Consider the following 67,775-nt stretch of genomic DNA (forward strand, 5'->3'; position numbering starts at 1 on the left):
AGAGGGATGGTTAAGTTGTTGTTTAATAGGTAGTTTGTTTTTTGCAAGATAAAAAAGTTCTAAAGATTGGCTGCATAACAATGTGAATATACTTAATATACTACTGAGCTGTACACTTTTAAATGGTGAAGATAGGGACTTCCCTGGCGGTCCAGTGTTTAGGACTCCACGCTTCCATTTCAGGGGGCAGAGGTTCCCTGGTTGGGGAACTGAGATCCCACAAGTTGCGAAGCACGGCCAATAAATAAATAAATAAATAAATAATTAAGATGGTTAAGATAGTAAATATTATGTGTATTTTACCAAAATTAAAAATTTTACCTAAAAGAAATTTTAAAGTAATACCAAAATGAGAATCAAACCAAGCTATACATATCTGTAAAGAGTTCAGAAAGCACCTAACTGTTAACAGTGGTTATTTATGAAGAACACTGATGGGAAAAGGAGGGGCTTTTGTTTTCTGCTCTACTTCTGTATAGTTTACATTTGATCATAAACGTGTATTAAGTTAATGCTTTTTAATATTTAAAAATTCCACTGGATATAACTTTTAAATTCAAATTAAATTCTAAGTAGTAACAGACTTAAGTTCTCATGCCACCTTAAGTTTTACCAAGCATCCCCTCGAAAAAGCATGCCACGAGTATGTGGTTATGATCAGTTCTAATAGAAATAATTAATTAGGGAAAAGATCCTGTGTCATCCAGTTAACATGAGATGGTGCTATTAGGTTTTCCCCAGAAAATGCCCGTGACACTTCCTGACTAATAATGCCTTAATCCAAATTAGACAGAGATCCACTCTCTAATCTTGAAATTGACAAATGTGATACAATAACATTTGGTGCCTGCATATACAAAATTCTAGCATTTTCAAACTATTCTTATCCTTCTTTCTCCCTACTTACTACTAAGAGAACACCAGGCCCGAATCAGCACTTACTTTTTCGGAGCCTGATTCTCCTCCCACCCCTCACTTCAATAATGTTACAAGAGAGTTTGTGGGTGGTTAGCAAGACCCCTTCAGAAACCAACAGCCATTCCAGAAAAATAACCGCTCACATACCAAGGGCTGCCAACAAGAGCAGCTTCCCAGCAGCATGTTTTAATAACCTTAATGAAGCAGACAGCAACTCCTTCTGTAATACAAATTCTGGGTGGAAGAAAAGATCTCCAGATTGTGGAAAAGTACAACTTAAAAAGTAAACACCACAGGCTCCAGTACAGCAGGAAAGCAAGCAGAGATTTCTAAATACAGAGCTCAATTTTAAGAGTTCACTGTACCTTATTTCTCACTATCACCACTTGCTCTGTCAAAAATAGACGTTTCCATGTCTTGATCCATTCAGGATAAGCCACAGCAGGCACAGCTTTGCTTACATAGGGCAGCCAGGTCAGAAAGGCCATACAGGGAAATGGAAAAAGCAGCCAGCAGGTTTTCTTAGGGATTATACTGCTCCAGTTTTTATCCTGCTTCCCAGCTATTTTGGTGCCAAGAAAGCTGCAGGGAGGTCTTCACTCTGCTCTCAAAAAGCTTTTCACCGGAAAGGCTGAAGCAGTCTCAGGACTGCAACTCCCTCTGCTGCCCAATGTTTTCTTTGCATGCTGTAGCAGGTTCAATTGAATTTCAAACTCAAATATGTTAAAAGAGCTAAAGCAGCCCTTTATTTCAAAATATGACCAAAAAGGCACAAGTTCAAATGGAGTGGAACAGCTAGAATGCCAAGTTCTAAGCTAGACTGATTTCTACACTCACCGACAAATCTCCTCTGTCTCATGAAGTGGTTCTTTTACTCAGTTTAAAGAAAAGTTCTGTATCTCCCTCATAGGCACTTGGAAAAGCCCGAACTGGACTTTTTGCTTCTTCCTTTCCTACCCTTAATAATACTGCCCATTACCAGAATTTAAGGTAGGCCTTATTCATCTTTCAAGATTCAACTTAACACTTAGCATGTGGTATTGAAGCTATGTTTGTCAGTCTGTTTCACTGTATATATTCAACTAATAGCGGATGCTCTATAACCATTTAACAGAATTCTAACTAGAACAACGCTGAGATATTGGGGCAAGAGAGAACTGACCACATAATTCAATTAGGAAATAAGCAATTACTGGAGGAGGAACCAAAATTCTTGGAGATAAGAATAGGAGAGGGCTTCCCTGGTGGCGCACTGGTTGAGAGTCCGCCTGCCGATGCAGGGGACACAGGTTCGTGCCCCGGTCCGGGAGGATCCCACATGCCGCGGAGCGGCTGGGCCCGTGAGCCGTGGCTGCTGAGCCTGCGCGTCCGGAGCCTGTGCTCCGCAACGGGAGAGGCCACAACAGTGAGAGGCCCACGTACGGCAAAAAAAAAAAAGAATAGGAGAGGTGTTTCCCCAACTAACATACTACTGTTCTGCCTAACAACAACTTACCAGTGTTGCCTGTGGGTCTTTTTCAGGTTACCAATCTCACAAAGTCTCCCTCCAGTTAACTCTTAACAGAGCTCCTTTTTAACAAACTTTCATTCTTTGCCTATATCCAAATACTTCTCACATTCTGATCTTAGTGATAAAAGAATTCACAAAGGCCTTACACAATAACTCTAAGAGAGTGCTAAGCAAATACTGAGCGACTATAATGTCCCCAACCTATTGTGGTTAGAAACCCTTGTGTCCCAGCATTCAGAATTAGAACTGATGATGAAGACATATATTGGCACCATAATCTTTACTTTTGTGAACACTCCCCTTCTCCACCACCCAGTATCAGAAGATTACATGTCAGGTAGAATTCCTACTCTTTGCCTTAAGAATCTACAGATTCCAGTTCTGTGAAAAGCAAATGCCCAGGACAAGTGCCATCTTCAGAAAACCTTAAAATAAATACTAACAGCTAATGGTGCCATTGTGTAAAAACTCTCTACAACTGGATAAAAGAAAACAATGTAAATATTTTAATAAAAACAATCCCACAGCATTTATTGTCATCTGGTAATAACATAAAGGTGAGCAAAACAATATGAATAAATGCTTTAGAACTACACTTCTAACAAAGCACACCTAAAAAAAACTGTATTGCCTTCTCAACAATTTCTTACTTCATTGGTCATTTCTAGTTGGAGACACTTTGCAGCAGAGTAATGTTATCTCCTTTTAGCATGATCCGACCTGCAACACAAAATTAAAAAAAAAAAAAAGCTATTAATAGCCACTCAGACAACTTTGTAACCACCTTTTGGCCTCAGAATTCCAGATCATTCTTAAGTGATTCTGAAAATGCTTTCTCTCTTGTGAAGGTATGTGACATTTTCCAATATTCATATATTGAAAGGCTGTGCATATTAGACCATATGCACTTTCCCAACAATAACCTAATGAAGGTAGAGAAATGTTATTTTACGAAAAGTAGTTTCTGTTGACTAAGTCAACTACCCCAACATTTCCTAATGCTCCGAGTTTGTAGAAGTTGAGAAATTAGTTTTTTCAGGAAATGCAGCATATTTACTATAATCCCTTTCTTACAGTTTTTTTTTCCTCTGGATTTTTTTTTTTTTTTTTGCGATACACGGACCTCTCACTGTTGTGGCCTCTCCTGTTGCGGAGCACAGGCTCCGGACGTGCAGGCTCAGCGGCCATGGCTCATGGGCCCAGCCGCTCCGCAGCATGTGGGATCCTCCCAGACCGGGGCACGAACCCGTGTCCCCTGCATTGGCAGGCAGACTCTCAACCACTGCACCACCAGGGAAGCCCTTACAGTTTTTTTTTTAACGTCTTTATTGGAGTATAATTGCTTTACAATGGTGTGTTACTTTCTGCTTTATAAAAAAGTGAATCAGTCATACATATACATATGTTCCCATATCTCTTCTACACTTCTTAATAGATTTCATCCTGAGATACACAAACTTGTTTAAGTTTTACCTAACATTTTCTAAACTTATTTGAGCAGAGAATACTTTTTTCCTGAGAAATATCTATAAATATCTTCAGGAACAGTGGTGTTCAGTAAAAGAGTTTGAGAAATGCTAATCAACACCAATAGCAATGAAATTGTTTCACTTTCCCAGGCTTCTACAACAGGTAATATTAATCTGTTCTACAGGGTGGATATTACCATGGGAAATCAACATTTTGCAAATAATTTATAAATAACGTCAATAAGGTTAGCTTGGCCTTCCTGGCAAGACATGTTTAAATTAGAAAAATCCAGGCTTTCACAAAAATAGCCTAAGCAGGAAAAAGCAAAGCAAAACATTAATACCACTCCTTAGAATCTACTTTCCACATAGCTAGTATAGGCTCAAGAGAATCCTCAAGGACTGGAAGAAAGAGGCACCTGAAACCCACCACTGATAAAAATACTAGTGAGCTCTGAAGTGGGGCTTTAAACAATTAAAGACAAAATGCCTAAATAAACCTCAGGTTAATGGAGTTTTAACAGAAATGATTCAGTAGGTCTTGATGAAGCCATGAATCCTAAAGAATGTGGGTTAAGAAAATGCCTTCACTGTTCAAATATCTTAACATTTCTACTATGTGGCATGCACTGAGCTAGGCACTGAGCATATTAGGGAGCAAAAAAGACAGGACTCATGAACTAATGAAGTGTGTGGTCCAGTGGCAGAGACAGTAATAATTCCAGTAATGAATATTTTACTACAAACTCAGCAAAGCACACCCTCCATCAATCCCCACCCCAAGCAAAACCAAACCAAACCCTGGCAGGAAGTGACATTTGATCTGAGTCCAAAGAAACAGGTGACAGCATATACAAAGATTTATGATGGAACAAATGTGCAGATTCCAAGAATTGAAAGAAGTGTGGGTGAAGCTCAGAATATGAAGTGCAAAGTGATACAAAATGAACAGAGGGAGATAAGGCCAGATCATGAAGGACCTTGAAGGATACATTAAAGATTTCCTTATCCTATGAGCAATGAGAAGCCACTGAAGGCTTTCTAGCAAAGAGATGACAAGTTCAGATTGGTGTTTTAAATAAAAGATGACAGGAGCCTGCAGAGCAAACTGGAGGGAGCTGAGGTAGTTGCAGAGAAATTTATTAGCAAACTGAATAGAACTGGTGCCATTCAGTACGGCAGGGAACACTAAAATTGCTCTAAACAGTGTGTGAGGGGTTGGAACTGAGTTTGATTTCTGATATGCTAACTTTGAGGAGCCTTTGAGACATCCAAGTAGAAATGTTGAATAGGCTCAGAGAGGTTTAGAGCTACAAATGTAAATTTGGAAGTCAACATATAAATGTAATTTAAGGTGCAGTCTTGAGTGCCTTGGAAAATAATACTGAGTGACAGGAGGACCTAGAACCAAGACTTGAGCAACTCAAGCAGTTAATGGCTGGGTCCTAAAGAATGAATATATAAAAGTCTGAAAAAGGAACAACTAGTAATGAAAAGCGAAAACCTGACTATAGTATCACAGAGCCAAATGCTGCTTAGAGCTCAATAAAATGAGGACCATTAGACTTAACACCATTAGTCTTTGGTAACCTTTGTGAGAGCTGAGTGGAGAGACAAAAGCAAAAATGGAGTGGGGTGCAGAATAAGTAGCAAAGGATGATTTCAAGAGTATATTTCTCTCCCAAATAATAACTTCTCAAATACAAACTAAATTTAAACATGAAATGAGTTGCAATTCAATTCTGCAAGTGAATAAAAATTTCTACAATTCTTTAAGGCCATCTATAGTCTTACCCAGTTGTTTTCTTGACTTTGTTTTCGAATGAATCTCTTCTGCATCATCTAATACGAGGTTCATATACTCATCAAAACCCTAGAAAAATAAGCCAACAATTGACTGTCATCTTCACGTAAGATCATATCCAAACCATTCTAAATGAAAATGGCTATATATAGAGATGCTAACTTCAGAAACTCACCTCTCCACTGATCTTTTAGCTGAAACACCACCTCCCTGTCCTAAGCCTTTTTTTTTTTTTTGGCCGCGCCGCACGGCTTGCAGGATCTCAATTCCCTGACCAGAGAATGAACCCGGGCCACGGCAGTGAAAGCCCAGAACCCTAACCACTAGGCCACCAGGAAACTCCCTCAGCCTTTTTTTTTTTTTTTTTTTGTACACGGGCCTCTCACTGTTGTGGCCTCTCCCGTTGCGGAGCACAGGCTCCGGACACGCAGGCTCAGCGGCCATGGCTCACAGGCCCAGCCGCTCCGTGGCATGTGGGATCTTCCCAGACCGGGGCACGAACCCGTGTCCCCTGCATCGGCAGGCGGACTCCCAACCACTGCACCACCAGGGAAGCCCCCCTAAGCCTCTTTTTAAATAAAGGAAGATGGAGTGTACTTCAGATTACTTCTGGAACCTTTGGGACTTAAGATTTCATTAACTATGCCAAAGAGCCATTTCCCTTATCTTTTATAATGAGCTCAATATAGTGTGTGTACATATATGAATCAACTCTTCCCATGTTCCCCACAAGACACTATCACCACTAACCACAGTGCTTGTTTTCCAACTAGTAAACAGGGAAGGGGAGATTACTGATGGAATCTACACTGTCTAAAAGAAATACCAGGCCTTCCCTGGTGGCGCAGTGGTTGAGAGTCCGCCTGCCAGTGCAGGGGACATGGGTTCGTGCCCCGGTCCGGGAAGATCCCACATGCCGCAGAGCAGCTGGGTCCATACCGCAAAAAAAAAAAAAAAAGAAAAAAAAAAATACCAGAGTCAGAGCATAACACTTCCATACATATCTTCCTTTTTAAAAACATTATTTAGGCTATTCTGTCATCGTGGACATCTTATTTAACTAACCCCACCCAGTTCTATTCAGGTATCACCTAACCCAGAACTAATACTCCATTAATCCCATCTCCCCGGCCCCATTTTATTTCTTTTGACTCCTCCTTTAAAGACTAATACTGTTGTTTAAATAATTTTCTAGTAATTTTCCCTCTCTTTTATGAATTACCTAATCCCTATCAAGCAGAACAATGAGACAAGGAGAGTGGGTCCTGAAGAACTTTCCGTGGGTTGGGTCTTTGACTTTTTGACTTTTTGTATGTCGCTCTGCTGGCTACCCTTTGGTAAATCTTTTTCTATGAACAAACTGCTCTGAGATAAAATATCTTGGGTACTCACAATGATACAGCCCTCTATCCGCATATTCACTTGCTCATAAAGCCACACCTGAATCCGAGATCTCTGAAATAATCAACAAAAATAGAAATGTTAAGAAATAAGTAAATAAAATCCAACCACTCTGGTCAAACAACAGACAAACATGGCTCCTAAAAAAACTTTAACAAATAAAAGCCAAGACTAGTTACTTATCAAGAAACATTCTCACTTAATAAATGCTATATTGGAACGAAGTTAATAATTTTCCTGTGAACTTAGAACTCAATCATATTTCCACTGCTTCTAGTCTCTATACATTTAAAGTGAAAATTTGTGACAGGATAGCATTTAAAAGGGCTTCTTTCTTATCTGCTATAGCAAAATCCAGCTCCAAGACAGCTTTCTCTAGGTACTCAGTTCTCCAGGTCTCATACCTAATTATCAGGAGGGGGACCCTCAATTCCTGTGATTAAAAATTACAAGAGCTTGAAATTAATCTGTTTTTCAATTGTATTGTCAAAGTTTGTCAGAACAACAGGAGCCACATTTTCTTTTAGAGATAACTTAAATACTCCGCCTTGTCAAGTCAAATTTTGAGTTGCTAAAAATCCCCTCAAAGGAAAGAAGGCTGCCACTAAATCCTCTGAACCTATCCTTCCTGTCTTCCTTTTTTTGTGTCTTTTCTGTATGTATGTGTCCCCCGCCCCGCAAAGTGCTAAACACACCACTTTATGACCTAGTTTAAAGCCGACTGAATTTTTCTTCCAGTGTCTCATCCTAAAGGGAAGGGGGAAAGGTTCCAACGTTCTGGCCATACCCACTGCAACAAAAGTACCCAATTACCACTGTCATGTCAACCAATAATTACTTTTTGAAATTAGTAGTTTTGGTCTTGTAAAGTAATTATGACACAATTCTTTGCATGCTTGGAGTTGGCATGGTTACACTCCATTTTATCACATTAGAGCTTTCCCAGCACTCCTTCCCCTCAAATACCCTCGCAATCTCGTTTCATCTACATTTAACTCTAGAACAATGATCAGACAGGATGAAACAAACAGCCAAATAAATTCACCTTTAACTTAAAAAGTAATTATGAAACAGTTAACAACTTACATTTTGCAAGTATCTGAAGATGAGATTCTGCAGCAGTAGTTAAGGAAAAAATACACGCATAGCATAGACTCTGCTTCCTGGAACTGGTCAATCCTACCCCCATCTCACTTTTCTGAACGTGACGTCTGTGCCTATGCAAAGTGCCCAACTAGGCACCCATTTAGGGCTCCCTAAGCACTGTAAACGAATCCCCTCCCACTATCATTCTCCTGGAGTTTCTCCGGCGCCGACATCTTCCTCAGGCACTAGACCGATAACTCCCGCTTTCACTGAGTACTTAACTAAGGTTATCTTCCAACGGCTCACCGCCGCCATTCCTGCATTTCCCGCCGCAGGGGTCGGCCAAGCCCACCTCCCATCCGTAACTGCTTCTTCAACTACCCGCGCTTTCTCCCAGTCTCGGCCGCCCCAGGGGCTCATGGGATGAGGGGCCGGACTCCGCTCCCTCTGGCCTGCTCCGTCTGCTCCTTCGCCCCCCATTTCCTGGCCCGAACCTCCTCCTTCTCACATCCCGAGTAGGATACGATTGGCTGCACCATCACCTTCTGCACCTTCTGGCCCTGGCCCCGGTACGCCATGGTGGAAGCTCACAAAGACCACACTACCCCGCACACTACCTCAAAAAGCAACTTCCGGAATAAAGGGCCGGAAGCGGAAGTGCATGGTGCTCGCGGGGCGACCTGGGAGGCTCCTGGGAAATACCTCTCTAGCCACGGGCTCCGCTTATCTCGGTGCTTTGTAGCAACTGCGGCGACTGCATTTTGGAACGTGGGTTGGTCCTACAGCGCCACCTGAAGGGAGGCTGGAGGAGGAGCTTAGCGGCTTCAGTGTGCCTCGGCTGCCGGGAGGCGGTGCACAGCGCTTGGCCATCGCGACTTCATTTTCTGAGTCGGCTTTAAGAGCCAGATCGTCCCATTGCGTACCTCTGTGAAATAGATTGGTTTAGTGCTTTTTTTTTTTTTTTGCGGTACGCGGGCCTCTCACTGCTGTGGCCTCTCCCGTTGCGGAGCACAGGCTCCGGACGCGCAGGCTCAGAGGCCATGGCTCACGGGCCCAGCCACTCCGCGGCATGTGGGATCTTCCCGGACCAGGGCACGAGCCCGTGTACCCTGCATCGGCAGGCGGACTCTCAACCACTGCGCCACCAGGGAAGCCCCCTAGAATTAATTTTTAAAAATCTAAGTACATGATGGCTTTCTATTTGTTCAAACTTTCCTTTGAGTCTTTGAGAAGTTTTAAATTTTCTGTAGTTTTTAGTTTCTTCTTTCTAGTTCATCCAGTTTAATCATAGATATTTCATCTCTCTTGGTCTGAAAAATTGTCTTTTATTCAATTGTATGCTCTAGGTGGTTTTTAAAAGAAAAGTAGTACATTCAATTATATAAAAATTATAAAGTTTTGCATCACCAAAAAGCCACCATAATAAGCAAAATGAGAAGATCTGGGAAAGTTTGCACCACATCAGAAAAGTGGGTAATTTTACTAATATATAAAGAACTCGGAAAAAAAAATGCTGTGTAAGAAATATTCCAAAACTTAATGGCTTAAAACAGCATACTTTTTTTTTTTTTTTTTTTAAATTTGTGACCTTTGTGGGTCAAGAGTTTGGGCAGGAATCAGCTGGGTGATTTTTCTGCTTCAGATGTGTCTAAGGCCTTGGCATGTGTATTTAGAAGGCTAGCCCCACCTGAGTCAGTCTCCATGTCTATATAACCTCAGGGCCTCACCACATGGTCTCTCTGGCAGAGGAATATGCTTTATTACATGGGGGCCCAAGGCTCTAAGAAGCCAAAGCTGAAGCTAACAGTACCCTTTAAGGCCAGGCCTGGAACTAGTATAATGTTCACACCCCAGGCCACGTTCAAGGGCTGGAAAAATAGAGCCCACCTCTTTATTGGAGGTGTATTAAAGAATTTGCAACCATTTCTAATCTGACACAAAGACCCAAAATAAAAGTTGGCGATGGATATGAACAACCAGTTTTATAGCAAAGGAAATACAAATGGTCTTCAAAGGTATGAAAAGAGGTCAAACTTCACTCATTATAAAAGAAATGCAAACTAAACTACACTGAGAAATCATTTTTCCTCACTAGGTTGGCAAAGATCAAAAACTGGTGGTAATATACCTTATTAAGCTCCAATTCTAGACACGTAATCGTACAAACTTACATATGTGAAATAATATAATCATTGCAGCATTGTTTAAAGTACCAAGATGGGAAACAACCTAAATGTCTATCAATAGGAACTAGCTCAATGATTGCATGTTCATATAGTGTAACACTATGCAACTATAATAAAAATTGCAGTTCTTTGTGTCCTGTTATGAAAAGATATCCAATATACGGTAAGAGAAAAAGTAAGCTATGATACATTTCAGATTAACTTCAGGATAATTTAGTGGAGCCGGCAGAGCTGGATCTCAGATGGGGCAAGCCTAAGGAATATAAGGAGTCACACTTGCATGTACAAGTACAACCCTGAGAGTGAGCACGTCCTTAAATTATGCCCAGGTACCTTGCTTGCCTCACCCTAGCCCCAGTCCTGGGGGCCAGAATAGGGGATGGATAGCTGGTATGGGTATAGGTGAAACAGGGTTTGTCATGAATTTGTAATTCATAATTTAAAACTGTTCATAATAAATATAATAAAAGCAAGGTGCAGGATATCATGTTTTATATATAATATTACATAGAAGTATATTTACTTATATGTGCCTAAAATATCTGTAGAATACCTGAGAACCCGAGAACACTGGTTTCAGAGGAGAAGTGAGCAGCTGGGGCAAGAGTAGGAGGGAGGATTTTTACTGTATACCCTTATACACATTTTGAATTTTGAAACTTGTGAATGAATATCAACAATTCAATGAATTTATTAGATAGTGGAAGGTACTATGACATTTGTTTCCCTTTTTTTGTTCTAACTAATCATAATGTTCTTGTAAAATTTGAGATTTTCATGACATTCCCAAGGTATCTGCAAATGACTGGTACACAGAGACATACCCTGAGAATCACTGGTCCAAAGGGACATATCCTGAGAAGAGTCACCTCCAGGCCTTCTGAATATTGAAGAACATCCTTCCTCTCAGCTTAAAGTTTCTTGCATATCAACCAGGAGCCTCAAAACTTGCTGAATGAAGCATGACAAAGAATGGGGTTGGGAAGAGACAGGGGCAGCCTAACAAAGATCAACAGCCCTTGAAATGGGCAGCAAGTATTTATTGAATGCTTTCTGTTATTTTCCAAAGTGTGCCCCCCCAAAATTCATGTGTTGAAGCTCTAAACCCCCAGTACCTCTAGAATGTGACTATTTGGAAATAGGCCCTTAAAGAGTAAATTAAGGTTAAATGAGGTCATATGGGTGGGCCCTAATCCAAGGTGACTAGTGTCCTGAACGTGACTATTTGGAAATAGGCCCTTAAAGAGTAAATTAAGGTTAAATGAGGTCATATGGGTGGGCCCTAATCCAAGGTGACTAGTGTCCTTCTACCAAGAGATTAAAACACAGACATGTACATGCAGAGGGAAGGCCATGCCTCATGTGAGGACACAGTGAGAAGGGGAACATCTGCAAACCAAAGAGAAAGGCCTCAGAAGAACCCAAACTAGCCAACACCATGATCTTGGAATTCTAGCACCCACAACTGTGAGAAAATACATTTATGTTGTTTAAGCAACCCAGGCTGTGGTATGTTGTTTTGGCCCTAACAAACTAATATACCTTCTATGTGCCAGACTTGTACTAGGTGCTGAGAATATATAGGTTAGTAAGAATCTCTATCTCAAGGAGTTTATACTCTGCTGATGGAGAGGTAAACAATTTCAAAACAATGAGGGTAAACAAAGAGTATATGTCTAGTAGACAAGCAACAGAGCCCAGCGTGGGGAGAGGGAGAACAGGGTATTGGGAGAGGTAACCTGGAAGTCATGGAGTGTGTAGGAATTAGCCAATGAAAAGAGGAGAAAAGAGACCTTTAAATAGAGGAGAGCATTAACAAAGGCAAACAGCTAGAGACAGATTGGTGTATAAGGGAAGTCGACTGTCAGTAATTTTGCTAGTGTAGAGCATGAAGGGTGAGTGATGGAAGAGGCTGGTACAACAGGGCCTTGCCTTTCATGCTATGCTAAGGGACTTGAATTTAATTTTGGAGGGAAGGGGAAGGCACAGGGGGATTTCATGAAACAGAGTGACTCAAATTCACATTTAAAATAGATCCTTCTTTCTTTGTAAAACACCAGTTTATTCCTTAGCCAAGAACAGCTGACAGCAAACTGAGCAAGAATGAGGCAAGACAGACTCTGAGAATACCAACGGGATTGTCAGAGGTCACTAAAAACAAACCTTACCTGCTCAATTTGGCTTTGTTTGCAGCTCAAATCATCTCCTTTGCTAAACTACACAAAACTCCAGATCTAACACCTCAAGGAAAACTTCCCTGACCAGTCTTGAACTCATTGATTTCTCACTCATCCCCTCTGTAGACAGCATCATCCATTTATTACTTGTACCCATTTCACTCCTGTTAATTTTTCCTTAAAAGTATTTCAAAGGCAGGGGTTTACCTTATACTTAATCTATCCCTAGTAGCCAGCAGTGTTTAATGATGGTTAGAATTCATAATGTTCTAATTTGAGCCTCTTCAAGGGAAGGCAGTCCAAAACACTTTGCGGCAGTTATGCCAACGTATTTCACATTTCCTCACAGCTTTTCTAAACTTGACTACCTTCCTTGACCTCTCAACCTAAATAAGTGACCTCACTAATCAAATACACCTACCAGGGAAGGTTCCTTTTTTTTTTTTTTTTTTTTTTTACATCTTTATTGGAGTATAATTGCTTTACAATGGTGTGTTAATTTCTGCTTTATAACAAAGTGAATCAGTTATACATATGTTCCCATATCTCTTCCCTCTTGCGTCTCCCTCCCTCCCACCCTCCCTATCCCACCCCTCTAGGTGGTCACAAAGCACCGAGCTGATCTCCCTGTGCTATACGGCTGCTTCCCACTAGCTAGCTATTTTACGTTTGGTAGTGTATATATGTCCATGCCTCTCTCTCGCTTTGTCACAGCTTACCCTTCCCCCTCCCCATATCCTCAAGTCCATTCTCTAGTAGACCTGCATCTTTATTCCCATCCTGCCCCTAGGTTCTTCATGACATTTTTTCCCTTAAATTCCATATATATGTGTTAGCATACGGTATTTGTCTTTCTCTTTCTGACTTACTTCACTCTGTATGACAGACTCTAGGTCTATCCACCTCATTACAAATAGCTCAGTTTCGTTTCTTTTTATGGCTGAGTAATATTCCATTGTATATATGTGCCACATCTTCTTTATCCATTCATCCAATGATGGACCTTAGGTTGTTTCCATCTCCGGGCTATTGTAAATAGAGCTGCAATGAACATTTTGGTACATGACTCTTTTTGAATTATGGTTTTCTCGGGGTATATGCCCAGTAGTGGGATTGCTGGGTCATATGGTAGTTCTATTTGTAGTTTTTTAAGGAACCTCCATACTGTTCTCCATAGTGGCTGTACCAATTCACATTCCCACCAGCAGTGCAAGAGTGTTCCCTTTCCTCCACACCCTCTCCAGCATTTACGGTTTCTAGATTTTTTGAGGATGGCCATTCTGACTGGTGTGAGATGATATCTCATTGTAGTTTTGATTTGCATTTCTCTAATGATTAATGATGTTGAGATTCTTTCATGTGTTTATTGGCAATCTGTATATCTTCTTTGGAGAAATGTCTATTTAGGTCTTCTGCCCGTTTTTGGATTGGGTTGTTTTTTTGTTATTGAGCTGCATGAGCTGCTTATAAATTTTGGAGATTAATCCTTTGTCAGTTGCTTCATTTGCAAATATTTTCTCCCATTCTGAGGGGTGTCTTTTGGTCTTGTTTATGGTTTCCTTTGCTGTGCAAAAGTTTTGAAGTTTCATTAGGTCCCATTTGTTTATTTTTATTTCCATTTCTCTAGGAGGTGGGTCAAAAAGAATCTTGCTGTGATTTATGTCATAGAGAGTTCTGCCTATGTTTTCCTCTAAGAGTTTGATAGTTTCTGGCCTTACATTTAGGTCTTTAATCCATTTTGAGCTTATTTTTGTGTATGGTGTTAGGGAGTGAAGGGTTCCTTCTTATTTAGCTTCTTCCCCTTGAAATTTCTCCTCCTCCTTTGAGTGTTCTTGATCCATCCAATGTCCTATATTTCAGTCATTTGTCTATTCAACAAACAGTAGTTTGTTTTTTTTTTGGCCGCGCCATGCAGGATCTTAGCTCCCCAGCCAGGGATCGAACCCACGCCCCATACAGTGGAAGCGTGGAATCTTAACCACTGAATCGCCAGGGAAGTCCCACAGTCGTCTTTTACTTAATCATTTCTCCTCCTCTGCATTCCTGAGTCTGAATATTGGGTGTCTACACCCTTAACTCAGTAGGCTATTGCTCTACTCCTATCTGCACACAAATCAGTCACAGAATCTAAAGACCAAAAAGCCCAGGAACAGGCATTACCAAGTTTTAATCCACTGTTGCTCGTCACGATTGACTCAGACTCTGCAACACTTTCCCAATTAAATCCAACCAAACTTTACTAATAGGCCCACTCAGTAAATTTTATGACTCCTATTTTTTTAAATATAAAATTTTAATTGCTGTTCTTATTTACGGCCATTGTTTATACTGTCAATTTTATTGTACAATGTTAAGAAAATGGTCAAGTATTTTGTGTTGATGCCTCTAACATTTTGCAATTCATATAGCGTTTGGAGAATTATTAATGCAGTTAGATGTGTAGGTTGTGGAAACTTCCACTGACTTACTGACCAGCTTTCAAAGACCAGATTTAAGAAAAAAAGAGTTCTTGAAAGGTTCAACAAATCAAACCCAACTGCACATAAAAATATACTTTCTGTTATATCTGAACACACTGATTCTGACACTACAGGGGAGATAAAAAGCAGTTATCTTCCAAGGCAGTGTAGGATTTAGTGTCAAAATGGATATGTGAATTAAGAAGCACATAGTAAGTACTCAATATATGTTAGCTACTTTAAAGTGGTGTTACATAGCAACTGGAGACTACACAGTTCCTGTTGGTTCCTGACAAATTCAAAGCAAATATTTTAAAGAACTGCAGAAATATTCTGGCAAAATGAAGCCACAATTTTAGAAAAGGATCGTAGAACTTTGATCAATATAGAGAACAAGCTTTATTTCTGAAACTGTAATTATTTAACATCGACCAAAGATTGGTTGAGATGAAAACAAACTATGTTCTGGTTGTATGTGAGAGGATCCACTGGAACTTGAGGTTAAGGCCAGAACTTTAAGGATCATTTATTGAGACAAATACATGAGCTGCAAATTATCTTGAAAGTTCTGGCTATGCTACGACCAAGTTCTACAACATTTGGGCCCTTTTCCTATTAAAATTGAAAACCATCATCACTCAAAACTGAATACACAATCTGTTCGGCTTTCTGTGAAAAGCTGACTCAACTTTTTGGGGACTACTTTTAGACTATTTGGGAAAATCTATATTCTCTGGTAAATTAAAAATTTGTATGTATTCCCATAACAAAAAACTAGACTTTCCTGAAGTAAAAATTTTATATGCCTTCATGCTTGAAAATTCTAAATTGTTGGAACCATCTAAGATCACTTCTAAATCCTCTCTCCTTTAAAAAAATTAATGACATTACTTGAGTTACAATGCTAATGGCTAAGTATCAGTGTCAGAAAAAAAATCCTCACATATAATAGTATTTATTCTTACCTAAAGCAAATGCAACTAAAACTGAGCATACTTGTGGAGAAGTCTGGCAGCATGTCTTTGTAAAAGGTTTCTAAAGACAAATAGTATCTGTGAAACTGGTTTTTTTTTTTTTTGCGGTACGCGGGCCGGACGCGCAGGCTCAGCGGCCACGGCTCACGGGCCCAGCCGCTCCGCGGCATGTGGGATCCTCCCGGACCGGGGCACGAACCCGTGTCCCCTGCATCGGCAGGCGGACTCTCAACCACTGCGCCACCAGGGAAGCCCAAAACTGGGCCTCTTTTGAGGCAGATCCCAGGCTGAAGTGATGTACGACTACTTAACTCATAACATCAAGACTTTCCTACACCAGCTTTATTTAAAACACAAATAAAGTATTTCTCTTTCTGTAATGGCAAATGGTTCAAATAATGCTGAACATGAATCATCGACTAATACAGGGCTTTAAATATGAAACAAAATTATTTTTAAAAAAGCAAAAGAATAAAGGTTATATACAAAAGGGACCTGGAATCTACAAGCCGATTCCAAAAATGAAATGAGTAGAAAATCTGTGGTGAAACCAGAACATTCCACCCTTGCTTTGGAGAAGGGCTATTAGATAACATTCAGTCAGCTGAAGATGGATTGGTAGAGAAGTGTCTATACATAAATTTCAAGTCAGTTTTGCTTGTGTAGAATCATCCAGATCTTCCCAAGACTGAATGGGCAGTCCTGTGGCTTTCTTCCTTTTCCATATTCCCAAAAACGCTACATGAAGTTCAACTCTTGATGAGCCGCTTACAACAGCAGTTCCTTAGGAGCCAACATGACAGGTGGGTCAGATTTCCCTATGAGAAACAAAACTGGCCACCTATAGCAAAATATCAAAATGGGCAGGTCCTTTCCTCTTCCTTCTGATTATGTACAGTATGTCTCCTTTCAAGACTATTATCCCCATCATACTTGTTCCTTCACAGTCTAAACCTTGAGGTGATATGAAGGAGACCAACATCAAGAAAAGAAAATTCAATTCGGAAATGAAGAAAACCGGAAGGTATACAATACACCCCCAGAGCATCTTGATAATCCCTGCTACAGTACAATTCAGCATACTGCTACAGTCCATAGATAAATAATGGCAGCTTGAATGAGTTCATTTCCACCCCCCTCAGGTGTTTAAAGGACACCAAATAAATACTGGGCAAGAGGAGTTTGCTAGGAGAATTAGAAATTAAAAGTTAACCAATTTTTATCCCTGTGATAATTCAATGCTAGTAAGGGGGCAAGTACTGAAGAACAGAAGGGACAACTTTCTTACTAAAAAATAAATTCCTGTGATCATTATGTCACCATCTCTTATTAAGAGTCCAAGGAATCCCAGAAATAGAAAATTAGTTTCAGAGGACCCCTGAGGCACTTTAAAGCCTTAAAAAAATTACAGTAATAATAAATCAGCTATTGCTCTTCAGAGGCTTACAGAGCAGTAGAAGCATGAAAATCACATCCAAAACGTTATGTCCAGATTACAGGTTTCCTGACCTGCTCAGCTGTCTCTAAAAGCTTAGTTGAATTCTCCAAATACCTTTAAAAAGACGTACAATTTAACACAGACTGAGTGGATTTTTTTTGTTTAGTGGTGGCATGAAATTTGGTCCTTAATGGTAGCAGCTGTCTTCATCGTTTTCAAACTCAGGTAACAATAGGTACGTTAGGACAATACATAAAAGAAATAATACAACAAAGGGGAAAAAAGCCAAAACTAACAAACACCTCAAGGAGTCACTAAGTTTTCTTATACCCTTTCACTGAGGTCTCCCACTCAGTCTTTTTGTGGAGAGAGGGGTAAGACAGAACTTTTTTCTCAAAGATGCTAAACAATGGCATCAAATGGACAAAATGACTACCAAAGGACTTAAAAAATCTGACCCCAAGGAATCCAGAACACACATGGATAATTCAGAGGTATACTTCTCATGTGGGGTAAATAAGACTAAAGAAATGATCATGTTGGATAAATGTTATATTAGATGAAACAAAGTCCAGTTTTTGGTGAGTCTTTTTTTTGTGTTTTTGTTTTAAATGTTCTACTACCACCTTCAGCTATCAATCATTTCTGATAGCTCAAGCAGAAGGTCATCTTCATCCTTCCCAGGATCCAGGTCAATCTCAGCTTCTAATTTGCCTCCTGAAATCTCCCATATTAATTTCTCAAAATCATCCTCCATAGGGAATGGTGGCTTTCCTGTTGAGGCAGAGCTGAGTCGGCGAGTTTTTGCGGCCACCTGGGATGAAGAAGGGCCACATACTTCTGGTGGGGAAGGATCTGAAGAGGACTGGGTTGGAGGCAGCACAAAACTGTAAGAAAAAAAACCCCAAAGGATTATTAGATAATTGCCCTTCATCAATGGTTGGCTGGACCACCCAGTCTCAGGTACACAAAGAATTTTAGCAAAGAGTTGTTTCTGAAGACACACATAAACAAAGAATTGTTTTACTGATTTGGGATAAAGCATTTTCATCCTTTAAAGAAGAATCCAGACAGGTGTTTAAAAACTGTTTTCAATAATACAGGCAAAATATAAACAACAGCACCAAAAGAGAACAGTAACCCTGAATATCATGTTTTCCTGCAATTAATATGAAGTTTAGCAGATTTATTTAGATGTGGCTAAACTGTAAATTTTTCAAATTATTTAGCAGTGTTATTCTCTAGAGAGCATAAACAATAACAGCGGCCTAAACTTTGGTTAAAAAGAACTGCAAGGTATTACCTGTCTCTAGGTTTTTCTGTCTCAGGCACAGTGACTGATTTGTCTTCAGAGAGAAGTGGGACAACACCCTACAAAAGTGAGAGTAAGGTAATTCAGTGGGAGAGTCAGGCCTTTAAATTTGAGCAGATTCATTTTCTCTGCTGCCTTCTTAGAACCATTCTTTAAGCCTGGGAATCCAAGAATAAATCCAAAGACTGAGGGTACAAATAAGCAAAATATCTTAATTAGGTTAAAAAAAAATTCACCCTGCCACTGCAAATGTTTAAGCTGTAAACATAATATACAGTAACAACCTAAACAACTAAAATGCTTAGGAATTGACAGAAACTATTACACACAATACAGAGAGAGCTAACAGAGAATTAATCTTGCCCACTTTCCTGCCACACAGACTAAAGTACCACTGAGTTGGATTTACTTCTTACCATAGCTGCTTTTTTGGCTGGGCTTTCCTGCAGGATGCTGCTGGAGGTGAGTATTTTCACAGCTGCAGTGACAGAAGAGTGGACCTCCACTGCCTTGCGTTTTGGGGCCACTCTGGGTGATGAGACAACTTGAACCACAGATGGCTTCACATTCACTTTAGTTTTAGCTACAAGACAGAAAACATCTGATTAAAAGCTAGAATAATCCCCTTTTTACATGGAGAATAACTCAGGATATCAAAATTCCTTCTCAGCAATAGAAACAGCACAAATAAGTAAAAAACGAACCAACCAACTAACCAAAAAAGAAAACCAGACTGAAAATGATCCACCAGCAATCTGCACTACACTTGGCCGTAATACATACACACACATGTGTATATATATACACATGTATCTACATATGTGTGTGTGTGTGTATATATATGTATACACACACACTCTCTCTCTCTCTCAAACAATTCCTTTCAGGGCCTCTTGAATTTGCTACTGCTCTTTGCTTCCCAGGTGTTTTTCTCCTTCAAAACCAGAGGGAAAAGGCACCATGGAAAGTTTTAGACAAAGCTTTATAAACAGCAATTTTAAATTGCAAAAAAGGAACTCATCTAGTCTTTCTGTCTCTTTAAATAGAATTTTCAGAAATATTACTACCCACCTGTGTGACCAGTATACAAAGGCAAATGAAATTCAACCCAATTATTGCCAGGCAGTCACTGAAACTTGGTAATTTTGAAATTCTAAAGCAAAATGTACTAGAAAAAACATTCACCTTTACCCCTTTTTTCCAAGGTCTGTGTTGCACCTTTCACATTCCGTTTTGAGTGCCCAATCCCTGAGGTTTCTACCTCTGTCTTCTGGGATAACTTTGAAGGAGGCCATTTAGTCAGGAGCTGTGTGATGTCTGGCACGGTAGCGAGCACTGGTTTCTCTGCTAACTGGGTACTGCAAGTGTCTAAATCTCCCGGAAGGAGTGTCAAAACTGATTTTTCCTTCTGTGAGGTTCCCTTCTCCGACAGTTTCTGCACATGCTTTTCTCTCACTGTCTCACGTCTCTTGGCTTGAATTATACTGATGTCAATTGCTGTGGTCTCATCTGAAGTCTATGGATAAATTTAAACAACAGAATTAAAATCTAGTACCTCTAACAACCTGTATGTTAATTATTGTTTATAAGTTACCAAGCTAACATCTAAGTCAAGCAAAGTTTCACATGATCTAGAACACAAGAGCTTTTGCCTTTTATGATATTAAATAGAAAGATCAAGATAAAAGATTAAAGATGTGTGGAACAATAAAAAGCCAAATTCTATAAGCTAGACTATCATGACCGTAAGTCTAACACAAATAGTTCCTAATCAGACACTTGCACAAAGGTGTATGTACAAAGACGTTCATTATCTTAACTGGGTAAAACAAAATCCAGTCCAGAAACAGACTATATTTGTGTAATAGAACACTATGTGGCCAGTAAAAGCAATCGTCTTAAAGAATTATTAATATGGTAAAGTCAAAGCAGGCTGCAAAATGATACACTGTAGAGATTCGCCTATGTTCTAAATATGAGTTAAACATTAAACACATTCACGTACATACATATACAAAGAAAAGGCCTGAAAGAAATGCATGAAAAAAACTAAGGGTGGTGACATCTGGAATGTGGAATTATAGGGTTCCTTTTTTTTTTTTTTTTTTTTTGCGGTACACGGGCCTCTCACTGTTGTGGCCTCTCCCACTGCGGAGCACAGGCTCCAGATGCGCAGGCTCAGCGGCCATAGCTCACGGGCCCAGCCGCTCCGCGGCAGGGGGGATCCTCCCGGACCGGGGCACGAACCCGCGTCCCCTGCATCGGCAGGCGGACTCCCAACCACTGCGCCACCAGGGAAGCCTCACCTCATTCTTTTTAAAAAATAAAAATTCCTGAGTTTTATAAATGAGTAGCATTACTCTCAAAGGCAAGGGAAAAACTTAGTTTAAAAATATGAATGGACAATTAAAAACAACTTTAAAAGGGCAGAAAACACCGATATACACAGAAGTACAGAAAACTCTCATAGAAAATTATAAGCATAGTGAAAGACTGTTTACCTGGATATATCAGTGAAGTGTTAAATAGAAAACTTATAAACTAAAACTAAAAAGCACATATACCATTCATCTAGCCTTTGCTTGCCATGGACAAAATTATAAAATGATTCTAAATAAACTCACCTCTTTAGCCTCTGTTCTAGTAACACTGATATGAGAAGCAACAACACTTTCTTCTTCAAGTTTCCTCTTTTCTTTTATACCTAGATTCACATTAAACACATTGCTAGTAATTTTATTCATGCTGCAACCTCATAACAGATGAAGTTAAACAAAACTTTTCTTAATAAAAGTAATGATAAGATAGGACAAATAAAAATTGTGGACAAAATCTATTTAGTCCTCAAACAGATTCAAAATGCACATTAAAATATCAAGGTCTATATACAGTTGTTGTAAAGAAAGAGCTTAACAACTTTTTTGGGGGGTGGGGTGGGGGTGGGTGTTGGCACGCCTCACAGCTTGTGGGATCTTAGTTCCCCAACCAGGGATCGAACCCATACCCCCTGCAGTGGAAGCACAGAGTCCTAACCACTGGACTGCCAGCTTAACTTCTTTCAGTGCCCAGCTTAACTTCTTTTAATCCAGTGGTTTTCAAAGTTATCTGAGTAAAGAAAAGTTCTCACAGAATTCCTATGAATATCCTGTAGAATACTGCCCTTTGAAATATTATCTGGGGAAGCGGTACTACAGACCAAGTTCTTCTGTTACCTGTTTTTGTAGTGATCGGGAGAAGCCGTCTTGCCCCTGGGGTGGCCTCAGGCTGAGGCTGGGAGCTGGTGCTGCTCTTAGAACTCTGCTGCACCCTCAGAGCCTTCTCCAGTTTAATTTCCTCCAGCGTCTTGACATGCACTTCCTGCAAAGACTTCGCTCTACCTGCAGGTTCCTCTGACTGTCCTCTGCCGGCTACTACACGTGGCAAAACCACTGTTTTTTTAATTTCATATTCAGTCTTTAGCTTGATGCAGGTTACGTCCTTTTTGGTTTTTTGTCTCTCTGCTTCCTGCTGCCGGTGTTTCTTTTCAGCCAAGACCTCAGAGAACGTTTTGATTCGGATAGTGGAGGAGGTTCTTGCTCCTGTTGTAGAATCATCAACTTTTGAAGGTCCTTCTGTCTTGAGTTTAGTTTGCAATTCTCCACGTTTTCGACTGGCTCTTTCGCGACGAATTTCTTCCAATGTCTTCACGTGGATCTCACCAACTTTAGTAACTCTCTCTGCTTTCATGGGGGAAAAAAAAAAATCACTGTACTTGGATTTCATCTCTTAATAACTGACTTATGATCTCTCTATTCTTGGATCAGGACAGAGTCCAATAGAGTGGTATCACTTAGGCAAGCAATTAAAATGGTCAAAAGCACATTAGTTTCAACCTCAATTTTAGATAGTGGCCCTCAAGGAAAACTCTTAGGAGGCAAAAATTAGTGATTTGGATTGCTATTCAGAAGCTTATTCTTGAGGATCCTGAAAGCCATTTACTAGTTAGAGAAGCTTGTCATTATAAATCTTACCAATAAAAATAAATTCTTCTGTTTGTGCACAGATGCTAGACACTATGCTAGAAATATAATGGCAAGCAAAATGCAAACTCTGCCCACATGTATTGATAGTTCGCAGTCTAACGGACCAATAATTAAACAACAACAAAGTATGGTAATGATAACAGCTTTGATAAAGGAGGTAAAGTTGACCCTTAAACAATGCAGGGGCTGGGATAGAGTATTGGGGCACCAACCCCTATGCAGTTGAAAACCCGCATATGTAACTTTACAGCTGGGCTCTGTATCCATGGTTCTGTATCTGCAGATTCAACCAACCAACCATGGAACGTGTAGTACTGTAGTACATACTTACTGAAAACAAATCCACGTATAAGTGGACCCATGCAGCTCAAACCCATGTTGTTCAAGGGTCAATTGTATAATGCTATGTAGGAGCATACAGCAAGAACACCAACCATTTTCTACAGATTGGTTAAGGGAAGCTTTTCAGAGTAATATTCAAGTGACATTGAAAGGATGAAAAGGAAGTAGAACGCGTGACAAGACAGAAGAAAAATGAGAAAGGCCCAGAGACTGGCATGCCACTGAAGAGCTATTTTTAATGATACATTAATCATTCTATATTTGTTTAAACTAAAGAGAAAATTTCCCACTTGGCACATATGCCTGTCCTCATTACTGAAGGGCCTAAAGAAAGAAATAATGAAGCAATGTGAGAAAAATAAGAACAATTTGGAGATTATACACACACATATTTAATCACCAGCACCTTTTAAAGAAAGATCAAAACAAAAAATACCCTTTTACAACCTTAAACATATCACTTCTGTCTCACCTTCTGAATCTTTGAATATGCTGTCCCTTCTATATGGAATATTCTTTACTGGTCTCATTTCTCCTGCTGCTTAGTTAGTTTAAAGTGAGTTCAGCTTAGAACCTGACACCCTCCAGCAGTCTAGTTTGTTTCTCTGATCACAGCACTGATCACACAGTATAGTAACTCCTTGTAATTCCAACCATACTAGATATTTCATGAGAACAGTGACTATGCTTAATTATTTTAGTACAGTACCTGTCACAGAGGAAGTACTCACTGATTTTCTTAGGTTTTTTTAAATAAAAATTCTTCCATTTCAAGATGGTAGTCTGATCTCAAAACCACCACTTTAAGAAAGTATGTGAATGGTCAGTGGTTAAGAATCCGCCTGCCAATGCAGGAGACTCGAGTTCAATCCCTGGTCCAGGAAGATCCCACATGCCACGGAGCAACTAAGCTGGTGCACCACAACTACTGAGCTTGTGCTCTAGAGCCCGTGAGCCAGAACTACTTAGCCCTCGTGCCACAACTACTGAAGCCCGCATGCCTAGAGCCCAAGCTCCACAGCAAGAGAAGCCACCACAACGAGAAGCCCGCACAACACAACAAAGAGTAGCCTCCACTCGTCGCAAACTAGAGAAAGCCCGTGTGCAGCAACGGAGACCCAACGCAGCCAAAAATAAATAAATAATACATGTATTAAAAAAAAAAAAAAAAAAAAAAGAATGTGAATGGTGACACAGAGACCCTGTTTCCCTACACTACAAAATTTCATCAAAACAATAAAGAAGACATTAAAAGAATAAATCCACAATAGCAATGGAAAACAAGGATGCTACTGGCAGAACATAAATCTTGAGGAATTTGAGACAGAAAGATGTCTGAAATTACAGAAACAGAAAAACAGATAAAACCATAGGAGTGAGATCTGTTCTTCAAAAAACAGGCAAAGAAAACTGCCAAACTAGAATGAAAATTAACAGTGGTAGAAACTAAGGACGGTTTACAACAGAACAGCTGGATCAATCAAGACCTTCTCCTGAGAACTGCTCCCTAAAAAGAGGAGAATCTGTCAGGGAAGGGAGCACATTATGAGGATGTTGGGGCTGAAAAGAAGTAGAGCATGAACATTTCAGGCTTTCACAAATGCCAAGCAGAAAAAGGAGAGGTGAGGGAGAAAAGCAAAAAGCAAAGCTAGAAAATGAAATTAGTTACACTCTGAAAGAAAGGCTTTCTTACCATAGCAATCATATGAGCCCTCAGCCTTGCAGCCTACAACCGACACAAGCTGCCATTTAGTGCACCCTCTCTACTTAGGCAAACAGATCTCCCAGCCAGGAGAGAGGACCACTTGGGAAAAAGACCTTTAGATAATCACAGGCCCAGTGATTCTAGGTTGTAAGAAACCTAGGCCCAGTACTTACAACTATGAAAAAGCAACAGTAAAGATGAACCAAAATGAAGAGAAGCAATAAGGAAGACAAAATAACATACAAACCCATTAAAAAAAAAAAAAGATTCAAATTAGAAACCGCAATCAATGAAACAGAATAGAGAGCCCAGAAATAAACCCACATGCCTACAGTCACTTAATCTTAGACAAAGGAAGCAAGAATATACAATGGAGAAAACAGTCTCTTCAGCAGTCGTGTTGGGAAAGCTGGACAGCAGCATGTAAAATCAGTGAAGTTAGAACACACCCTCACACCAACATGTACAAAAATAAACTCAAAATGGCTTAAAGACTTAAATATAAGACATGACACCATAAAACTTAGAAGAGAACATAGGCAAAACATTCTCTGACATAAATCGTACCAGTGTTTTCTTAAGTCAGTCTCCCAAGGCAATAGAAATTAAAGCAAACAAAAACAAAACAACCAAATGGGACCTAATCAAACTTACAAGCTTTTGTACAGCAAAGGACACCATAAACAAAACGAAAAGACAACCTACGGACAGGGAGAAAAATATCTGCCAATGATGCGACCAACAAGGGCTTAATTTCCAAAATATACAGACAGCTCATACAATACAACAATTAATTTAAAAAAAACCCTATCGAAAAATGGGCAGAAAACCTAAATAGACATTTTCCCAAAGACATACAGATGGCCAACAGGCACATGAAAAGATGCTCAACATCACTAGTTATTAGAGAAATGCAAATCAAAACTACAATGAGGCACACTGGTCAGAATGGCCATCATCAAAAAGCGTACAAACAACAAATGCTGGAGAGGGTGTGGAGAAAAAGGAACTCTCCTACACTGCTGGTGGGAATGTAAACTGCTGTAGCACTATGGAAAACAGTATGGAGGTTCCTCAAAAACTAAAAATAGAATTTCTATATGATCATGCAATCCCACTCCTGGGCGTATATCCAGAAAAAAATATAATTCGAAAAGATACATGCACCCCGATATTCACTGCAGCACTACTTACAATAGCCAAGACCTGGAAGCAACCTAAATGTCCACTGACAGATGAATGGATAAAGAAGATGTGGTACTTATATACAATGGAATACTACTCAGCCATAAAAAAGAATGAAATAATGCCATTTCCAGCAACATGGATGGAACTAGAGATTATCATACTAAGTGAAGTAAGCAGAAAAAGAAAGACAAATACAAATACCATATACTATCACTTACATGTGGAATCTAAAATATGACACAAATGAACTTATCTATGAAACAGAAATAGACTCACAGACATAGAGAATAGGCTTGTGGTTGCCAAGGTGGGGGGGTGGAGGAGGGATGGATTAGAAGTTTGGGATTAGGAGATGCAAACTATTACATATAGGATGGATAAACAACGAAGTCCTACTTATAGCACAGGGAACTATATTCACTGTCCTGTGATAAACCATAATGGAAAAAATACGAAAAAGAATGTGTATATATGTATAAATGAATCACTCCGCTATACAGCAGAAATTAATGCAACATTGTAAACCAACTATATACTTCAACAAAATAAATTTTTAAAAATAAAAAATAAATTACTTTTAAAAAAGGAAAGAAGCCCCAGAACTGCCTGAAATCAGGCTGTACAAAAGGAGCAATCAGAGAACTAAAAAAAGTTCTTGGAAAATAAAAAGCCAAGTGACAAAATAAATCCAACCTAATTAAAAAAAAAAAAAAAAAAAAAAGACAAGGCTAGTAGAATTAACAGCCATCTAGAACAGGGTCAGCAAACTATAGTCCATGGGCCAAATCTGGCCATGGTCTAAATTTTATAAATAAAGCTTTACTGGAACACAGCCACACTCATTCATTTACATACTGCAAATGGCTGCTTTCACACTACAGTGGCAGAGTTGAGTAGTTGCAACAAGAGACTGTGAACCTCAAAGTCTAAAATATTTACCATCTGATCCTTCATAGAAAAAGTGTGTCAATTCCTAATCTAGAAAATATAACCAAGCAAAAGTCATAGAAAGTGAGGCAAAGAAACAAAGGAATGGAAAGTATGAAGGCAAGGTTAAGACACATGGAGCCTATGTCCAAAAGTTCCAACATCTAATAACAATTCCATAAAGAGAAAACAAAAAGAAGCGTGGGGAGGACATCCTCAAAGAAATTAGAGGAATATTTTCTACAACTAAAAAAGTTAGTTAAGTCCTTAGATTCAAAGGACCCACTAAACACTGAGCATAATGAACAAAAAGATCCATGTTTTAGATCTATCATAGTGAAGTCCCAGCCTAGTAGGAAGAAATAAGAGGAAATCCTCAAAGTTTCTGAACAGTAAATTCAGGTTGTTTACAAAACAATGTTTGACATCAGATTCCCTTTTTATGATACTTATCCTTATCTAAAGATAAGGATAGGATGAAAAAAGAAAAGCACAGGCTAACACCATTCATACATATAGATATAAAAATTTAAATGCATTACTGAATCCAGCAATAAAATATTTTAATAAAAAAGCTGGATGGCTGAATACACAAAATGTTCATTTTATTATTCTTTAAAATTGTACACAGGTATATACACTTAGGTAGTTATATCTCACAATTTAAAAAGTCAAAAAATTAGAGTACAGGAGGAATATGATGAAGAAAATTAAAATTACTTAAAAGTTCAACACCCAGATAAAACCAATGTTAATATTTCAGTGTATCTTTTTTTCTAGGCATATATTTTTATAGAACTGGAAATCATCTCACATGTGGACATTTTCCCTAAGGAATATGTTTCTATAATAAGAAAATAAACTTCATTCCCCACTCCCCCACCAAAAAAAGATTCGCATGTTGCCCTAAGACAAAAGCACTGTGTATACTTTCATAACCTTCCTTCGTTCAATACAAGGGGATAAGTTTCCCATATCATTATTGTTCAGAACATGACTTTTCATGACAGAAATTATTTTAGTACATAACTATCTTAATTCCTTTTTGTTAGATATTTAGATTATTTCTAATTTCTGGTTATTAATGCTATCATAAACAATCATTTTGCCACCTTTAACTACAAAAAGAACTCATTCCAGTGAGAAAACTATTACTTAAAAAGCAAACCCACAAAAAACAGAAAACATAAGCCCCAACATAACTCAAAAGGTAAACTGGAGAAAAAGCAAAGATTCTAATAGCAAGGAAAAAAATATCAGGAGCTGGCATTAGAGTTTACCTACCTGCTGCCTCCTCATTGTTGAGACCAGCTGACATGCCTAATCGCTCCTTCAGAGACTTGGAAACTTGAACTGTTAAAAAAAAAAAAAAAAAAAAAGTTGGGGACTTCCCTAGTGGTACAGTGGTTAAGAATCCGCCTGCCAATGCAGGAGACACGGGTTTAAGCCCCGCTCCGGGAAGATCCCACATGCTGCAGAGCAACTAAGCCAGTGCGCCACAACTACTGAGGCTGCGCTCTAGAGCCCATGAGCTACAACTACTGAAGACCATGCACCTAGAGCCCACAGCAATCATCAATCAATCAATCAATCAATCAATCAACGAACACTGTCTTTAAAAAAAAAGTTGAACAGAGACTTTTTATAGGTCAAAAATCTTTTTCAAAGGTCACGAATTAGGCTTATACTTGTTTTCTAATGAAAATGCTTTTCAAAAATCTATTCAGGTCTTAAAACTTTTCTTCTTCACAGTACAGATAGATCTATACAAATAATGGATTCTCTAGAGCACTTTGGAAAGCACAAAGAAAAAGTCCTCTCTTTTACATGTGAAAAGCAAAAATTACTGAATTTAAGGAAATAATTTTGTTACTGTGCAACATTCTAAAATCTTATCATTCTAAAATCTTATTGGCATCAAAAGGTTTTTTCCCCCCTAGATCCATCTGAAATATGCTCTTTAGTTATGAGAGTCTTCAGTACGATTGATAGGCAAAAGGGAAGGAAATCTGACTGCAAAGAAAAAAAGTAACTTCTGTTTACAGCTTTCAGAATATAAGAAAGCCCCCAAACAAAGTCTACTCGTCAAAGCCTCTTGCACTAGGGGAGAAGTGGAAAGAAGTATCTTATCTTCGGCAGAAGTTAAAACTAAACACAAGAAGGAAAAAACACCTTTTTTTCTAAAAGTAATTAACATCACTGCTTCACTGAAAGTGAGACAAGGGAAAAAAAATCCAACCCTTTACTTCCTTCTATAAATAAAACTTCAACTATAAAATCATTCTAACTTCCAAATATCTCTCAAATTAGTCTGCATCTCTTCATACCAACTTCCAGAACACTAAATCTATGACACTAACTCCTCTTGCCTGGATTATTTTAACAGCCTGCTAGCTCATTCCTGGACAGCACTCTTATCCCCTTTTCTCCATATTTTATTTAGATGATGGTTCCAAAATGCCAATATGAGGATCTCTGATCCTTGTTTATAACCTTCCCATTGTTTGCTACTATCTTAGGATAAGCCCAAACTCTCTAATATGGCTTAAAAGGTTCTATTATCAGCGGTCCCTAAACTTTTTGGCACCAGGGGCCAGTTTCGTGGAAGACAATTTTTCCACGGACCCAAGGTGGGGAGGGGGTGGTTTGGGGATGATTCAAGCGCATTACGTTTATTGTGCATTTATTTCTATTATTATTACATTGTAACATATAATTAAATAATTATACAACTCACCATAATGCTGACAGGAGGCAGAGCTCAGGGGGTAATGCAAGCTATGGTGAGTGGCTGTAAATACAGATGAAGCTTCGCTTGCTCACCTGCTGCTCACCTCCTGCTGTGCGGCCCAGTTCCTAACAGGCCACGGACCGCTACCTGTCCGTGACCCGGGGGTTGGGGACTCCTGCTCTATATGACCAATCCCTTCTTCCTCTCCAGTTACCATGCTCTTCATTCCAATTCTGATTCAGTCACAGTGAGTCCCTTGAGCTCTGTGCCTTCTGTGTATTATACTCTCTGCCTCTGGCCCTTCAACTTTACCTGGCTAAATCATGTTTCAGGTCTAAGCTTCAGTATCATTTCCTCTGGGAACCTTTCCCTGACAGATGGTGAGATTAGGTGCCCTTCCTATGTGCTCCTATAACGCTGTGTACTTTCTCCGTCACAGAATTTATCACAATATAGGGAAGGATTCCTATCTGCCATTATACTACAAGCTCCTGAGGTCTGTGATGGTGTTTATTTTTATCCAATGGTGTCTACCTAGAATCCAGCAGAGTAAACATTCAAATGTTTGTTGAACGAATAATAAAACAGACACAAGATAATAATCTTATTAACCTGAACAAAAAGAATGACAAACCATACCTGTTAACATTACAAGAGACAAGTGTCAGGATTACACACAAAAGGAATTTAGAACAAAAGTACCTTTCTTTGGTGGTGTGTCAGTGTTAGTCTCTGGAGCTTCAACTTTCTTCCCTAGCCTTTGTGCAAGGCTATGCTTTAATGTAGGCTCACGGTCGCAACCTACAAACAGAGAGAGGGAACTCAGTTTAAGATTTCAAGCCAACCTTTAGCAAGGTCAAGAAATACAAGCAAAAACAGACAATGTAGAATAATTCTGTAAGTTTTCTGCATTTATACGATGTGTTCATTCACTAGCTTCCTTATAACTCAATGTTAGAGAAGGAATAAAAATGTCCCAGAAAAAAGAGGTAAGGAAGGAGAATGTTAGAGAAGGAATAAAAATGTCCCAGAAAAAAGAAGTGAGGAAGGAGAATGTTAGAGAAGGAATAAAAATGTCCCAGAAAAAAGAGGCAAGGAAGGAGACAAAAAAAATTAGAAGGCACAAATTAACATTTACCAAATAACTAAAACTATAAATGGAGGATTATAAACCCTAATTCAAACTGAAATTCAGGATTAGGAATATGTGAAAAAAAAAAATCTTCAGGCACAAAAAAAATCTTTAACTGGCCAACTGTTGAATTCTAGGTTGATCTGTGATTAAATACAACTGGGATGATTAGGAGGACAGCAAAAGAACCATAAAATTTAAAATTTTCCAGGGACATGAAAACTCCAAAGGCCAAAGAGCCCCTTTCTCCAATTCCAGATAAGAAATCTAAGGTTATGAAAGATGCTGTATCTTACCCAAGTCACCAATTAGTGACAGAGCCAGGAGCTGAACCAAGTTTCCTGACTCCTGGTTTACTGCATTACACTGGTCAATACAAGCTGTTTAAATGTCACAAGTTTTTAAAAACTATTCTTTGGATCACTTGACTGAAGGTAGAACTTTAGCAGGGTCCCATAAAGACCCTACACAGAATGTACTTTTCTCTCTCCTCTTATTTGTAATTTAAATATACAACCCAAAATCACAAAGTTTATTACATATATGCTGATATTAAAATAGATTATTTCCGTAATTTTTTACCTAAATTTCTCAGGCAGCGAGAATGGTATAAAACAAAACACAAAACAGATAAGATTTCATATTCATAAGCACATTTTAAAGGAGTATGAAGGAACCTCTGAAGTCAGATAAGATTTTCAAAATAATTATTTTGAGACAGATACACTAGGGTCAGTACACAATAATTCAGTTACATGGTAAAATACTTCCCTAAGTATAAAACAGCACTAATAAAATTCAAGGACTGAATTTACATTAACTGGACACTTTGTTTTCCCTCTAAAAACTCAAATTTCAATTTATCCATAGAAACAGAGATATTCTTTACTCTTTTTTAAACGGAGCACCTTCTAAAAAGTTGGCCATGATCTAATTAAAACACTATAAATTTGTATAACTTCGCACATGTCAAAAACATGAAGAGATTTTATACATGCTTTCAGCCAGAAATACAAGGGAGTTAATATCAATATTGACAGGGCATTTGTATAAAGAGAATTTTGGAGGAGATATGTAATGCACAAACAAGCAGAAAACAAAGGATATGCTCAAAACATCTCACCTCCTGAAAATTTTCGTTTCCCCAGTTTCTCGGTTAGACTCAATCCTACCAAAGGTTCTTCTCCTAAAATGGCAAAAACAGAATTTCTCTACCATTAGCCAATTTTTCCATATTCAGTAACTACTAATGGGTACAAAGTATGCTCTGATATTAAAGTCTCTTGGAAATCAGATCTCAGTCTTAAGGAAAACTACCCACATTAAAAGAAAAAAAATCAACCTATTAAATAATAATTTAAATAACCAAATGCACAGCCCAAAGGGAAGCAATAGCACAGTCCTAATTAATAGTAGCCAAGTACACAAAGACAAGCTGTGTCTAACCAATTGATTATAAAACCCAAGCTATACCCTTGCTTGTGCACTTCCATATGTTAAATGAAATCATACTTTACTCCACTGCTAACTCTCCTATATAACGTTCCTTGATCACCCCAGCAAGAAGTGAGATCTCTTTCCTCTGATTCTTTGTTGTCTGAATGGCACATTTTAATGTATCTGCATACTACAATTACTTGTGGCATATTCCTTATCAGATTTAAAACTATTAAGGGAAAAGAATTTTACATTTTTCTATAACTTAAAAGGTTTATTACAGTTCTTTACTTACAATGGACAGTCAATAAATTTGTTGGATAAAATAAACAGTATATGTAAAGATCAAATACAATACATAATGTGAGAGCTGCATGATTAAGAATTTCATCTTTTTAAACAGTAGGGTCAAATGCACTAATTTTTCATCGTTCTATCCAATCAACATATTGAAGTCTCCCTGCAAATCCACCAATAAACCCAACCCAAGCATTTTGCTCTCCCAGTCATTTAAAAGTAGTAGGCTCACACCTCTTAAGACCTACCTATACCTCACCTTGTTTGTTGGACAGAGTTACTGTCCTCACCACAGTCCGGACATTCTCTTTTTCAGGACCTGGAATGGGCTGTGGTTGGAGTAAAGGACTGGAAACTCCCGAAGAACCTTCTAAATATAGAGAGTCAAAGAACAGTAAATAATTTAGGGAAAATAAGGCTATCAGAAGTCAAGAAATTCTGTTTTTTTTTTTTTTTTTTTTTTTTTGTTTGTTTTTTTGTGGTACGCGGGCCCCTCACTGTTGTGGCCGCTCCCGTTGCGGAGCACAGGCTCCGGACGCGCAGGCTCAGCGGCCATGGCTCTCAGACCCAGCTGCTCCGCGGCATGCGGGATCTTCCCGGACCAGGCCACGAACCCGTGTCCCCTGCATTGGCAGGCGGACTCTCAACCACTGCGCCACCAGGGAAGCCCAAGAAATTCTGTTTTTAAGACCAGGTAAATCCAACACAGACCACTGGACTACAAGTCAATCAGTTTTTCTGTTCCTGTTTGCCTACAGTGAAATGGAGTAGGGAAAGGGGAGATAATCTTATTTTTATATGCCTTTGGCACAATGTGAAAGTAAAATATAAAACTGTTTTGAGTGACTCAGACACTCCATGTACTTTTATTTACTAGGAAGGCTAACATTATCCTAAAGTTAACCTCAAAAGCACATCAGCTATTAAGTGTGTCAATTCAATCTTTTCCATCTATGTTCAATCATCTGCAAAACACAACTCCAAAGTTGCTACGGAACAATCTTTAGCAAGAAGGCACTCAGAACCAACCATTTGATTCTCTCTAAATACATTTCACACTATATAATTTTTAGGGTTGGAAATATAGATCAACCAGGCTAAGGCAAGCACCAGAAGAAAATCCTAGCAGCTCTTGAGGAAGAATTCACCTACTACAAAATAAACTTTTTCCTCTTTTAAATAATAGTTTAGGGAATTCCCTGGCAGTCCAGTGGTCAGGACTCCATGCTTCCACTCCAGGGGGCACGGGTTCGATACCTGGTTGGGGAATTAAGATCCTGCAAGCCATGCAATGTGTTCAAAAAAAAAAAAAAAAAGCTTATATGCTATTCTTTAGAGTTATATTTCTCAAAATAAACAAACAAGTTCTTTCAGGTTCTTCATTGTATGTGGCTAGCTCTGAACAGTTAGGGACTGAAACAGCTGCAATGGGTTAAAAAAGCAACTGTGATTTAAATAAGACTGTGTTTTACTTCAAAGAAGCCACAAAAGTCAAAATCTATTTGCTCATTTTGGTTGGTGTCAAGTGTCCTTATTATCAGAAGTATCTTTTTTTTTGGCTGCAATTGGGTCTTCATTGCTGCAGAAGTGTCCTTTCTATTCTTCTCTAGCAACATTCAATCCTCCGTGTCAGGATTTCCCTGGTGGTCCAGTGGTTAAGACACCACGCTCCCAATGCAGGGGGCCTGGGTTCCATCCCTGGTCAGGGAACTAGATCCCACATGCATGCCGCAACTAAGGAGCCTGCCTGCCGCAACTGAGACCCGGGGGAACCAAGTCAATAAATAAATTTATTTATTTATTTTTTAAAAAAAGCCTCCATGTCAAAACTCCTGATAACTCACCACCTTGCTTCTTTGATTTTTCCTTCATTTTCTTTGATTTAATTTCTTCAAGAGTTTTTATCCCAAAATTCAAACATTCACCTAGGAATGCAAATAGCAACCACATGAGGAACCAGCACCATTTCATCTTTGCATTTTATTTGTACACAGCTGGCATTCAAATGTTTGTTCAATGAATAAAAGAAATTGTGGTGTGTGTGTGTGTGTATAATGGGCGCAAGGAAGATGGAGGTGGTGGTAAACATGAACTAAATTTCAAAGGTATTTAAAATAGTCTGGACTCACTCAACAGTGCTGTAAGATTTATGAACAGGAACCAGCATCAATATAGCCTCTTCTTACCTTGTTTTAAATTGACCCCAGGTTTCCGGGCAGAAGCCACTCGTAATCCATTATGAACTTCAGGAGTTGGTTGCAGGGTAGGTGTTTTGGTTTCATCACCTTCCTCAGAACACTGATCTATATTATCAAAATTTAAGGCAAATTTCCAATTAAAAACAGGTCTAGACCTTTAGGTCTGATTCTAATTCACTAAGTTACCCTGATCATTTACTTGCCTTAAAGAAAGAGCTAAAGCTTACCATCATCATCTTCATCATCATCTGCAGCATTGATTACCACTGGTGGATGTGTAGGGCTAGGAACATTTTCTGAACTTTCCACTTTCATAACACTTCGCAGTTGAGGAGAGGGATTAGACTGGACAGATAATTTGCTCTGTTGAACTGTGAGCTGGCTAGCCTTCACTTCCTCTTCTGGAGACTCAGGCACAGTGGGCAACACAGCTAGACATACAAAGTTAGTCATAAATTAAAAATAGAAGATACAGTCCCAATTCATCAAAAATCTCGGACAGAACAGTATGGAGGTTCCTTAAAAAACTAAAAATATAACTGCCATATATCCCAGCAATCCCACTACTGGGCAAATACCCTGAGAAAACCATAATTCAAGAAGAGTCATGTACCACAATGTTCACTGCAGCTCTATTTACAATAGCCAGGACATGGAAGCAACCTAAATGTCCATCGACAGATGAATGGATAAAGAAGATGTGGCACATATATACAACAGAATATTACTCAGCCATAAAAAGAAACGAAATTGAGTCATTGGTAGTGAGGTGGATGGACCTAGAGTCTGTCATACAGAGTGAAGTAAGTCAGAAAGAGAAAAACAAATACCGTATGCTAACACATATATATGGAATCTAAAAAAAAAATGGTTCTGATGAACCTAGGGGCAGGACAGGAATAAACACATAGACGTAAAGAATGGACTTGAGGACATGGGAAGAGGGAAGGGTAAGCTGGGATGAAGTGAGAGAGTAACACTGACATATATACACTACCAAATGTAAAACCGATAGATAGCGGGAAGCAGCCACATAGCACAGGGAGATCAGTTCAGTGCTTTGTGACCACCTAGAGGGGTGGGATAGGGAGGGTGGGAGGGAGACACAAGAGGGAGGAGATATGGGGATATATGTATAGCTGATTCACTTTGTTATAAAGCAGAAACTAACACACCGTTGTAAAGCAATTATACTCCAATAAAGATGTTTTAAAAAAAAAAAAATCTCCAACCACCTATCATAAGTTTGGTGATTTTCTTAGAGCATTATGTCCTTTTAATTTACGTCTTTTAATTAAAATTTTAATCTAATTTTTAATTTCCCCATTTTCCCAATGAGGTTTTAAACTCCCAGGGAGGGAAAATGTGGCTTTCAGCTAATAACTATTCACTGCATGTAAACACACTCAAAGTGGGTGCTCAAAACAGAGAATAAACAGGAAGCTAGATGCACAGTAACTGTTTACAAATTCTAGACGTTAAATATTAATACTGAAATTCTAGGCTTTTTGATCAAGCAGCAGCTTTTTAAAGAGATAGCGGGCAATACTTCTGAATTAAACCAGAAAGGAATGAGCCTTTTTCCCCCTTAAATAGAGATAAAAATATATAACCATCAAATTTTAATCACATAGCAGATGTGGCTTTTAAATGGCTGATCACTCCACTAGGAAATTACTTTAAAAGGACTTTAGAAATAAATACTAGCTTTTGGCAGAGTGTAAGTTTCATTTTAGATTACACCCTAGAGCAGGGGCAGGGTTAGCAAATGTTTTTCTGTAGAGGTATATAGTAAATATTTTAGGCCTTGTAGATTTTGTCTCAACTATTCAACTCTGAAGCAGTAGCACAAAATCTGGCCACAGAAAATATATAAACAAATGGGTAGGGCTTCATTTCAATAAATCTTTATTTTACAAAATAGGTGGAAGACCAGACTTGCCAACACCCCTGGCCTGGAGAATCAAGTTTCTTTTGAAAATCTCTATAGATATGATAAGAAAATGGGAAATGAGGTAATATGCTACAGTAATCTAAACTCTCTTGCCAAGAAACATTTGTGAAGCAGCATGGATTTTGGCAACAAAGTTTTAATTGTGACTGCTATTTTATTGGCTTATGACTGTGTACAAGTCATTTAACCTTAATAAAGTTCAATACCCTCATCTGTGAAGCGAAAATAATACTGCTCTCTCAAAAGACTAAAAGAAGGCAATGTTTATAAAGTACTCTGTACATTGTGCATGTAGGTGTTCATTATACAGTAACTATTCTTTTAAAATTGAAACAAATCTCACTTTTGCTTGGAGGTAGGAAAAGGCCATCAACAAAACGTCCTTTGTTGTGATGAAAAGCACAGTTTAGTTTCTGACATCCCACTGGCTGATTTTCCCAGTAACAAGGAATCTCACTGCGTTTTTTCTGTAAGAGGAAAAACACATTGTTTTCAAATAAAAAATAGTGTGACCTGTATTAACTTGGTCATGTTTTCTGGACAAAGTTCATACAAGGTTAAAAAATCTGAGGCATATGAAATGATTTTGAGTATGAGGCAGAAGGGTTGCTGAAAGTAACTTATTCTAGCATGACAGAGAGATGAAAGGAGCAGGGAAGTAGTCTGCTATTCTTTCCTCCTTGCCCTCATCCTTGAACTCCTAAATGTCTACATTTCATTTAGAAAAGCAGGGTAATATAGTAGGGTAAGATTATGGAATCAATGATAAGAGTCAGAATCTCTATTATGTTACTTATTGACCATGTGATGTCAAATAATTTAATACCTCTTAGTCTCACTTTCCTCAGCTATAAAATGGGAGTAACAGTAGCTATTAATTAGTTTCTCATGAGAATTAAATGAAATAATGTACATTAAGCACTTAGCACACAGAAAAGACTCAATAAACTGCAGTTATTATTTGAAGCTGAGAGTTCAAGACTTGGAAAAATTCTTCCCATTCGTGACTTCTAAAGGTTCATGTAACACACTAGGGTGGTATCTTTCCTTCCCAAGCTACCTCGCTCTTATAAAAGGGAACAAGAAAAACAAGAATACCGGTACATCTAGAATGATTTGCTGGATAACAAGATATATGTCCAAGAGAAACACATACATAAGTTCTAATATACACATTAGATGTATATAAAGAATATTCAAAGAACACTATTTGTAACAGCTCCAAAATGGAAACAAACCAAATGTACATCAACACTAGAATGGATAAATACATTGTAGTATTTTCATAAAATACAATGCTATCCAGTAATGAAAGGGAATAAACTTAACACCATGGGTGCAGAACAAAAGAAGCCAGACACAAAAGAGCACATACTGTATGATTCCATTTATGTAAAGACCAAAACAGGCAAACTCCTCTATTGCAGAGTAGTCAAGACGGTGATTACTTTTGGGGGTGTGGTGAGTGACAATGAAGAGATAAAGGGGGAAGACAGAGTGTTGGAAATGTTCTATTTATTGATCAGGGTGCTGGTCTAGTAAGTATATTCACTTTGTGAAAATTCTTCAACTTGTAAGATTATGATATGTGCACATTTCTATATATACTTTAACAAACAGTTCAATAAAGAAAAAGAAAAAAAAGACGTGGTAAGCACTTCTGAAAAGCAACTAAATTCTGATTAATAACCTGCATTATGTTGGATCTCTCATAATAAGCAGCCTAAGGATTAAATTTCCGGGAAAGAACAGAAGCACTACTTCAGAAATTTTTAAATATGGAGGAAAGAAACAGAGGAACAATGACCATCACAAAAAGATCCCTAAATGTATCAAAAAGGGCAAAGATCCCAATATCTACTACATTGGGAGATTGATAATTTGATAATACATTGTGTTGGTAGGGATGTGGAAGAATCATGGAGTCCCGCATACTGATAATGAAGATATAAATTAGCTCAACATCTCTGAAAGGCGACTGGGTAAAAACTATGTAAAAAATTTATGTCCTGGGGCTTCCCTGGTGGCACAGTGGTTGGGAGTCCGCCTGCCGATGCAGGGGACGTGGGTTTGTGCCCCGGTCCGGGAAGATCCCACATGCCGTGGAGCGGCTGGGCCCGTGAGCCATGGCCGCTGAGCCTGCGCGTCCGGAGTCTGTGCTCCGCAACAGGAGAGGCCACAACAGTGAGAAGCCCACGTACCGCAAAAAACAAAACAAAACAAACAAAAATTTATGTCCTGCATTTACTGCCACATATTTTAAAAAAGTATAGCAAATAACTTTGCCTCTGAAAAAACTGGATAGTATTTATTAGTCTCCCGTTACACTTAAAAGGTAAATATAATAGATACCATTGTTTTTTAGAATAACAACAATTATTCTATTACTCCTTGAGGCAGAATCTAATGCCAATCTTCCTTGCTCCTGGATTTGTGTTTGCTTAAGTTTTTACTTCTTTCCTGAAAGCAATCTTCAAATTACTGGATGACTACTGTGATAGCATCCTCTTTATCACATGACGTTTATTTGATCTGTTTAATACTTTTACTGAATTTTGTTTCAAAATAAAAAGTAATACATAAGCAATGAAGATGACTTGGAAAATAAAATTAATGCCTGTTAGGCCATTACCCAGTGAGAGTCACTTATTTTGGTATAGAATTCTTTTTCTTAAAAAACAAAAACAAAAACCTGTAGAATGTATTGATTCACACTTAAAAGAAAGTTGTTCCATATAATTCTGTACATTTTCACTTAGCAACACATCCTCCATAGTAACATTCTCCTATATGATTACTCCTTTAACTTTTTAATAGTAACATAGCACATGGTCCAAAGATACACAGTTAATGCTCACATTATTTAATTAGCAAATACTGAACCATTCTGCTCAAGGAAACAAGAGTTGGGTTCCTGAAAGCTCCTGGTCACATTTTCATCAAGTGATCAATACATAATCTTGTTTTATGTGTGTCTGTGTTTAAAGACACCTTATTTAATAAATATCATTGGGGACTTCCCTGGTGGCGCAGTGGTTAAGAATCTGCCTGCCAATGTAGGGGACACAGGTTCAATCCCTGGTCTAGGAAGATCCCACATGCTGTGGAGCAACTAAGCCCATGTGCTACAACTACTGAAGCCCGCATGCCCTAGAGCCCGCACACCACAACTACTGAAGCCCGCACACTCCAGGGCCTGCGTGCCGCAACTACTGAGCCCATGTGCTGCAACTACTGAAGCCTGCGTGCCTAGAGCCAGTGCTCCACAACGAGAAGCCACCACAATGAGAAGCCCGCACACCACAATGAAGAGTAGCCCCCACTCGCTGCAACTAAAGAAAGCCTGTGCACAGCAACAGACCCAATGCAGCCAAAACTAAATAAAATTTTAATAAATATCATTGATTCATTAACACTGAACTCAAGGTCAACAGCGCTGTAACTCACACTTGAATGAAGCTTATTGAACACTCGTGTTTTCTACACAAGGCACATAAGAGCTTTCTTGCACTTAGGGACATTACATACAGCACTTCAGCACTACACTTGGGGGCCATTTAAAACAGCAAAATCACAAACAAAAAGCACAAAAATGCAAACAAACATGGCATTAAATAGATCATGAAGAAGACATCTGTACTGATTTTGGGGTTATAAATAAATTTTAGCATATATACAAATTTGCAAATATGGAACCCATGAATAATGAAAGTCGATGCATCTAGAAAGGGGGGTATACAGTAAAACAACTCCTTACCATTCCCGTCTCCACTCTCCTATAGCCATTGTTGTTAGGTTTCTCCTTTATACTTCCAGAGACATTTAAAATGCATATACGAGTGAAAAACAAATATAAATTCTTTTCCTTATTTTTTTTTTAACACAAATGGTAGTATATTACACACTTTATTCTGTCCTTTGCTTTTTCAGTGACACTATATCCTGATCTTTTCATATAAATAAATAAGTAGTATCCCTTTAAAATTTTTTGGTAACAGCTGCCCAGCACTCCACTGTATGAACGTAATAAAATTTGTTTTAAATGAAGGTTTGGTTGCTTCATATACTTTACATATTACAAATTATGTTACAATGAGTAATTCTGCATAGATCTCATTTTGCACATGAGTACAGATGAGACAAAGGTACAAGCAGTTAGTAGTTTTGAAAGATGCAGCCAAACAAGCCTCTGTGCAAAAAAGAGTTAACAGAGTAGCCCTAAGCCTGCAGTCCTCAGACAGCCTGCTTGTAAGGCTGGCCCTTTCCTGGCATGTGGGAAATTGGCTCTTATAATGCTCCTGGTCAGTTAACTGATCACTGTGCCTGGACTGTTCATGCAAACAATATGGCTTATGCTGAACACCTGACATCCTTCTAGGAGACTAGAGTTTTGGTATGTGTTAGGTAGAGGGTGCCTATGTGACCAACCCCAACAAAAAAATTTGGATGCTGATCTAATGGGCTTCCCTGGTCAAAAACACCCCACACATGTTGCTGCATTTTCACCACTGGGCAAGTGTATGTTCTTTGTGACCCCTTATAGGAGCGAAAGATAATAAAAGAAACCGACACATGGATTCCTCCAGACTCTGTTTTTTTTTCTTTTATGATCAGTGTATCCTTACTATATCACTGTAATAAATCTTAGCCATGAATAAACCATATGCCAAGTCCCATGAGTTTTTTAGAAAATCTCCAAACGCAGATGTTCTTAGAGACTGATACACCTTTCCTAGGAGGTGCGCCAGTTTACACTCTGCTCGCAATGTTACAACATGATTTTTTGAAAGTTCCAGAGTATTTCTTTTTCTCAATGTATTTAATGAATTCCCTATTTGGAAGACAGCATAGAATGTAGTTGAGAGACCATAAATCTGAAACCAGAATGGAGTAGTTATATAACCACAGGCATACAAATTGCATATTCAGTCTCTTTCTTCTTTCCCCACCCCCTCTCAAACAATTCAGTCCAAAGTCATTAGGTGAAGCTGAGAAAGGTAGGCATTCATGTTGGGAGAGGGAAGGGCAAGTGGCCCAGAGCAAGGTGTTGGAGGTTGACTGAGATGAGGAAGGTATCCACGTGACAAGGTGGAACCGGCATAGGGTGTCAGGGTTAGTAAGGCATTTGTGTAGGAGGATGGCCTGGCACAAGGTTGGCGCCTGAGAAGGGTGAGCAAGGCTTTTATGCAGAAGGGATCCTAATGTAGGGTGAGGAGGGTATACTCATGGAGTGTCAGCCTAGAATGGGCATCAAAGATCAAGTGGGGTGAGGAAGGCAGGCTCTTCTGAGTGGGTCCTGGTACAGTCAGAGAATGAGCAGGGTGAGGAAAACAAGCATCTCACATGGGAGGGCTGCCCAACACAGAGTATCAAAGCCCAAGGATGTGAAAAAAGCATCCATGAGGTCCGGAGCAGGGTGAGGAAGGAGTCCTCACAGTGGAGCAAGGTGGGAGGCCTGCCCTGGTACAGGATGTCAGAATCGAAACAAGGTGAGAAAGACGTCCTGTGCAGGAGCAGCCTCATGTGACATCAGAGACTGAGAGGAAGAAATAGGCTGTGATACACTGTCTAGTTTACATAACTAGGGGACTGATCAAGTAAGATTAAGAACAATGGAAATCAAGTTTTGGAGAAAAGAGTTACAAGTATGAATAAGGAGAAGCCTAGACAAAACACTGTAGTGTTGGTAAATTGGAAGCATCTATGTGAACTCATGATTTTCAATACTTAAAGTAATAAACAATGATATAAATGTATTTATATACATTTATGTATTCCTCTGTTCTGTCCACTGCATGCCTGGAAGCAGTGACACTCCAGGAGCAGTTACACTAGAAGGAACCAAGGCTCCTTGCAGAAATGGCTGATTCCACAACTGGAGGAGGAAAAGTACCAGATGAACCTGGATAATCTTGTTAAGCCACAAAGTGAAGACATGTTCAAAGAACGATGGAAACATCAAAAAGACACAAAAACCAGCTTTAAGGTCTCTTACTGGCCCAAACGGAGTCAACCTGAGGATAAAAAATGATAGTAGTGACATATAACACATTGAATAAAATAGGAAACCATGAGTTCCCACATAAAAAGCTAGGGAAAAAAACCTTGAGAATTTGATGAGGAATGGGATAATTACAAGGTCTCCAAGTTCCTCTCCACAAAATACTTACTAAATACAAAAAGGAAAACTTTATAGTGAAGCAATCTGGTGGATACCACCTTAATGAAGTGATCAAAGTTAACACCACCAGTAATGGGATAATTAATATTGTATGCCACCCAATGGTAAGCAATGAGAAGAATATGACCTCTGTGATATTCCTGCCAAATATACATGACCTGAATTTAGTAATGAGAAAATATCAGATAAACCCAAATTGAGGAACACTACAGAATAACTGCCCTAAGACTACCAAAACTGTCAAGGCCAATGAAAGGCAAGAAAAGACTACCTGTTCTAGACAGAAGGAGACTGAAGAGTTATGGCAACTATATGCAACACTTGATTCTGGACTCACTCCTACTGCAATAAAGGACATCACTAGTACAATGGCAAAACGTGAATGGGATCTGAGGATTCAATGAAAATAATACATATATGTTAATTTTCTAATTTTGATGGTTGTATCACAGTTATGTAAGAGAGTATCTTTCTTGTTTGCAGGAAACAGTCATGGAAGTATTTGGAAGTGATAGGAAATGTCAGTAATCTACCCCTAAATGGCTTAGAAGAAAGTTTTATAATACTGTACTTGCAAGTTTTCTCTAAGTTCAGATTGCTTTAAAATAAACAAATAAACATAGAGGGCTTCCCTGGTGGCGCAGTGGTTAAGAGTCCACCTGCTGACGCAGGGGACACGGGTTCGTGCCCCTGTCCAGGAAGATCCCACATGCCGCGGAGTGGCTGGGCCCGTGAGCCATGGTCACTGAGCCTGCGCGTCCGGAGCCTGTGCCCCGCAACGGGAGAGGCCACAACAGTGAGAAGCCCGCGTACCGCAAAAAAATAATAATAATAAAAAAATAAAATAAACATAGAAATATAAATACCCCCCAAATATACATATATAATTTTTACACTTTGGACAGATTACCAAACTACTTTTAAGAAATATGATACCAATTCATACCATATAACATCTAGATATTAAGTGAACATTTTAATGAGAGAAATTTCACTAGGTCATTAAAAAAATTTAACCCACATGTTACATGAAATGTTGTTTTTTACCCCCATATTTTTTTATTGGCTCATCAGGACACAAGACTACTTACTATAATACAGACTGAAAACTTACATCAATCTTCATGTGCCGAAACCTGCACACCTGTCGAAAACAGCGCCCTTCCTGCCATAACGTGCAAACTGTTTCATTTCCTAATGCAGCTTCACAGTGACGGAATGGACAGCTGTCACCCTGTAAACAAAGAGAATAATACAGAAAAGAACTGTGGTACCAAACTAGATCCCAGGCAAAATGTTCACTGTACATTTCTTGGTATCTAGGCAAACACAAAGGAGTAAGGAGAGACAGGTAAAGTAGAAAACAACTGAGATGAGATGACACAAACAATCTGAGGTCAACAAATTTTTAATTTCCTAAAACCTATTTCTTGACAGCATCCTATATCTGATCTGACAACATGAATGACACGAGCTGAGAGATGGGGCTGAAAAAGACAAATGGGAGTATTAGGTACTCTTTAAAAATATATTTTACTGTTAATCTTCAAAACCATTTCATACATCCTGGCTTGTGTAACTAGTTTTTAATGGAAAATTAGAAAGTAAGTTAATAGATTAGAATTTAAGTATAATTCCATACTTCACTATGTATTTCATAAGTTAATATCTGAAACAAAATGCTACTGTTGTGCAACTTGCTATATAAAATCAAAGCTTTGCTCAAAACTGACAATTTTAAACATAGCACCAATATGATTTAAGAAAAATTTTTGAAAAAAAATACACATGTATAGAATTAGTCATAAAGGAACAACAGAAAATAGCAGACAGACCTAAATGGAGCTATAGAAGAATCAAGCTGAAAAACAGGAAGCTCTGACAAAGAAAAAGCAATAAAGCTGCAAAAGCTTATTTAGAAAAGTGGCTTTAGTATTCAGCAGAAAATCTGAAGCAAGAAGTCAAATTCAACCCACGACAATTTCTGCAAGTACAATACAACCCACCCATTCATTTTAACACAAAGTAAATAAAAGCAAAGTTGGCCAGCCACAGTTAAAGTGTTCCTAATTCCAAAAGCACCCTGAACGGATTAATTACAGCTAGAAGGACACTGAATGATGATTAAATGCTATGAACATTTTTATTTTTGGAGAATATGGAGAACATAAAATGAAGAGAAAAAAATGATGAAGAATGAATTCCCTTAGGAATGCTACCCTTTACTAAAAAATTGACAGCAGATAATAAATAGCTGAGCAAAACATAAAGACGACTTGGTATATTGGGAAAATCTTATCCAATTTTATGAGGGAAATCATAGAAAGAAATGATTTAGAGATGCCAATTCTTACTTTAGTACATGTAGAATAGAAAAAAAAATAGCAGTCTTCTTGTTTATTAGGCATGCTGAGTAGATCCTCAGATGAGAAGTGGCTTCTTGAAAACAAGCCACTGCTTCCCCAAGGCGAGGATCAGCTCCAAGTCCTCTTGAAATGGGTTTAATTTTCCAAAAGACAACCCAATCACAGAAATTGTCTTTTAAATGTAATCCTAAAATGAGAAGACAATGAACAAAAGTATTTCAGGTAAATTCTTCCAACTTTCTCCTCCAAATCACCTTGACCAATGAGATCACATTGTTAAAACCAAATTTTAATTGTATTAATATGTCTATATTGCCTATAACAGAGCCTTATGAAAACTGATTCACATTTTATTCTGATGTGAATGTTGTACATTTTCATCTACAAGGTAAAAGTTTTGTTAAGAATAGCCATGCTTCTTTCTTTTGCACTCTCTATGGTGCTTCAGCATAAATTAGGTAAGCACTACACACTCAATAAATGATCTGCAGTTTAGATTATTAATGGGACTTGGATTATTTTACACAAGGTAATTTGCTAAATCTACATTTCTGACAAACCAGATTGTTTTTCATCTAACAGAAGTTCCAATATTTTCACAAGCATTTTTGTTATTTCAAAAGTATATAATTATAAGTATGTGGGAAAAACTGTCTCACTAGAAAAATTGGTGAAACAATTACCCCTGAAAAATCTGCAGAGCTAGCTAATATAATTAAGATGGACAAAGAGCTGCACACCAATTGCAAACAAGGAGCAAAAGAAGTTCTCGGGGCTTGACCCATAAAATAGTGCTTATGCAAAATGACCAATATTCCCTCCCGCCTCAGTCCCTGCCATACCCTGACCCCCTGCACTAAAGGGTTCAAGAAAGAAAGCTTCTAGAGAAGTAAAAATACGTGACAAGAGCACAAGCCACAACTTGGAAGCGGTTTCTACAAACTCCTACATCAGAAGATCGGGTTTCAGAAACACTGATCTAGGGACATCCCTGGTGGTCCAGCGGTTAAGACTCTGTGCTTCCACTGCACAGGGCATGCAGTCGATCCCTGGTGGGGGAAGTTCCACATGCTGAGAGGTGCGGCCGGAAACAACAACAACAACAGAAACATTGATCTACAATTTGAAATCAGCTGAATCAAATTCCTTCATATTTCCCACTAACAATTCCTAATCCAAGAACAGCAGGCCATGACAAAAACCAGCCTTTAAGTCAGCAACCAAGGTTAGAAGAGTTATGTCACTAAACATACCTTCAAAATGTACATACCCTATGACTTCCGATTCCATTTCTAGAATTGATCCTGAGATTAATATTAAACAAATATGCAAAATAATAGTGCGTAAGAAAGTTCATCACCATCTTCTCCTAACAATGAAAAACCACCGAGAAACCTAAATGTTCAAAAACCGATGCATCTATAAGCCAAGGAATGACACGGATTGCCAGCAAACACCAGAAGCTAGAAGAAGCAAGGAAGGATCATTTCCCTACAGGTTTCAGAGACAGCATGACCCTGCCAACACCTTTTCAGACTTCTGGACTCCATAACTGTGAGATAATAAATTTCTGTTGCTTTAAGACACCCAGTTTGTGGTACTTTGTTATGGAAGTCCTAGGAAACTAACACAGATTACAAATATAGTCAACTAAACTTTGACAAAGGAGCAAGGCAATTTCAATGGAGAAAGGATAGTCTTTTCAATAAACACTCCTGGAAGAAGTGGACAAAAGATCGAAAAAGACACCTCACTAAAGAAAACATACAGATGACAAACAAGCATATGAAAAGATACTCAACATCACAGGGAATTGCAAATTCCTTTTAGAAGAGCTAAAATCCAAAAACACACCACCAAATGCTGGTGAAGATGAGTAGCAGGAAGAAGTCTAGAAGAACATAGACCAAAATGTTAGCAGTAGTTACAGCCATGGTAGTAGAATTACAGGTGGCTACTGATTATTTTGTTTTATGCTGAGAATAACATTAAGTTTTCTAATATAATGCAACGCAGACATAAAAAATTTAAGTTTGCCCTAACCAACCTGACCATCACTGATCCACGAAGGATTGGACCTCTAATAGCACCTCACCAATCCACTACCAGGATTCCTATGACCGCAAACACAGGGAAAGCATTCCGCCTTCTAGGGTACACCAAAAGATTAACTTTAAAAATTGGGGGGGAGGGGGACATCCCTGGTGGTCCAGTGGTTAAGACTCCACGCTCCCAATGCAGGGGGCCCAAGTCCAATCCCTGGTCAGGGAACTAGATCCCACATGCTGCAACTAAGACCCAGTGTGGCCAAATAAATAAATAAATATTTTAAAACTGGCAGGAGAGGGGCTTCCCTGGTGGCGCAGTGGTTGAGAGTCCGCCTGCCGATGCAGGGGACATGGGTTCGTGCCCCGGTCTGGGAAGATCCCACATGCCGTGGAGCGGCTGGGCCCATGAGCCATGGCCGCTGAGCCTGCGCGTCCGGAGCCTGTGCTCCGCAACGGGAGAGGCCACAACAGTGAGAGGACTGCGTACAGCAAAAAAAAAAAAAAAGAAAAAGTGAAAAAAAAACAAAAACAAAAAAACTGGCAGGAGGGAGGGAATTCCCTCGTGGTCCAGTGGTTAGAACTCAGTGCTTCCACTGTCATGGCCTGTGTTCGGTGAGAGAACTGAGATCCCACAGCAGAATGGCCAAAAAAAAAAAAAAAGAAAGAAAGAAAAGAAAGAAAGAAAATAGGGGGGAGGGATAAATTAGGAGTTTGGGATTAACATATACACACTACTATATATAAAATAATCAACAAGGACCTACTGTATAACACAGTATATTACAATATTCTGTAATAACCTATATGGGAAAAGAATCTAAAAAAGAATGGATATATGTATATGCATAACTGAATCACTCTGCTGTACACCTGAAACACAGCACTGTAAATCAACTATACTTCAATATAAAATAAAAATTAAATTAAAAAAAATTGCCTCAAATGGGGTCAATGAACATTCAAATAATTACAATGCCCCGTGCAACAGGAAAAGTATTCATCAGAAAAGAATGAACAAGTTTTACAACAGAAAAGCTTTTTTATAAAAGAAAAAGAAGGCTTAGAGGTCAATTTCATTCCTGAAATCAACATTTCAAAGAACAGTGAAACTGTTGCTGGTTTCAGGAAGACTCCTACATACTAATCGAACAACAAAATGGAACTTATGAAATAGCAACAAGATAGCATGAATTGTACTTTTTTCCCCCCCAGTTCTTTCAAATTAGGTTCTGCAAAACACCCTCAGAGGTAGGCAAGGCATGGAGAGATTGAATCCTGAGTAGATGTGTACCACCTCACTAATGTTTACACAGAACAGTTCCTTCATATATTTGTTTTACACACTGAACTTCTATAACTTGCACTAGTAGGGAAAAAAGGATATAACTGCTATGTAAGAAAATAGCCCCCAGGGCTTCCCTGGTGGCGCAGTGGTTGAGAGTCCGCCTGCCGATGCAGGGGACATGGGTTCGTGCCCCAGTCCTGGAGGATCCCACATGCCGCGGAGCGGCTAGGCCCGTGAGCCATGGCCACTGAGCCTGTGCGTCCGGAGCCTGTGTTCCGCAACAGAAGAGGCTACAACAGTGAGAGGCCCGCATACCGCAAAAAAAAAAAAAAAAGAAAAAAGAAAATAGCTCCCAAAAATGTAGAGGTAAAAAACTGGCAGTAATTAATACTACCCCAGACAAAAATCTAAAACTAAGGTAGCATATTCCTTTTTTTAAAAGGAAAAAAATAAAAGTACCCAGGATAAAGAAAAACCTGAAAAAGAGATTTCAGTAGAAGGAATAGATAAATAATAAACGTTGATGAAAAACACAACTGAATTATGGGATATCATTGTCAGGACATCTACCAGAATGCAAAAAGATGTCAATATGAGAGAAAAGATATATAACATGGAAATAATTCCAGAAGATTCCATTTCTACACAATGAAAATTTTACAAGGAATGAATGAAATTAGGAGAGATAATAAAATAACAATACAAGAAATTTCCCTAAACTGGATGAACTTGAGTCTTTTAACTAAAGGGTTCATCAAATGCCAGGCAGAAATTTTCTTTAAAGACATCCTTACTATACCATATATGGTGAAATTTTTGAATTCCAATGGTAAAGACAGACTCATACGGGCTTCTAGGAAAAAGCAGACTGATGACAAAGGAAAGAAAATCACACTTGACATTTGACTTCTCATCTGAATCTCTAAAATGCCAAAAGACAAAATATCCAGAATTTAAAGGAGAAGTTATGACCTTAAGATTTAGCCTTTCAAACTACATTTCCCTGGAAGAAGTTTCTGGAAAAGTCTCTGAAAGTATATACCATCTATGTACTCCATGTATTCTTTTAAAAATTACTGAAGGAAGTAGTCTAACTTCAGAAAAAAAAATTTAGAGAAAATAACTAAATAATAGTAGAAAAAGAACAAAACAATGAAAAGGCACTATTTTATTGCTTGTTAAAACTACTTGGGGTATCTGATTTATGATATAGCTGATAAATCCTAAATAAAGCTAAGTGAACCACAGTATATAGAAAGAGTAACAAAACATGATCAAAGGGGCTCCCCTGGGCTTCCCTGGTGGCGCAGTGGTTGAGAGTCCGCCTGCCGATGCAGGGGACACGGGTTCGTGCCCCGGTCCGGGAAGATCCCACATGCCGCGGAGCGGCTGGACCCGTGAACCGTGGCCGCTGAGCCTGCGCGTCCGGAGCCTGTGCCCCGCAGCGGGAGAGGCCACAACGGTAAGAGGCCCGCGTACCGTAAAAAAAAAAAAAAAAAAAAGGGCTTCCCTGGTGGCGCAGTGGTTAAGAATCCGCCTGCCAATGCAGGGGACACGGGTTCAAGCCCTGGTCCGGGAAGATCCCACATGCCGTGGAGCAACTAAGCCCGTGAACTACAACTACTGAGCCTGCGCTCTAGAGCCCGTGAGCCACAACTACTGAAGCCTGCTCGCCTAGAACCTATGCTCCGCAGCAAGAGAAGCCACCGCAACGAGAAGCCTGCGCACAGCAACAAAGACCCAATGCAGCCAAAAATAAATAAAATAAATTAAAAAAAAAAAAAAAAAGAGAACATGATCAAAGAAGGTTGATTCCAGGACAAAGAATGGTTTAATACTGGGAAATTCATTACATTAATAGAATAAAGGGGGGGCTAAAAACAGAAACTCTATGGTATCTTAAGATTTCAAAAACAGAAAAACGGTGGGAAAAAAAGATTGAAAATTATAATTTTTTTAAAAGTTAAAATGGCTTACGCGGAGCGGCTGGGCCCGTGAGCCATGGCCGCTGAGCCTGAGCATCCAGAGCCTGTGCTCCGCAACGGGAGAGGCCACAACAGTGAGAGGCCTGCGTACCGCAAAAAAAAAAAAAAAAAAAAAAAAAAAAAAAAAAAAAAAAAAAAAAGTTAAAATGGCTTAAAAAAAAAGAAAGCTACAACACAACATCTACTCCCAATAAAAACTCTTTGTAAATTACAAGGAACCTCCTTAGCATGAATGTACTAATTCATCAGAAACTGTCAACACATGAGACATGGTAAAACACTAGAGGTAAATCACTCAAGGCAAAAAAACAAGAACAAAAAAAGGCAAAAAAAAGTCTCGCTATCTGCACCATCATTCAACACCGTTCCAGAGTCCAGTATATGCAATAAGGAAAAAACAGTATAAAGATTAGAAAAGATGAGGCAAAAATTTTAGTATCTGCATATTATATGCTTGCAAACTATAAAATCTAACAATCAACTAAAGAAATTTAAAATAAGATATTTAAAAGATCAATAAATTTCCTATGTGCCAGCAACAATCATTCAGATAATAACATTGAATGCATTTCAATTCAAAATCTCAGTGATACTTTATTTTTATTGGAACTTGACAGACTGCAAAATAACCTAGAGTAACTGAGAAAAATAAAGAAAATCTTAAAAAGAATGAGAGGCCTTGTGCTTCCTGGTATTATCATAGATGTGAAAGATAACATTTAAATGTAATATTGGCAAATGAGCGAGTACAAGATTAACAGAATCCAAGCAATTTCTGGAAAAGGTGGCATTTGAAATTAACCAAAAAAATTAGCTACCCATTTGAAAAAAACAATTGCTACTTCATACAAAAAGATTCCAAGGGAATAAAAGCAAGCATAGCAAAGAGGCTTTAGCTCACTAAAAGCACTATATAAGAAAGATTCTAAATTCGTAACTATGCTGAACAAAAAAGCAAGCAATATTTGACAATGCTTAATGGGAGGAAGAGAGACAATGTCATATAATTACAATCCTTAGATTACATTTTTTTTTGGGGGGGGCGGTTCGCGGGCCTCTCACTGTTGTGGCCTCTCCCATTGCGGAGCACAGGGTCCGGATGCGCAGGCTCAGCGGCCATGGCTCACGGGCCTAGCCGCTCCGTGACATATGGGATCTTCCCGGACCGGGGCACAAACCCATGTCCCCTGAATCGGCAGGCGGACTCTCAACCACTGCGTCACCAGGGAAATCCAGATTACATTTTTAATATAAAATATATAACCGCCCAAGTACTGGAAAAAAAAATGCATGCTATTTTTTTTATAAGCTCAGGATGAAAAACACCTGTCCTTAACATGATACCAAAGTTACAAACCGTAATAAAACTGATGGATTTCACTACCTAAAATGAAAAACATTCATATAGCAAAAGGTTTATCAGCAACATGGCCAAAGATTAATATCTTCACTAAAAGAGATGTGTTAAGAACTTTTAAAAATCAAAAAGACTTCATTAATTCAGTAAATTGGTATAATCTCTTTAGGGAATTTTAACAATTCTACAAATTCGATCTAAGAAGTGGTTCAAAGAAATAGTTCACATATATGTGTGTACAGAGCTGTTTTTGGATGCAGGGCTTTTTTGTTTTTAATGGCAAAAACCCAAATGTCTATCAATCAGGGATACATTATATTATGGCACATCCATCCATATAAAGGAACACTATGTAGTCATTAAAAAAAGGTGAGGCAGAGCTATGTGTATGGACACTGAACTATGCCACGATAAACTATTAACAGTGCTTTTCTATGAGGAGGTGGAATTACAGGAAGAGTCCACCTTGTTTATATTGTTTTTACCTTTTTTATAATGTGCATATATTATCAAAAAAAGAGGGGGTAGGGATATTTCCATCAAAAAACCTAAAAACTCATGACCAATTACAAGAAAAAAATGTGTTGACAATATCTTTTTGATTTTCTTACTGATCCAGGAAAATTATGCCTTAAATTACAAAAATGTTCACTCCTTTAATCAGGGAAAAAAAGAACACATTTCCACACTTACATTATTAGCTGGTTGCTCTCAGCAGGAATGTCTGTGTCTTCACTGAGTTCCAATCTATTACGCCTGTAGGTCGAACCAACACTCAATCCATGAATTAATAATAATGAGGCAGAAAGAATTTTCCTCCTCACATTGCCAAGGAAACCTCTCAGCCACAATTCAAACACAGGGTGTGTTTTTAAAACATCTCCCAACTACTGAGAGATTTAAGTCCATTCAAACAACCTTTGTCAAACTGGAGACAGCTAGGGTTAGTTATCTCCTCAACAAAAAAACAACAAAAAAGGGTTCATATAAAGATGAACTTGAGATTCAAAGAATTAAAAAAAAAAAAATCCATCTTCCATAGCTGAACAATTAATTTAAAAAGAAAAAAGAAAAAGAAAAAAGAAAAAGAACACCAAAATTCAATAAGATCCAATTTCTGGTCTTCAAGATTTCTTCACCTATTAAGAAAAAAACAGAAACCTTCCCCCATCTTTATTATCTGTATAATAAAAACATACTTGTATGTACAAATATAAAGTGTTTTATGTATAATATACATATACATATATACTAACTGGCTTATACACACACACACACACACACACATACACAAATGTGTAGAAATAAAACATTTGGGTAAGTTTTCCCTTTTAAAATACACTACAAAAGCCTTTAAATTTGGGTTCATTATAAAAATAGTGAACTTCCTCTTCTACCAAAGTATCATGAAGTATATTAATATGTTACACTAAATTTTGCCCAGCCCACAAAATAAAGATGAAGGGAAATCCTTACACATATATCGATGTTTACAATGTGGATGTATGTAATCATCACATCATCTTTTATCACCTTCAGGGAGTGTTTAACCAAAAAAGATAGAAATGTATAGTTATAGAGTAACTACAGAGTGGTGCAGCAAGCTGTAGAAGGCAGAGCAGCATTATAGTCATCCTGAACTGGCACTGTCAAAATTACAGAAAGCTTCTATCTAATAAGGGAAGATGTTTTCCTTCTGTTATAGCAACACCAGTGTCACACTGGCATGACATTCAGTGGTGGCCCTGCAAAGGCTTGCTTATGCAGCCTAGGTTCCAAATTCTTTACTAGTGATGGCTTCAACTAAAGACTTTATAATTATCCATTTACTCCAGTTAGTAAAAGGGTAAACTTTTGGAGTTGAAATTTCATTTCACAATGGTACATTTACCATTTAAGAATTTCAAAAAAACAAAAAACAAAAACAAAAAAACAATTTTGATACATAGAAATGAGTTCTAAATTTTGAACCAGCTCAGTAACAAAGCAATTTTGATTCTCACGTAATAAATACTACATAATTTCTAGGCTAAATCTTGCCAAATACTACCCAAGACAAAACTAAAATCAAAACTTAAAAAAAAGTGGACACCTTTTACTCACACTTAATACTAGTCAATTTTCCAGGAAATTTTTGGGCAGGGAATATCCCCAAATCTAAAATGAAAAAAAGGAAAAATTGGGATCTTACATTAGTTATTCAGTCTGAAACTTTTAATAGACTTTTACTAAAAGTCATCATTTATGGCCTCCCACTCAATCACAAAAACATACTTCCAGAGTGGAAAGGGACAAGATCAATTGAGATCAATTCTCTCATTTTACCAGTGAGGTGATGATTCCTAACACATGAAAATATTGACTGCTTATTTTTAAATAAGAATTGAGGCCAAAATAATCTCATAGTTAAGAATACAGTATTATGGATCATTCAGTATAATTTTAAGAAGACATTTAAGATCACTTAAATTCAGAGAAACATTCTGTGGGAAAGGGATACTGGTTTGTCACAGTATACTCATGGGGCTTTCATTCCAATTTCCATTCAATCTTTTTCAATTCTGTAAACTTTTTATTGTCATTTACCCATAAATTATATAAAAGTAGCTAATCTTTGTTTTTACAATAAAAGTTAAAAAGGGCAATTCACAGACTAAAAGTAATTTCTTCCTAATTGTTTTCTAATGTTTCCTCTCTATATAGACCCAATCTTAAATATAAAGGGCAACTCTATCACACTTAGTAAGTTGAAATTATAACGCTGACCAGTATGAGGAGGCAATTAGGAATTCCCAAATATAAAACAATTTTGTGAACTTTGTTTTTGCCAAGCTGTAAGCATGAATCAGGGTTTTTAAAGAAACAGAAAAATGGTGGTGATGGGGAGAGATACCAGTTTAGTATGCTTTTCCTCTATTTCATTGGTTTCAGAGCAATCAAACTTCCCAGGTTGAGAGGAATTTTTACTTAAAACCAATTACTAGTTCAATCTACCAGCCAGAAATAGCCTAAGGCCTTTCAATGCTGCACTATATTTTTTTAATTAAAAAAGTCTTTTTTTCTCTCAATTGGTAGAAACAAAATTTCAAGTGACAGCTACACTGAGTTACTACTATGAAATCTTTAAAGTTAATCTTCACTTTGTCAACATTATATTACCCTTGAGGAATTTTCAGCCCTTTCTGTGTTTTCAGGTTTCCCCAGATTGTGCATAAAGAATAATTAGTATAACTGTATACAACAATTATAGCAATTAGGACACAGTAACATAGCAATAAGTTGCCCATTTTAAATGGAGAAAGGAAAAAGAAATTAAGATAATATTTCTTTTTCACTGCTTTGAATAACTTCATTCTCAGGATCCCAGCTCAGAACCAATGAAGAATAATCATAGTTAACATTTTTCAAGTTCATTTTCAGAAATATCAGCTGTTCTATATTGTCAAAGTCCAGGCTCATGATCTGCTTTGGATGAAAGTGGCTATTTGCAGTAAAGATACATTCAGATTGCCAGCTACACATGGGGCAGCTCAGATACTGAATGGCAACTTGGGTCAAAGCTGGCCATACGCTCACCTTCTTCTGCCAGTAAATCAAAGGGTCATCACCTCCTGAGGTCTCTGAATAGTTCTCTTTGAAGTATTCATCCACTACTGCCATAGCAGAAGGAAACATGAAGCTTTTGCCTCCAATGGCAACATTATCTGCAGCTGAACTATCAACAGACCCTGAACTGGAGGTGCCTTCTCTTATAGATGAGGTAAATGAATCAGCTCCTACTATGGCTGAGGAACCAGAAGCTTCTGAAGTTGCAATATGGCAGACCTCTGATGAAGATTCCATATAGTTACAAACTTCTTCTGCAAGGATCTGCTTGTAAGTTTCCAAATCAGCACCTTGAGGGAAAAAGTCTTCCAAACTGTTTTTAAAGCAAGGGTCTAACAAAGCAGCCAAGATACAGGGCTTGGATTTGAGCATGGCACTTAATAGGGTATCAGTTTCAAGTTTCAGAGATAAACTGTCTACCAGATTGAGGGCCTGAGTAATACCTCTAACTTGAAAATCTTCTCTGAGTTTCTGCAGGGAAAGGAGTAGATGATGGATTAGGGGTAGCACCTGATTCAATCCTGTGGTCTTCACACTCACTTTCTGGGTGGCCTCCTCAAATGGTTTAAGAATATCACAAACATATGTCATTAGAGTCCACTGAAGGGAGGTGAGCACAACTCCACTGGCTCTACCAAGACTATGGTGAACTGAGTAACAATGCTCCAAGAGCCATTTTAACATATAAAAGGTAGAAATCCAATGGCCAGCTTCATCCTGCTTCAAATTTTTCCATGGAAGTTCGTGATCATTTTGGAACTCTTGTAGTATCTGACGGGCCTTGACTGAATGACTAAAATGATGACAGGTTTTCCTAGCAGCCACTAACATGTTCTCAATGCTTTTGTGCTCACAGAAAAAGTCCTGAATGACTGAATTTAAACAATGCAGGAAGCATGGCACGTGGGTAAAACCACCATCTTTGATTGCATGTACTACATTAGAAGAATTGTCAGAAACGATGAAGCTAGGGATGAGGAAATTAGGAGAAAGCCACAGACCAATCTGGTCACTTAATTCTTGTAAAATGTTGGTTATCAAACAGTCTTTGGCCAAACCTGTTACACAGAGAACTGCCCACTTTCTAAAATTGGGGATCCTGCCATTACTGGAAGAAGGTGTAGTTTGCAAAGAGACCCAGTGTACAGTCACAATGAAATAGTCAGTGGATGGGTCATGGGTCCATATGTCCACAGTCAGGTGGATCTTTTGGCTTTGAACATTCTCCAAAGTTAAGAAAATGTTTTCTCTGACCCAATCATATAATTGAGGCACAGCCTTAGTGAAAAAGTAAGTTTCAGATGGTAACCTATAGTCAGGGGCCACAATCTGCATGAACCTCTGAAAGGCTGGAGTTGAGAAATAGTTGTAAGGATGCATATCTTCCACAATCATTTGAATAATTGCCTGACTTATTTGACTTGAGGTTGAATTTTCACAATATGTTGTTTCTTGTTCCTGTGCATGCATTACAGTGTCTTGCTCTGCAACAGGAATAGGACTCTCAGATCTTCTATTTTCAACCTCTAATACAGGAGGTTCATCTGAATCAGAGTCACTAAGGTCCTCAGCTATTACATCCTGGCTGCCTGTAGACTTCTCTCCAGGCAAAGTATCACTCAAGAGATCATTTCTCTCAGTCTCAGCTTCATCTAATCCATTTCCAACTGCACCACTGTCTTTGTTGGCAACTGCCCAATGGATGGGATGTGTGGCCTGCAGGTGTCGTTGAAGTGTTGAAGTTCCTAAGTGAGAACCCGGCCTACCCCGGCTCACGCTTCTTTTACATATATTACAGACAGCTCTTGAGATGTGCTGAGGATCGGTATAGAAAAAATTCCAAACTGCAGATGTCTTGGCTCTTGTTCCAGGAATTAAGGCATGCTTGACAATGTTACTTTTGATGAGAAATCTCCCTCTTTCTGCCTTCAGGGCATCAGATACTGATTTATCACGTTTCTTTCCCATTCCATTATTATCCAATGGATCAGTAGGGATGTATTCAAAGCTTCCACTGCTTCCAGCGGAAGAGGGAGATAAAGGTACATCCAAAGTAAAATCCTCCTCCCCACTAGTAACTCCAAATTTGTTGGCCCTGGTCCAGTGAGGTGAATGCCTTGCCTGCAGATGTCGCTGAAGAGTAGATGTCCCGAGATGGCTACCTGGTTTACCCCTGCTAACACTTTTTTCACAGAGGTTACAAATAGCCCGCCAGGTGTACTGGGGGTCAACATGAAAGAAGTGCCACACAATGGAGGTTTTGGCTCTAGTACTAGGTAAATAGATCTGTTTTTCTATATTGCTCTCAAAAAGACTTTCTTCATCCTGCTCAGGGGCATTGGAAGCCAACAAAGCAGGGGCATCTGCAACTGGCCTCCCAGATACCAAATCCTTACTAAACTTTTTCGCAAGGATCAGTTTCTTGCGTCGCCTTTTCCCCTTAATTCGCAAACCCTTCTTTCTTTTCTTTTTTGCGGGCAATTTTGCCTCTTTATCCAGTCCTTCTGCCACCATCTTTCCTTCTACCACATCTTCATCTGTATTAGACGTAATAGGAACACATCCCAGAATCCCAGCACCACTAAAAGTGCTACATCTTCTGCCAGGAGAGAGTGAGGAAACTGGTACACTTAAGGTACATACACTCATTCTTTTTATGTCTCTGAAATTCGTACCAGAATCTGTTAGTGGGTTTACTCCTCAAACAGATATACAGCTGTTCCTCTCTACTTGCATTACCTTTTCTCCAATTTCTATGGGGAGTCAAATTCCCGTTGGACCAATGACTTCCAAACCAGGTTATTTCTGGAGGAAAAATGACAGCAATGGAGAACATTCCCAAACTCTTTCACAGAGGGCTTTAAGATCCCTTCCAACTTTCTGAGTTCTGAATTCAAACAGTCCAATTTACTCATGTTACAGAAAAAAGAACTGAGGCCTACTTTCCCAGAGTAATAGAGTTGATCAGTAGCAGCTAGAAACCAGGTCTTCCAAATCCCAGGTTCATGTTCTTTCTGCTTCAAGAACTATACCTGCTTGAAATGTCTTCAGTTTTTAAAATATGTATTTTTTATGCTGCCTCATGATAGCAACATCAATTTCCCTTAATTCTGAAGTTAATTATTCTCAGTAAATTTCATTTAAACAAAAACATAGTGCATCATTCAACATTCATCGTTTAGGACTGTGATTTGGCAATACAACCCAAAATGTTAATTCTGGAAAGCTAAATCAGACTCCACATACTGGTCATTAACAGCAAATGCTAGTTGAGGCCTTTCAACTCTAATTAAAAGTAACACAATTTTTTTAAAATGTGGGTACCTAAAAAAAATGCTTTGGGAGTAAAATTTTTAAATTTTACTCACAAGCTGAATTTTCAATTTACTGTTCGTATGGAGAGTTAATCCATGCTTGGTTTTCAGACATTTTTAGTCTGGAGAAGCTTTACAGCTTGTAAATGAGTAACTCCTAGGTTGGACTCTATATGAGCAGCAAAAACTGAAATATTAGCTTTAAACCACTTCCATGCCTTCTCGGTTGATCCCTCCCCTTCCCCCAGTACCTACATACATTTACCCTAAAAAGCATCGCTATCACTAGTTCAGCCTCCTTCTCAAGGTCCAGAACCAAGGCCTGAAAGATGTCAACAATATGGGCCTTCCCCATAGGAATCCGCACCGATTATGGGAGTTTAGGGGGTGTTCTTCATTACGGTTTCATCAGTCCTACAAGGAGAACGGAAGTGTCCCTGTTGCTCTTGACTCCGATGCTGAGGGCTGGGAGTGGGAAGTGTAATTAAGGTAGGGAAGGGGTGTAGGATACCGGAATAAGGTCGGTGGCTTTCTGTGTGTGGAGTTTGAGAAAATCTCCCAAGTAGTGGGACCCTGGAGAGGAATGAGAGTAGGTAAAATCAGCTCCTGGCACTCAATTTGACTTAGGCAGCGGGGGTCCGCTAAACTATGGAAACTGTTGCCCCCGAAGAAAGCAATCTACTGTCAGTTCTCCTCTGGGAGTAGGGAAACAAGTCGGCTTCCTGGGGCTGCTCCGGGCTCCTACAGTTTCACCAACACCGGATGTGGGGGAGGGAAACAAGGTTTATTGGGAAAAGGAGCAGGCGCCGTGGGGGTGGGGTGGGGTGGGGTGAAGTGGGGTGGGGGTGGGGTGGATGGGAGCGGGAGCCTGGGACTCCCAGCCCGCCCCGGCGACGGCAGCGGCCGGGAGGTGGGGGAGGGGGTCGTTACCGCGGGGCCGAAAGACCCACTCTGACTTCCCGGGCTAGGCCGCGACCCAGGGGCGAGGGGAGGCCGTGGCCACTCCCCTCGCCCTCTCCCCCACCTCCCCGGCCCCAAGCCACCCGGGAAGCAAAAAACGGGTCTAGTTACCAGAGAACAGAAACTTTACCGAACCGTCGACACTATGCCCGACTCCCGTTTGCTGCCACGTCTTTCTTCTTTCTTAGCCGCTGCCGCCCGCCGCCTCTCAGCAGCAACACCACAGCAGAAACCCAACACTGCCAGAGTCAAAGATGGCGCCCGGCTACAGGCTCAGCTCTAAGACCCGGCCACTAAAAGTGCCAGCACGACGCAAAGCGCAAGGATTCTGGGAGATGTAGTTTCCTCTATGACGCGCTGCTTAAGATGGCTTCCCAGGGTGAGAGAGGGTCACGTGAGAGGGGAGGCGGTTAAACCGGTGGCGTCCGTTCCTTTCTAAGGCACGCGTTTTAGAAAGTTACGGGTGTTTTGAAACCGTCTTTGATTTAAAAAAATTTTTTTAATCAAATTGACGTAATAAGCGAGGAAATCGCGAGAATTATCTCTACCAGACAGTAGGCGCTCAGTTTATTCTTACCAGAGTGTTTGCTTAATGAATAAATCGTCCAAATCCTGCGTTAATTTGATTTAGAAATAAACTACTTTTTTCTTGCAATGTTGAAGGATTTGTGCATTTATTTTTATTTGAGGAAGTGAAATGGGTTTGAGGGCAGTTTCTTTTATTTCTTAAAACAAATTTTCGTTTTGGAAAAACAATTCATGCTCATTAAGAAGTTGACAAGGATTGAGACGTGAAAAGGAAAAAGATCACTTGCCTATCCACTTCATTATTGATATTAGCCTGTATTTTCCCATTTGAATGTCTTTCCTTTCTTCCCCCAATTATAAAGTAATGCATAGGAGTTTTTTAAAGGCAATAATAGAGAAACGTAAAGGTAGAAAGTTTAAATCTGCGTTAACCTCATTCCTGAGAAATAATCTCTCATTAATTTAGCATGTATTCTTTCTGACTTTTTTGTATGCAAATATACTTAAATATATTGCACTGATACAGCAGGAGCCCAAGATCCCCCCTGGGTTATAGGCTCACAGAACTTGCTTAGGTGGCAACATTTTACTGAACTTAGATAAAGGATACATTTCTGCTACTAAGAAAGGATACACTTGATGGTAAAGCTGATGGGATTCCAGGCACCTTTTATTTCCTATTGGGCTTGTTCCTCCACTTACCAGCTTAGTGAGAGAGTCCCAGCCAATCCAGGACTGGATATGAATCAGGTCAGACGGGTGAGTCTCTTCACACTTGAGCTGTTATCTCCTTTAAAGTGAGAAGCCACAGCATTAGAATCCTAGCGCCAATCCCTGTATTACATAACAATACTCTGATTGCCATGTCAACCAGCCCCACAAGCAGGCTCTTGCTAACCAGTTTCTGTCTGTGCCACAACACCTAGGGTTTTTCAGTTTAACAGAAGGCTTTCCAAACAGCTGAAATGTTTTGCAGACTAGGACTTTCAAGCCGCATCCAAGACCTAATATGTAACCAAACTGTAGTTTCGGCCTCTCCCAGGAGTGAAATTTTAAACCAATCAGGCTGAAATTTCCTGGTCAGCACTAGTGAGGCAATCTGCCTGATAAGATTCCCCCCTACCTTTCTCTAAGAAAAGGTAAATTTCCCCCAAATAATCCACTTTTAACTTCCTTATCCCACCCGCTTTCTGCCTGTAAAAACCTTCCATTTTATACAACTCCCTCCTTCTATTTGTTAGATGGGATGCTGCCTGGTTCATGAAACGTTGAATAAAGCCAATTTCATCTTTAAATTTACTCGGTTCAAGATTTGTTCTTTAACAATAGTTATATTTCATCAAATCTGAGGTATCATTGATTATAATGTGCATCTTATTTTATAGGCCTCTAAGAGAAAAAACTGCCACTTAAACTCTGACAGGCCATTGATCAGAGATATTAAAATATGATAGGATGTTCATCTCAGAATGAATGAAATACAGTAATTTCAGGATAAGAACAGGCTAAAACTATGCATATTGCTTTGCAACTTGCTTTTTTTCTTTCACTTTACTATTTATCTTGAATATCTTTTAATGGTCATCAGTGCTTAGAGGCCTACTATATTCTTTTTAACAGCTCTCATACCATGGTAAGGCTGTTTTGCAGTAAATTTCACCAGTTCCTTTTTGATGGAAATAATCCTGTTTCCGTCTCCATTAGTCTCTCCCAAGGGGGAAAAGAAAAATAATGGAGTAATAGGGACACTGAAGAGTGCAGAAGTTAAAAGCCTCTGGCTATTAAAAAGAGGGAGAGCTAGTTAGGAATTCTTCTGAAGTCCAGGTGAGAACCCACATGGGGATCCCCCCACCCCACCCCACCCCATATATACAAACAGAATTCTTAGGGGTGGATGTGGGCTTGCCCCTTGTTTGTTAAAAGGGGATAAATTATCTAGACCAAGGGCACAATGCCAGATTTTCCTTACTCACACCCCACCTTGATTCTAAATGAATTTCAAACAATCTTTAGACCTCTTCAGTAAATAATTGACAAAACATTTTAGGATGTGCAATGTGAGAGCAAAGGTTTTGTAGAGCCCTCTAGAAAAATAATGCAAAATTATTGAGAAAAAATTGATTCAAAAGTGAATATTTATTTAGACTAGGAAAGGAAATCACAGTAAATTACACATTAAAAAAATCTTGTACTATATATATTACAAACTCAAAAAAGTCATACTTTTTTTTACCAATAAACTATAATCCTCTGTAATAGATTTTTCTATATATTTAGCTGCATAGTTTTTGATTGCCTCTTCATATGACAATCTTGTAATATTTCTATAAAGATAATAAAAAATACATCAGTCTTCCCTCTGGAATCTTTAATAAAAATAGTTTTGTCAATGATAGTTTAGAAAAGTCTCTTATTTCACAGCTTATTGGTAAAATTGGTGAAAATTATAGATTTGTCGTCAAATTTAGGGAAACTTCCATCAAGTTTCTTACATATGTAAGTACTAAGACTTCATAGAATTAATATTGAATTATTTAATATATTCTTGACCAGGAGAGAACAATCATTTTTGCTAGATATATTAGTTATCTATTGCTACATAATAAATTATCCCTAAATTTACTGGCTTAAAACAATGAACATTTATCACCTCACAGTTTCTGTGGGTCAGGAATTCAGCAGCAGTTTAGCTGAGTGGTTCTCATTCACGTTCTCTCATGAGATGGTAATCAAGTTGTTGGCCATCTCTACACGTCATCTGAAGGCGTGACTGGGGCTAGAGGATCCATTTCCAAGCTCTCTCATATAGACCTCGGTTTCTAACCATGTGGACCTATCCACGGGGCTGCTCAGGATTTTTCCAAACATTAGTTTCTGGTTACATAAATTTCAAACCTTGTCTCTCCTCCACAAAGTACATGCCACTTGTATCAAGATATGACCTCTGGCCCTACAACTTTGGGTCATAATGCCCGATGAGTCTACATAGCAGGTAATAGGGGTATTGTTGAAAGTCATTTCTACACCTAAATGTCTGGCAATAACTTAACTCTAAGTGAAAGTGACTGTACAGCACATAAATAAAACCCAGAATATTTGTATCCCAACTCAACTTCCTCTTAGCTGGATCCCAAAAATGTCCAACAAGGGGAAGGTATTGGAGAGAGAGTCTGAGTGAAAAGAAACAAGGATCTTAGTCATTGCTATGAAAATATCTTACTTATGGAATTTTATAATAACCACATGAGCATATTGCTAAGGCCTTGCCCAGAGCCTTGAAGGGGGCTTGTGCAAGTAGAGGGCCTGAAGGTTAAACTTCTTTAGCTTCATGCTAAATCCTCCTTTCTTGGTATAGTATGTTGACTGTGGAGCCATATGATCTGGATTCAAGTGCTGGCCTGTCCCTCCTCTGAAGCTCTAGCCAACTCTGTGGGCTCAAGTTGGCAGTAGCCCTCTTCTTGTACTTCCCACATTAGAGAACAGAATGGGAGGGACATTCTGTGACCCAGTGTCCATCACCACTACCCATCAACCTTCCTCTTTTTCTTCCTGCCTTTGGGTCTCAGATGTCTGACACGAGTAAGGAAATAGGAACTAACAGAGTCTCCTAGCAAGGAGCCTTGCACAGGAGTCACAAATACCTGTTAACTGCAATGGATAAATTTAAAACTTCTTGCTCTAGCTGCAAGACCAGAGCTGGTATCACTGAAATCAACCTTCCTAGGGCTGCCTTCCCCTATTCACTCCCAGTGTTTTTCTTATTTCCTTATATAGAATTTTTTCCTTGGTATTTAATTTTGGAGTGGGGTAACTGTAGAACTGTTGGATGATGGGTTCGTTAAGAAAAAGCAGATTAGGTTCTCATTCCCATTTACCTTATACTAAGTATTCTTCTATGTGTAGGTTGCTGTGCTAGGCATTGTGAGGAATCCCAAATAGGCATACTATGTGGAATTGCCCATGTGGAACTTTTCCAGAAGACATGATAAACGTAAAGATAAATAACCGCCATGTACTGTACATCAAGTGTCCAGCTACAGTTTAGACCTGGGATTACAAACTCAAATGCTTACAAGAGCCAGGCACGTGTGTATATGAGAATGATGAGCCAGGTGTAAGAATAAAACTCGAGGGACTTCCCTGGTGGTCCAGTGGTTAAGAATCCACCTTCCAATGCAAGGGACGTGGGTTCGATCCCTGGTCAGGGACCTAAGATCCCACATGCCACAGGGCAACTAAGCCCACGTGCTACAACTACTAAGCTTGTGAACTCTGGAGCCTGTGTGCCACAACTAGAGAGAAGCCTATGCGCCACAACTAGAGAAGCACGTGCGCTGCAATGAAGAGCCCGTGCACTGTAATGAAAAGATCCCGCATGCAGCAATGAAGATCCTGCATGCCGCAAATAAGACCTGATGCAGCCAAATAAGTAAATAAATATTTTAAAAATTATTAAAAAAGAAAGAATAAAACTTGAGAATGTATGCCCTAGCTAAAGGTCCCACTGTTACATTCAACTCCAGCCCAGACTTGCCAAGAGGGAATGCCTGATTTTTCAATGGAAGCCACAAATTCAGATTTTTATGTGAAAATTTATGATTAAGCTGATTCAAATGAAACAAACAAAAAAAATCACTTCATGGCCTGGCCTGCAACTCTACTTTAGTTCTAGAAAGGAAGAGGTGGTCATTGAAAAGTGCAGTGTTCCAGGAAATACTTCCTGGAGAGTGTGAGACCTAAGCTGACCTTAAAGTAGGAGAGAGTGAGAGGTAAGTGAAGACTATGTTAGGGAGATCCCTGAAGGAGCTAGGAGAGAAATTCAGCTGGGGAAGAGTCTACAGACTATAGGAAGAGAGAACATTGTAAAAGTAGGTTGGAGAAAGATTATGGAGGCCCTTGAATGTTGGAAAGGCAGTTGAATAATATTCTTTGGACATTAGGAATTCCTTGAAGACTTTGGAACAGGGACAGAAAGGTAGAAGATGTAACATTTGCAAACCTGTGTTTCATAAAGGCTAAACTAGTGGTGATGTTCAGCAGGAGTGATGACAGTAAAGAGTCAACGGGAGAATCGAGGAGTGGTTCCTTATTGATCCTACCCATGATCCCCTCTTGTCTCTTGTATTTTTTTTTTAAGGTAAGACATAGCTTTTATTGTCATTGTTTTCTTTTCAAATATTTATTTATTTATTTATTTATTTATTTATTTATTTATTTTGGCTGTGCCGGGTCCTTAGTTGCAGCATGCAGACTCTTAGTTGTGGCACGCGTGCCGGATCTAGTTCCCCCACTGGGGGTCAAACCCGGGCCCCCTGCATTGGGAGCGTGGAGTCTTACCCACTGGACCACCAGGGAAGTCCCCATTGTCACTGTTTTCTAAAAAATGGCACTACACTGTACATACCATTCTGAGACTTGTTCTTCTCACTTAAAACTATCTGGAGTTCTTTCTAAGCTGGCACGTGTGTGTCACCTCAACCCTGGTTCAGCTGCAAAGAGCTCTGCACGAAGAGTTTTGAGTCTCCCACTTGCAGAGTAGGGCACACCCAGAGCCATGCAGCAGCTTCTCTACTGACAACTCCACTAAGAGTGATCTTGACCCATTTGAGTCTTTGCTTTTAGGGTATGAGGGGGACACTATGAGCACTTAAGAGGGTTCTTGTATTTAAAAAAAATTTTTCTTTTATTGAAGTATAGTTGATTTACAATTTGTGTTAGTTTCTGGTGTACAACAAAGTGATTCAGTTATACATATATATACATATTCTTTTTCATATTCTTTTTCATTACAGTTTATTATAGCATATCGAATATAGTTCCCTGTGCTATACACTAGGACCTTGTTGTTTATTTTTATACATAGTAGTGTGTATCTGCTAATCCCAAACTCCTAATTTATCCCTCCCCCTGCCTTTCCCCTTTGGAAGCCAAAAGTTTGTTTTCTATGTCTGTGAGTCTGTTTCTGTTTCATAAGTAAGTTCATTTGTGTCATATTTTAGATTCCACATATAAGTGATATCATACGGTATTTGTTTTTCTCTTTCTGACTTATTTCACTCAGTATGATAATCTCTAGTTCCATCCATGTTGTTGCAAATGGCATTATTTCATTCTTTTTTATGGTTGGGTAGTATTCCGTTGTGTATATGTACACTACATCTTTTTTATCCATCCATCTGTCAATGAACATTTAGGTTGCTTCCATGTTTTGGCTATTGTAAATAGTGCTGCTATGAACATTGGGGTCCATGTATCTTTTCAAATTATAGTTTTCTCCAGATATATGCCCAGGAGTGAGATTGCTGGATGATATGGCAACTCTATATTTAGTTTTTCAAGGAACCTCCATACTGTTTTCCATAGTGGCTGCAACGTAATTCCCACCAACAGTGTAGAAGAATTCCCTTTTCTCCACACCCTCTCCAGCATTTGTTTTTGTGGACTTTTTAATGATGGCCATTCTGACCAGTGTGAGGTGGTACTCACTGCAGTTTTGATTTGCATTTCTCCAATAATTAGAGATGTTGAGCATCTTCCAATGTGCCTGTTGTTTATCTTCTTTGGAGAAATGTCTGTTTAGGTCTTCTGCCCACTTTTCGATTGAGTTGTTTTTTTGTTATTGAGTTGTATGAGCTGTTTGTATATTTGGGAAATAAAGCCCTTGTCAGTTGCATCATTTGCAAGTATTTTCTTCTGGTCTATAGGTTGTCTTTTCGTTTTGTTTATGGTTTCCCTTGCTGTGCAAAAGCTTGTAAGTTTGATTAGGTACCATTTGTTTATTTTTGCTTTTATTTATGTTGCCTTGGGAGATTCGCCTATGAAAACTTTGGTATGATTTATGTCAGAGAATGTTTTGCCTATGTTCTCTTCTAGGAGTTTTATGGTACCATGTCTTATATTTAAATCTTTAAGCCATTTGGGTTTATTTTTGTGTATGGTATGAGGGGTGTTCTTACTTCATTGATTTGCATGCGGCTGTCCAACTTTCCCAACACCACTTGCTGAAGAGACTGTCTTTTCTCCATTGTACATTCTTGCCTACTTTGTTAAAGATTAATTGAATGTGGGTATGTGGGTTTCTTTCTGGGCTCTCTATTCTGTTCCATTGATCCAGTGTCTATTTTTGTGAGAATACCATGCTGTTTTGATGACTTCTTGGTCTGAAGTCTGGGAGGGGTACGCCTCCAGCTTCTTTCTTCTTCTTCAGGATTGCTATGGCAATTCTGGGTCTTTCATGTTTTCATATAAATTTTAGGATTATTTGTTTTAGTTCTGTGAAAAATGTCATGGGTAATTTGATAGGGGTAACATTCAATCTGTAGATTGCTTTGGGTAGTATGGCCATTTTAACAATATGAATTCTCCCAGTCCAAGTTATCTCTTGTATTTTAACTTGTCCCTCTCTAAGTTGTTCCCCAAAGGCTAGTAACATACACGACTCCCCATTCCATTTTTTAAAAAGGCTGGGGTGGGGGTGT

General features: G+C 38.9%; 3 protein-coding genes across 3 annotated transcripts; all 3 read right to left on the reverse strand.

Annotated features, from left to right (window-relative positions):
* Positions 1 to 2,913: 2,913 nt before the first annotated feature.
* On the reverse strand, positions 2,914 to 8,800 carry SNRPE (small nuclear ribonucleoprotein polypeptide E). Its single transcript, XM_079696634.1, has 5 exons — positions 8,713 to 8,800; positions 8,189 to 8,215; positions 7,094 to 7,156; positions 5,692 to 5,770; positions 2,914 to 3,148 (listed from the first exon to the last, which is right to left on the reverse strand). Exons 1-5 carry the CDS (start codon positions 8,764 to 8,766, stop codon positions 3,093 to 3,095), a joined length of 279 nt encoding a protein of 92 aa, XP_079552760.1. The 5' UTR covers positions 8,767 to 8,800; the 3' UTR covers positions 2,914 to 3,092.
* A 9,065-nt stretch (positions 8,801 to 17,865) lies between these two features.
* ZC3H11A (zinc finger CCCH-type containing 11A) lies at positions 17,866 to 45,256 on the reverse strand (the record flags this gene model as incomplete). The annotated part of the gene is made up of 16 exons (XM_079696562.1): positions 17,866 to 18,309; positions 18,726 to 18,793; positions 19,151 to 19,317; positions 19,920 to 20,250; positions 21,359 to 21,438; positions 21,947 to 22,450; positions 28,203 to 28,271; positions 30,352 to 30,450; positions 31,905 to 31,967; positions 32,775 to 32,885; positions 34,360 to 34,440; positions 34,702 to 34,818; positions 34,941 to 35,144; positions 37,011 to 37,134; positions 43,963 to 44,082; positions 45,203 to 45,256. The coding sequence occupies 16 exons, from the start codon at positions 45,254 to 45,256 to the stop codon at positions 18,051 to 18,053; spliced, it is 2,451 nt and encodes an 816-aa protein (XP_079552688.1). The 3' UTR covers positions 17,866 to 18,050.
* An 8,168-nt stretch (positions 45,257 to 53,424) lies between these two features.
* LOC307070292 (uncharacterized protein) lies at positions 53,425 to 53,523 on the reverse strand (the record flags this gene model as incomplete). The annotated part of the gene is made up of 1 exon (XM_079728591.1): positions 53,425 to 53,523. One exon carries the CDS (start codon positions 53,521 to 53,523, stop codon positions 53,425 to 53,427), a length of 99 nt encoding a protein of 32 aa, XP_079584717.1.
* Positions 53,524 to 67,775: the final 14,252 nt, after the last annotated feature.

Source organism: Hyperoodon ampullatus, assembly GCF_949752795.1.
Source record: "Hyperoodon ampullatus genome assembly, chromosome: 2".
NCBI lineage: Eukaryota > Metazoa > Chordata > Mammalia > Artiodactyla > Ziphiidae > Hyperoodon > Hyperoodon ampullatus.

What these genes read in the sequence shown, in the direction of transcription:
- SNRPE (XM_079696634.1), bottom strand. Translation starts at nt 8,766, where the DNA reads ATGGCGTACCGGGGCCAGGGCCAGAAGGTGCAGAAGGTGATGGTGCAG. An exon ending in TCTTCAGATACTTGCAAAAT is followed by an intron (nt 7,157 to 8,188) that starts GTAAGTTGTTAA and finishes TGATTATTTCAG; the next exon opens with AGATCTCGGATTCAGGTGTG. An exon ending in GGATAGAGGGCTGTATCATT is followed by an intron (nt 5,771 to 7,093) that starts GTGAGTACCCAA and finishes TTATTTTTCTAG; the next exon opens with GGTTTTGATGAGTATATGAA.